The sequence below is a fragment of the Vigna angularis genome, chromosome 4 (assembly GCF_016808095.1).
Source record: "Vigna angularis cultivar LongXiaoDou No.4 chromosome 4, ASM1680809v1, whole genome shotgun sequence".
NCBI classification, from domain to species: Eukaryota; Viridiplantae; Streptophyta; class Magnoliopsida; order Fabales; family Fabaceae; genus Vigna; species Vigna angularis.
Genome location: NC_068973.1, coordinates 8,579,420 through 8,651,508, shown reverse-complemented (window position 1 = coordinate 8,651,508; position 72,089 = coordinate 8,579,420). Strand labels below are relative to the sequence as shown.

General features: G+C 34.7%; 4 protein-coding genes and 1 pseudogene across 8 annotated transcripts in view; 1 reads left to right on the top strand and 4 right to left on the bottom strand.

The window, feature by feature from the left end:
• Positions 1-3,411: 3,411 nt before the first annotated feature.
• Positions 3,412-5,183, bottom strand: LOC108330195 (uncharacterized). The gene is made up of 3 exons (XM_017564698.1): positions 4,568-5,183; positions 4,035-4,146; positions 3,412-3,433 (listed from the first exon to the last, which is right to left on the bottom strand). Exons 1-3 carry the CDS (start codon positions 5,181-5,183, stop codon positions 3,412-3,414), a joined length of 750 nt encoding a protein of 249 aa, XP_017420187.1.
• Positions 5,184-16,322: 11,139 nt separating this feature from the next.
• LOC108331919 (chaperone protein ClpB1) lies at positions 16,323-20,621 on the bottom strand. Of its 2 annotated transcripts, none has more exons than XM_017566931.2 (8): positions 20,332-20,621; positions 19,697-20,195; positions 18,676-19,339; positions 18,316-18,497; positions 17,599-18,221; positions 17,199-17,478; positions 16,907-17,104; positions 16,323-16,816 (listed from the first exon to the last, which is right to left on the bottom strand). In XM_017566931.2, the coding sequence occupies exons 2-8, from the start codon at positions 20,180-20,182 to the stop codon at positions 16,508-16,510; spliced, it is 2,742 nt and encodes a 913-aa protein (XP_017422420.1). In that variant the 5' UTR covers positions 20,183-20,195; positions 20,332-20,621; the 3' UTR covers positions 16,323-16,507. The 2 variants fall into 2 exon arrangements, with proteins under 2 accessions (XP_017422420.1, XP_017422421.1); XM_017566932.2 differs by having other exon boundaries at positions 19,697-20,190; positions 20,332-20,611.
• A 25,131-nt stretch (positions 20,622-45,752) lies between these two features.
• LOC108330194 (chaperone protein ClpB1-like) lies at positions 45,753-50,721 on the bottom strand (annotated as a pseudogene).
• A 2,865-nt stretch (positions 50,722-53,586) lies between these two features.
• Positions 53,587-58,397, bottom strand: LOC108332131 (protein LEO1 homolog). The gene is made up of 11 exons (XM_052877183.1): positions 58,067-58,397; positions 57,637-57,974; positions 57,011-57,155; positions 56,716-56,901; positions 56,285-56,461; positions 55,582-55,713; positions 55,327-55,506; positions 55,118-55,249; positions 54,900-55,004; positions 54,565-54,807; positions 53,587-53,999 (listed from the first exon to the last, which is right to left on the bottom strand). Exons 1-11 carry the CDS (start codon positions 58,187-58,189, stop codon positions 53,865-53,867), a joined length of 1,896 nt encoding a protein of 631 aa, XP_052733143.1. The 5' UTR covers positions 58,190-58,397; the 3' UTR covers positions 53,587-53,864.
• A 10,485-nt stretch (positions 58,398-68,882) lies between these two features.
• LOC108331513 (uncharacterized) overlaps positions 68,883-72,089 on the top strand; it is an 11,911-nt gene continuing 8,704 nt past the window's right edge. For 2 of the 4 annotated variants that reach the window (XR_008248644.1, XM_017566231.2), the window contains exons 1-3: positions 68,883-69,126; positions 71,435-71,822; positions 72,014-72,089. The exon at positions 72,014-72,089 is cut by the window's right edge and continues 2,518 nt beyond it. Coding sequence is in view for 2 of the 4 variants with exons in the window: in XM_017566231.2 (XP_017421720.2) it covers positions 71,630-71,822; positions 72,014-72,089 (269 nt within the window). In the remaining 2 variants the exon portion in view is untranslated. Of the gene's footprint in view, positions 69,127-70,750; positions 70,822-71,434; positions 71,823-72,013 lie in introns of all 4 variants that reach the window. The other 2 variants (XM_017566232.2, XM_052877182.1) reach the window with 2 other exon arrangements.

Here is a 72,089-nt window from a genome sequence, read left to right as displayed (position 1 = left end):
AACCTAGTATCTTTTATTTCTATCCCTCTATCTTCTATAGGTTTGCATAAGTTATCCCATGCTACCCAAGCTATCCTTCTACCCTCAGAACCTCATCTCGAGAAAAAAATTCTTTGCTTTTTTATATTGTCTTGCATACAAAGATAGATGCTTTATAGAAGGATAAATAGAAATAGTATAGAGGTAACACAACAACAATGAACTTTATAACACAAATATGTCTTGCAAATGATGAGAATTGGTAACTTATTTTTTATTTTACTAACAACAAGTTGCTAAAAGAACAACTTTCTAGGGTTCCTGATCCCACCGACAAGCCTAGATACCTAAATGACACTTCCATGATATTTTTATGAAAGTTTATCTTAAGGCTTGAACCCATTTCAAAGTATCTTAGTATACTTTTCATGGCCAAAATATTTTGGAGGCTTGCTTCACACACAAAGAATTGTGTCATCAGTAAACTTTAATAAATTAACCACAACATTGTTTTTCCCTAATTTTAATCCTTTGTATACTTGTTTCCTTTAGCATTTCTAACCATTCCAACTAAACATTCTATCACTATAAAAAACAGGTTTGAAGCGAAGGGGTTCCCTTGTCAGCCCACTTGTGAGTTTAAATTCTTAAGTTGGATTTCTATTTACCAACACTAAAATAGGAGATGATAACTCAACCATTATTCACATAATCTACATATTGGAGAAACCTAATCTATTCAACATGTAATAAAAGAACTCTCAACTTACATCTTTATAGAATCTTTTATGAAGATGCATATTAAACATATGTCATGGTCCATAACAAAAAAAAATTTAAAGTGTAAATTATTAAACTTTTGCTTATTATATAAATAATTGTACAAATTTATAAAGAAAATTAATCTTTTTAAACCATTTCTTAAAAGATTCATAAATAAACATAGGCCATCTTAGGCCAATGATGAGCAAAAAGGCAACACAGTTTTTGTTAAGAAAGTATGAAAGATGCCACTTTAACATTGCAAAGAAAGATATTCAAGTGATGAAAACATCTTTGCATTAAATCTCTCAAATTAAAAACTCGTTTAGTTATTTTCAATAAATGTCGATTTACAAAAGTTTTCAAAAAACTATTTTATCTGTTTTCAAAATATAGTACATTAACTATAAGCCAACTTTTTAGTAGATTTTTCACCGCTATTGAACGACCTGACCTCATGTGCACAATATATTTAATATAAAACAATTACTTTTGAAAAGTGAGTATTAGATACTTTCATTAAGAAACCCTCATTTAAAACAATTTTAATTAAACACGTGTCAAAAATCTATTTGTAAACTTCATTAATTTTTGAGAAGAAAAACACTTGATACCAAAAGCAGCAGATCCATTTATTTGAAAAATTAGAACAAAAATATACTATTAACATACAAATGACACATTAATAATTTGTCACTTTTTTCTCTCTCCTTTTTTATTTTTTTTTCGGTATCGTCATCATTTTTGTTTCACTCTTTTTTCCATTTTCTTTCTACCTTTCACGATATTCTTCTTCTTCTTAAACAAAAAAAAAATGAAATTGAAAAATTCTCACGTCTCTCTTTCACTTCCTTTTACCCTCATTTATCTAAGTCTCATTTCGTGTGCATTCTGCTTCCACGTCTTTTTCTTCTTATTCTTACATCAAATAAACAAAGAAACAACCTCACGTAATCTTTCACTTAAAAGTATTACTATTTTATATCATGTCAAAGCGTTATAGTGGTATAGGACAAAATGATGAAGTATTTGAGACATTTTCCTTTTCTTTTATATTTAAGTCTTACTAGGTAGTTACCAGTGACTTAAAGAACTTTCAATTCATTCCTGATAAGCAACTGCTACTTCTTTCACTATAAAAATATATAACTTTTCAGGGGTTATTTTTAGTGTTACCGGCGATTTTAATCCTTGAAAAATTTGTTTCCCACAGTTTCAAAAAGTTGTCAAAAAAGCAGCATCATTAAATATTACTAGCGGTTTTGTACAGAATCGCCACAATTTTCAGAGATTTTTAAAAACGGAAATAGCGAGGGTTTTGAAAACCGCTGGAAACAGTATTGGACAAAATCGATGCAGAGCTTTTGTCCAAAGGTCCTGGGATGGTTGTTCCCGGTAGTTGGTGCATAGGAAGCTGATGCCACATGCTCTAAAGGTTGTAGGTGTTGATCATTGGACAACTGTTATTAGACCTTATATTAGCTATGTCATCTAAAAAGTCTGTCAATTCATGTCAAACTCTTTGGATGATTGGACAGTTGTTAAAAAGAATCTTAAAATATCTTACGGGCATTATTTCTTATAGACTTCATATGCAACCAGCCTCAAGAACTCAACCTTTTTCTGTCACAGCCATGAGTGATGTGGACTGGGCCTCTGAGATCAACTACCGAAGGTCTACTTCTAGATCTGCAAGCGGCGTGTCATTGCCAGATCAAACACTGAAGTTGAATATTGCAATTTAGCTCAATCTCCAGAAATTTTCAAGATTCAATACCTTTTGAAAGAACTATATATTTCTTTCTCCACTCCTGTCATGGTATGCGACAATCAAAGTGTTGTTGCCATAGCAAACTATCCTATTTATCACTCCAAAACAAAGCATATGGAGATTGTGTTCTTGACCAAGTGTTATCCAAACAAAACAACTTGAAGTTTATAACTTTCCTAGCTTGGATCAGTGCGCAGATGTTCTTACCAAGCCTCTTCCTTCTAACCCTTTTGAACTTCTTCAGCACAAACTAAATGTGCAGGTTTGTCCATAAAAATACCTCATCTTGAGTTTGATGGGGGTAATAGACAAACATATAAAACATTCACTTATTCAACTGGATGTTAGCTTTTCTATTTTCTGTTATGTTTTTGTAACCTCTTTAGATCCTATATATGATCAGCATGTGTACTCTTTCTGTTTTAAATGAAATAACATTCAGTTCTCCTTTTGTTAAGTTTTTCAAAGCTTTTTCTTCGCATAAAAAATCTGATAACCCACGACCATATTGTAAGGTGAGAACTACCAAACGTTAGACAGTGAGGACTATATATGAAAAGTACCCGAACCTTGTATAAAATAAGGATTATATGTTAGAATTTCCGTTTTTCTGCCTTTTTAATTGATCATACCATCTATTAATATTACAAAGATATTCACAGCCATCAATTGCAGTATCGGCCCAATTATTCTAATTCCTATAATTAAGTTTCAGAACATATGACAAAAATCAATAGAATTCGAACATAATTTTTACCTCTGCACCAAGCTTATTATAGATACCATTTTCAGTAAGCATGGCAACAAACACGAAAGCACCATAAAATCCAAAACAAATGAAACTCATTCATCAGAAACAACCATATTAGTATTTAGAAACAGCCATAATAAAACCAAAACTATGAAACTGCATAATTCTGTCTGCAGAATTATGAACAACACCTAACACAATCATTCTTAACCATTTTTACTAACTTTTAACACCCTTAATTCTTGTTTTATACTTAATTAAATTCATCTAAATGATTCTGAACATTCCTACTACCATTCTAAAGTGATTAAGATCAAGTTTTGTCTTTTGAAACATCAATTTCCACAACTTAAGGACCCAATTTCGATTTTACTACTTTTAACATATTCTAGTCTAGTTTTATCATCCTAACAGGTCACGAATGACTTGCCTAAGATGTCCCAACAGCCCAAATGTGCCCAGAACCCTTACTTCCCAAAATCACTACCTCACTTCCTCTCAAGTGACCCAAAACCCTTACAGAATACCAATTTTTCCATCCATTCACTGTTACAACATGTCTCTCAGCCCAAACGCATCAACATAGACATTATAGAATTTAAATACATCTCAAAACAATTTACATACATTACAATCCAGTTTCACAGTCATTCAACCCAACACATGCAACTAAGTCTTTCCCAATCAAAACACAATATCAACAGTACAGCAGCACAAAACTCAACATACAGTTCATGCAATCAATTTAATAAACATTCTAGCTCCCCTTACCTTGAAACTTCTTTGCTCAGCTCAAAGACCCGCAACTCCAGTACCCCACACGCGAATAATCTAGACAACACCCTACAACCCGCAATGCAGTGATCAAGAACAGCTCTTAGAGCTAGAATGAACCGAGGAAAACGTAAAGGAGGGTACACTAGGCACATGCAACTTGCCTTAGGTCCCAAACAACGGAGAACAAGTGAAGAGCTACTTACCCGCTGAAGAATGAAAATCTATTCGGATGGTTGCGAAGGTCTCTACGCCACGGTCACTTGAGCACCACCTAATCCAACATGCAACCACTAAACGTGAGGGAATGGTAGAGAGAAGGCAGAGAGAAATGGAGGAACAAGCTTTTTAGAGAGAGAATGGAAAGCTGAGATAATGAACTCAAATCTGAAAAATCCCTCCTAAGGTCATAGTGCCCTTAGTGTTATGGGTCTGGCTGCTTCAACATAAGGCCCAACTGCCATATATTTTTAGGCCCTTACATTCTCCCACTCATAAAAAAAAAATTTGACCTCGAAAATTAGACTTACCAGTGAAAAGGTGAGGATAGGACTCCCTCATGACTCCCTTTAACTCCCAAGTAGAGTCACCAGTCCTACTATCCCAGACGACTTTGACTAGACTGATGGTTTTGCCTCTGAGTTGCTTGTTCTGGCTCTCCTCAATTCTGACAGGCTGCACTTCCACAGACAGATCTTCTCTAACTTGAACATTCTCAGCTTCTAGCATATGAGACGAATTAGGCACATACTTTCTAAGCTGTGAGACATGGAACACTGGATGAAGGTTTGCAAGTCGGGGTGGCATGGCTATCTCATAGGCAACTGATCCTATACGTCTTAGGATCTGATAAGGACCAAGGTACCTGGGAGACAACTTCCTAGCACGAATAGCTCTTCCTACACCAGTAGTAGGAGTTACTTGGAGGAAGACATGATCCCCAACTTCAAACTCTAAGGTTCTACGTCTCTGGTCAGCATAGGACTTCTGTCTACTCTGAGAAGCACGCATTCGCTCTTGAATCAGCTTCACTTTCTCTGTAATCTGTTGTACTAACTCGGGCCCTGTTAACACATATTCTCCCTTCTGAAACCAACACAAAGGTGTCCTGCAGCGTCTTCCATACAGGGCTTCAAATGAAGCCATATCAATACTGGCCTGATAGCTATTGTTGAAGGTGAACTCCACCAACGGCAACACCTCATCCCAGACTCCCAAGTGATCCAAAATACATGTCCTCAACAAGTCCTCAAGTGATTGGATCGTCCTTTCTGATTGTCCATCGGTCTAGGGATGATACACTGAACTCATCTGCAGCCTACTACCCATCTCACTCTGAACTGTTTGCCAAAAGCGAGATGTGAACCGCGGATCTCTATCTGATACGATGCTAGAAGGTACTCCATCCAGTCTCACAATTTCCTTGATGTACAACTGCGCCAACTTCGACGTCGACATCCTCAAATTAACAACTAAAAGACTAACAAGGAAAGTGATTCAAAAGATGAAATATACATGGAGACTAGCTCAGGAACTAATGAGGATGATCCTTCCCTTGTTTGACAGCTTTAGGAAAGCACTTAAAGATACTAGCATATCAATACATACACAACTAAAAGGATGGCAGATGATATTTGCATCCTCAAAACTTCATACATTGCATATCAATCCAGACATAACTAATTGTTCATACATGTCTAATTTTCTTCATCTTCATTACATTCATCATTTGGAACGCTTCCTTAATCAGATACCTACAATATAACATAATAGTTAGTCGATTACATATTTTAAAAAAATCATACAAATAAATTTAACAGGCAAACTATGAAGGCAATTAACCCTGATAATTTTGCAAAATAAATGCTATCATTTCCTTCATTTCATTGACTTGTAATGTCATGTTATTGACTTGTGATGTGAATGAAGATACCTGTAACAAATAAAATTATTTAAAAAGTAAGAAAAATGATACCTAACAAGTTAATCATAAAAGAAACAAATTGATAAAATATTCATTAACCTACGTTTGTAATTCATCATTAAAAGGGGGCAGCTGAAGATGATCCACTATGAGAACGAGCTTTGACTCCAATGACTTTAGATGTTAAAAGTAAATGGTGAATAAAACACTAAGTACCAATTATAATAGCATTACTCAAGAATAAATATTTACTAGACTTTGAATTAAATCACTACTTCTAAGAAATAGTTTAATACTATTAACAAAATATTTTTGAATATCATAAAAATAAATTTATATGTATATATATTATGTAAATATGTAAATTAAGAAATAATTTGAACACTGATGAAAACTCATACCTCATAATTTATTCACTTGGACAAATGATGGATGTGATAGCACAACAACTTTCACAAGTTTGGTTTTCACAAGGCCATAACACACCTTATGTTTACATTCAGCAAGGCCAAGTCAATTAAGAAATAAAGAGTACCCAAAATATCATGTTAAGAAGATTAATATCTATTGACATCAATATGAAAATTTGATTGCAATTCTTATTTTAAAGAGAGTATGAACAATGCTTTCTCAGAAACTTATATTTTTATTATAAGTTGAATTTTTTTAATTAGTTGATACTTGACATTAAACATATTTACACTGACAGAGCATATGTATGAAATTTTAAGTAAATGAAATGAGAAGGAATTTGATTTCAATGTTTTCATGCTTGGATAAACTGTAGTTAGATTTCTTTCAAACTCAATTTAAAGGATGGTTGAACTACAAGTTGTAAGTTTTCTGTCAATTTTGATTGTTGATTTCCTTAGATTGGTCATAGTTTAAGAAGGCTAGAATAGGTAAGATGTGATTCGAGAATGATTACAGCTTTTGGTACACATGATGATCCTAGGCTGAGAAATTCAGCTAAACATGATCAAAGAAAAACTGAAGGAAACTAAGTGAAGACGGTTGGAAAAGCTTTTATAGAGGGTTTGGCCCAAGATTTTTTAGCATGTCAGCATGGGGCACTTCAATGATATTGACTTATGAGTAACTGAGTAAGAAACTCTTCCTCTCTGGTTATTGCATTTTATTTATGCATATGTGTACTTATTTTTTATGTGTATTATTTGTTTGTGTTTTCTGGTTTAGTGTAAGCAAATATTGGAATAATTTTTCAACTTAAGCTTTGGTATAATGAATGATTTAATTAATGACATCTAATGTCATCGTCCTAGTACTTATATTTAGATCCCCTCCCACCGTCTTACTTCCAATGTTGCACTTGAGAAAGCAACTGAAACAAAACTGAACCTAAAAGTAGTTACAGTAGAAAAGATAAAATTTAGTTACAGTAGAATGTTCTTTAATCTTCAAATTGTGGAAGAACAATATATTTGAGAAAGTAGATTTGGAGGGAGCATAAGAAATCTCCCCTGCATTGAAGAAAATAGAAAAGAAAACAGTGGGCTAAAGTAGCTAAAAATTGCATCATATTGCAAAGTTGTCCAATATTTTCTCATATCAGCAATAAGAATTCCTTCCTTTTTGAATAACATGAACAAATAACAAAAGAGAGGACACTAACACAATCCTATCAAAGAACATTGGCAGGAAGAGAGAGACGTATTTAAAGTCATATGCATTCATTTTCTATCAAAATGCCCATATATCATAGAACAACCAAACTTTAGGCAATAATTTTGCAATTATGGCCTAACTTGTACTGAAGGAGAATTATAGCTGGATGAAAAATTAATACCTTGTTGACACTAAGAACCAGTTCTTGCAAAGCCCTGATTCTTTCAACTATTCTCTCTCTGCGCAACTGTCATTGAATGGCAACATGAAAAACAAAAATTAGCAAATCATGAAAATAACTTGAGTTATTTTTGATAGTTAAGCAGAAGCAATGATAAAACTGGAAACATAAACTCAAAGAGGAAATACGCGTAAAGTAGAGATGTAGAGAATGAGAGAGAGAGAAACTTTTAAAACTGAATAATACGTTGTGTATTTAACAATACATGGTAAAGTCCTTTATATAAGTACAAATACTGCATAAACAGTAACAAATACAACTAACTAAACAGACTTGAATTACATAGCTAATACTCCTCCTTAATTCAATTCACCTATAGCAAATACCCCAATTTTAGATCTGAGAAAAACAAATCTATTCTGGTTGAGTGCTTTGGTAAATAAATCAGCCAACTGTGACTCGGTTTTACAGTATTTCAGCTCAACGTTACCTTTGTTCACCGAAGAAAATGATACTTCACATCGATGTGCTTGCTTCTTCCGTGACTTATTGGATTCTTTGCCAGGCTCATTGCAGATGGGTTGTCCATCTTCAGCTCAAATGATTTCTCAATTTGCACCATCAAATGCTTCAGGATTTCACTCAACCAGATACCTTGGCACACAGCACTACAACCTGCCACATATCTGCTTCACAACTTGATAGAGCAACTATGGTCTGCTTCTTCGAACTCCATGAAACAGGTGTGTTATTTATAAAGAAAACATTGTCTGATGTACTCTTCCTTTCTACTTGATCGCCTCCGAAGTCTGAGTCCGTGTATCCAATCAGCTTCAAATTTTCTTTCTTCATATCATATGGGAACAAAATGGCGTATCCAGATGTTCCTTTAACATATCTTAGAATACGCTTCGCTGCTGTCAAATGACTCCTATTTGGGTTGCTCATGAAACGACTTAACAATCCTACTCCATACGTTAGATCTGGTCTGTTGTTACACAAAAATCTCAAAGAGCCAATAAGCTGCTTATAACTTGTTCCATCCACGCTTTCTTCTTCTTCATCCATCCTTAGTTTTGTGTTAATATCAAGTGGACTTCTACACGTATTGCACTAAGTCATCTTGAATTTTTCCAGTAAATCCTTTACATATTTCTTCTGATGCATCAGCATTCCTGTAGCTGTGTGTGTGAATTCCATCCCGAGAAAGTAGCTAAGCCTACCAAGATATGTCATTTCAAACTCTGCCTCCATCATCTGCTTGAATTCTTCAATGCATCCTAAGCTGAGACCCGTCACCAATAGATCGTCAACATATAAACAGATGATCAACACTTCTTCTTTATCACTCTTTTTCACATACAAGTTGTGTTCAACAACACATCTTTCGAATCCTTGGTTGTTGAAGAATTCATTGATTCTCTTGTTCCAAGCCCTAGGTGCTTGTCTCAAGCCGTAGAGTGCTTTGTGAAGCCTGTAAACTTTGTGCTTATTTTCCTCGTTGTTGAAACCTGAAGGTTGCTGGACATATACTTCCTCCTCCAAAGGTCCATGCAAAAACGCAGACTTGACATTAAGAGCAAACAATGGCCATTTCTTAGCACATGCAATAGCAATTACAACACGTATAGTTTCTAACCTTGCAACAGGCGCGTAAACCTCCTTGAAATCAACTCCTTGTTGCTGCAAGAAACCTCTTGCCACCAATTGAGCTTTGTGCTTCGAGACTATGCCATTCGGATTCAGCTTGGTCTTAAAGACCCACTTCACACCAATACACTGCTTGTCGGGTGGAAGATCAACCATCTTCCACGTTTTGTTCTTCTCAATATATCTAAGTTCCTCCACCATAGCTTCCCTCCAGTGTGGTTGTGATAGAGCTTCATCGACATTTATTGGTTCCCTTCCCGCTATCAAAGTTAGATGGACTACATCGCCTTCTTCATCCACCCCTGCATCTGAGTACATTTCATATTCGAAGAAACGAAAAGGTCTTACCGTTTGTCTTCTCGGCCTTGTTGAGGATTCTGCATGACTTGTATGTTCAGTATCGCTGTTGACCGTAGTCTCAGCATCATCTCCTTCGACTTGCAATGGCAATTGCATCACAATTCTTAATTTCTTCATGCTAGTTTGATTACTTTCCCAATCCTAGCTTTCATCTTCAAGGATCATGACATCTCTGCTAAGGATCGTCTTTCTTTTAATAGGGTTGTATAGGTTATACGCTCCGGTAGGGTGGTAACCCATGAACACCATAGCTTCCCCTCTATCATCAAGCTTTGTTCTTTTCTACTCTGCAACGTGCCAGAAAGCCAAGGAACCAAAAATCTTAAAGTGTTTAACACAGGGCTTCGTACCTAACCACTTTGTATGAGGAACGTCTTCTGGTAGCCTCCTTGTTGGACACCTATTCAACACATACACAGATGTTGATACTGCTTCTTCCCACAATTCACGTGCTACGCCCTTCTCTTTAAGCAAACTTCTCGCCATATTCATTATGGTCCGATTTCGTCTCTCTGCCAAACCGTTGTGTTGTGGCGTATAGGGTGTTATTACCTCATGTATTATTCCTTGTGCACGACAAAATTCTTCGAACTCACACGAAGTATATTTGTTACCAATGAAGAGCATTGGTAAACTTGAAGATAAATGATTTTGATGATGCTGAAAGATGATACATTGTTATAGTTGTTTTAAAAGCAGTTTGTAGATTATAAATGTATTAGGAAAAGCCTTAAACGTGTAATACTTAGAAAAATTTGTATTTTTAGAACTGCTACGCATTTAATCGATTATTAGAAGCTATAATCGATTATACTGAGCCCTTCTGAAAAACCTCGTTGCTCTGGAATAATCGATTATTACTCCAAATAATCGATTATCACTAGTTCTGATGAGAACTGCCAAAGTCTCTGGAATAATCGATCATTCCTCAGGATAATCGATTACCACTCTTTGAAAACCCTGTAACGGACTCGAATAATCGATTATCACTAACAATAATCGATTATCTGCGGCAGTTATAATTCATCTTTGCGAACTCGGACCAGTTGGCTATATAGGTGAGTTCCAAAACTCTTAGAAACAACTTTAAGCTTTTGAGAATACAGTGTGATCTGAGGAAGTTCCATAAGCTAGTTCATTGCACTGCCTAGTCTCGTGAAAAGGAGAAGCTCTTGCTTTGTGAGTCAAAGGTCGGAGCGATTCTCTTCGAGTTGGCAACGCTACTGTTCTTCCGATTCGTTGGTCGAAGGAAGAACTGTTCTGCACTGTTCCGGAGTCGAAGGAAAGTGTAGATTGCTTGCTTCCATTTCGTTGGTCGAAGGAAGGTTTTATATTTCTGTTTTTATTCACTCTTAATTGTATTTTGTTGAAACTGATTTTTAGTGAAATCGTTAATCACTTTTTATAGTGATTAACAACTGGACGTAGATTCTTTTGAATCGAACCAGGATAAAAATCCATTGTGTCAACTTTTCTATTCCTTACACTCATTACTGTTTTATGCACATCAAGTGTTTGTTAAATTTTCTCTAAGAAAAATGATTTTCTAAAACGGACCATCATAACTTGATTTGTGACCGTAACACGCTTTCCGAGTATTCTATTCCGCTGCGCAACTCTATAACGGTACCGATTGTTCCAACAATTGGTATCAGAGCTTGCTTTGATATTCTTTCAAACTTTTGCGAAAATGGCCGGTCATCAAAATCAAGTATATGCTGAGGGTGCATCCATCAACAGACCACCTCTTTTTACTGGTGATAACTATGCATTCTGGAAAGTCAGAATGGAAATTTTTATGGGGTCTGTTGACAGAGGCATCTGGGAAGCTGTGCTAAATGGTCCCTATATTCCTAAAAGAACTGTTGATGGTGTAGAAGAAGAAAAACCATACTTTAACTGGACTCCTGAGGAAAATAAAAGAGCCAAATTTGACATTAAGGCTCGTAATATTATTTCATCTGCTGTAGTACTTGATGAATTTTATAGAATTTCAGTGTGTAAGACAGCACAGGAAATGTGGGAGGTCCTCAGAGTCACACATGAGGGTACAGACGACGTGAAACGTGCAAGGAAGAATACACTCATTCAGGAATATGAGATGTTCAGAATGCAATCTGGAGAAACAATATCTGATGTTCAGAAGCGTTTCACTCACATTGTGAACCACCTGACAAGTTTGGGTAAGACTTTTGACACTGACGAATTGAATGTGAAAATTTTGAAATCATTAGACAGGTCTTGGCAACCAAAGGTGACTGCCATCTCGGAGTCTCAAAACCTCACTCAGATGTCAACGGCGATTCTCTTTGGAAAGCTTCGTGAGCATGAGCTTGAGATAAGAAGATTAACTACAGAAGAGGATCAAGGCAAAAGAAAGACGCTTGCCTTCAAGTCTGAAATCTCAAAAGGAAAAAGTTCTAAGAGAATTGAGGATGATGATTCCGATAACGATGAGGAAAACATGAGTCTTATGATTAAGAAGTTTGCTAAATTTATGAAAGCAAAGGGAAAAGACAAATACCATGGAGAAAGGAAAGAAAATCGAGGATCTCCATCAAGCATTAAATGTTATGGATGTCGAGAAAGAGGTCATGTGAAGACTGACTGTCCTAAGAATAGGAAAAGTGAAGAAAAGAAAGAAAGAAAGTTTCCAAAGAAGAAGAAAGCTTACATAGCTTGGGAAGACAATGCTTCTAGTTCTTCAAGTTCAAGCGAATCAAATGAAGAAGCAAACTTGTGCTTAATGGCAGACTTAGAAGATGCAGGAAGCCAAGTAAGTGATTCTAGCTTAGAGTCAAGTGATGAGTTTGACTTACAAAAGGCATTTCTTGATTTGTTAAATGAATCTGAAAAACTTGATATTGCTCATAAAAAGCTAAAGAAAGAGTATAATGAATTGAATTTGAGGTATGAAAAAGCACTAAATGATGAAGTTGTTTTGAGAAACAAAGTTAGTAATTTGGAAACTAAATTATATGAATTTGATACTGTTGTACAACCTGCTGAATGTCTATCGTGTAAAAGTCATATGTTTGATATTGACATTCTTGAGAATTTACTTGCAAAGGCAAATAAGTCTAAGTCACATGCCAAAACAAACTTTGAGAGAAGCAATGCTAGAAGTGGAAACACGCATCTACACAAAAAATATAAAGTGATAAGAACTCGTAGAGTTTGGGTAAAAAAAGGAACTCTTATGAAAAATAAAGTGTATGAGGCTTGTTGTTTTTGCTGCATGAAACTTGGTCACACCTCAAACAAATGCAACATCAAACATTTTGGTGTTCCAAATGGTAAATATGCATGGGTTAAAATTGTAAAATGATGTATATTTGCATAAACTAACCCCAAGGACCCATAATAAGATTGGGGACCTAAAGTCTTGCTCAAATTTGTTTTGTACGAACTTACTAAGTCAAAGAAGTCACTGTGGTATCTTGACAGTGGTTGTTCAAGACACATGACCGGTGACAAGAAAATTTCTCCCCCACCATCGGTTTGGAGCAAATTTATTTGCCTTCTACTCTCCTTTTCAACCTAATTCTTGAACCTTTTGAACATTTCCAATGCTTCGCTTTTTAATTTTATGAAATACACCCACGTCATACGACTAAATTCGTCGACGAAAGTGATAAAGTAACGATTTCCTACAAGCGTTGGTGTCTCTAGTGGACCACATACATCTGAATATACCACTTTGAGGCGTTCCTTAGATCTCATCTCTACATGTGTCTTGAAAGGTTTTCTGGTTTGCTTGGCTATGATGCATAATTCGCATGATCTTTCAGGTATGATAATTTCTGGTAACCCACAAACCATTGTCCTCTTGCTCAGCTTTTGTAAGTCTATAAAGTTGAGATGTCCAAACCTGAGATGCCATCTCCAATTCTCATCTTCTGTCACGGCTGACATACATTGCATTTCCACCATATCCATGCAAACTTGGAAGGTACGATTCTTGCAGATATTTGTTCATAGGAGCAACTTATTGTTTCTGTCTAATATCTCAGCTTGACCTTTGTTACCCATGATCACGATGAAACCTTTTTCTACTAACTGACCTAGACTAAGCAAGTTGCACTTCATCTCTGGAACGAGAAGGACGTCTTCAATTGTCACATGCAGTCCATTCTTCTTCTTCACGACCACATTTCCAATGCCTTCAACTTGTAATGTGCTATTATCGGCAACTCTTACCTTGCTCTTCCTTGATTCGTCTAGGTTGATCAACCACTCTTTGGTATAAGTCATATGGTTAGTCTAAATACCAAGACTTGTTCACTTGATTTGTCGTGCTTTCTGAAGAAGTAGTAACCATGAGAATCAATGGTTTTGAATCAAATTCTTCCTTTACAAGATGTGCCTCCTTACTCTAGTCTTTCTTGAACGGCCTTCCCTTGTTGGAATAGCATTCATAGGAGAAGTGTCCCATCTTGTGACACGTGAAACACTCCACGTTTCTTCTATCTTTCTTCTTGTAATGATGATTGGTGTTGTTTCTTCCTTCTTGTTCATCAACATCATCATTCTTCCATCTTCTTTGTACAACCGTTTCACTTTTCCACTTACCTTGAGAAGTAGGCTTACTTCTCCAGTTCTTGAATCTCTTCTTCCCGTCACCTCTAACATGTTGTACCTTCAATGCTTGATCATCAATTCTAACTGGATCTCTGTCGAAAATTTGCATTTCGTAGGCCTCCATGGAGCTCTGAAGCTCTTCTATTTTCAACTTTTCCAAATCTTTAGACTCTTCGATTGCGACAACGATGTAATCAAACCTCCTAGGTAACGATCTCATTATCTTTTCCATTATCAGCACATCGCTAAGTTTCCCTTCACAGCCCTTCATTTGATTTGTAATCGTTAGAACTTTATTAAAATAATTACTGACCTTATCTCCGTCTTCCATTTGCAGCAACTCGTACTGTCTTCTCAAAGTTTGAAGCCGCACTTTCTTGATCTTCTCTCCACCAGCATGACATCGCACCAAGATATTCCATGCTTCCTTCGCTATGTTTGCGTTCTGAATTTTCACAAAGTGTGTATCATCTACACACTGATGAATGATCAGCAAAACCTTGTCATCCTTCTTTTTAAACTCTTCTTTCTGATCTTCTGTGCCATGAATCTCAATTGCAGACTTCACCCCTTCTATCACACTGCTGACGCCTTGCACCCGAAACAACACCCGCATTTGTGTACTCCATCTACTCCAATTCTTTTTTGAAAGAATGGGAAGATTCGTTGCAGAAAGATCTGCCATCACTGCCTTCTTTCTTCTTCAAGACCCTTCTTCTTTAAAACGTTCTCTTGGCCAGTCGCATTGTACCCAATGCATGAACACCCTTCGTCTCTTTTCCGCAACCTGGCTCTGGTACCACTGATAGCTAAGCAGAAGCAATGATAAAACTGGAAACGTAAACTCAAGAGAGGAAATACGCGTAAAGTAGAGAAGCAGAGAATGAGAGAGAAAAACTTTTAAAACTGAATAATACGTTGTGTATTTAACAATACATGGTAAAGTCCTTTATATAAGTACAAATAGTGCATAAACAGTAACAAACACAACTAACTAAACAAACTTAAATTACATAGCTAATAATTTTGTCATTATTCTAAATAATAATCTCTACAACAAATAAAAAGTTTGTATTCTTCAAAATATCTAGTGGCCCACCCTTACAACTATGATCTATAGCTTATCCTCTTCTAGTCGCACTGTTGATGGATGTGGGATAGTTAGAACAGTAATTGGCATAATCGAATACAAGAATTAACAACAACAGCAAAATATAAGAATTAGACACAATCGAATCAATGAACGCATTTAATAGAGTAAGGTACAGGAGACAAACACGTAAAATTAAAATAAAAATGAACGAAAAGTAACCTCGCCGTAAAGCGGCATGAATCACATATGTGAAGAATTCCGAAAATAAATCTACAGTTCAATTCCGAGAGTAAATTTACAATTAAATTTAAAGTGTAATGTTGTGAATTTTGAATTTGAATAAATATTAGTAGAGTTTAATTTTTATTTTATTTTAGTATTTGTATATATGTGTTCTTTTGTGAACTCAATTTATTCTTAAGACTTTTACAATTAAATACTGGTTAGATGTAGTTCAAAAATTAATATAAATGATTCATTATTTTTTAAATTTCTTTACTTTTATATCTCATATATGTTAACATATTTATTTTATTTATCATTATTATATTACATTTATCATGATTGTATTATATTTATTATAATTATTATTATGTTTAAAATGATGAAATTTTCATGTAATTATTATCCAATTATCATACAATTATCATATAAAAAGAACCAATCAAACCTTCTAAAATTATTCTACAATTTATTTCTTAAATATATAAAAATTTCTAATTATTCCCTAAGTATATAAATCAGGTTTCTCTTATTCTGATATCAAATAACAAATATTTCTTTAATCTTTCCTTGTTTACCTATTTTCTGACCAATACTAATATTCTTAAGAAAAAGAAAGTATATACAAACAATTTGCCAAGAAAGTGATTTGAGTAATAACATTCCGTTTATAATTAGCTCATTTCCAGAAACAAATTTCACCATTAGAAGATGCTCAGAACGAGAAAAACATCAACTTACAAATACAAGATTTACCAGACGAGTTTCAGAAGATGCAAAAGTATGAAAGCAACTTAAACCTCTCTTGGTCAAACATAGTTATTAACATTCACTCACATCTCCATTTCACCATCTTCATCCTCATCCATTTGCTCAATCTTTAACTTCTTTACTGCCTGGACAGCATCAGATCTTGATACTGCTCCATTAGGCATCTGAATCAAAATATCAGACTTCTGACCAGTTACGGCATTAACCAACCCTCCATTCTTTTCCACCCGGTAGATTAACTCGCTACCCACAGGACCAGCATCAATGTAAACAGTTGAGTTCTCATCAATTTCTTCCTTCACAAGCATTCTAGAAAGCTCTGTCACAACCTTTTTCTCAAGCCACCTCCTTATTGGTCTAGCACCATAAACCTGAAACATAACACAAACCGTATTAAGTACTCACAGCCTCTATTATGCTGTAAACAATATTTACAATATCGTCATAATAATGGCACCAACCGGATCATAACTTTCACGAAGGATATAGTCAAGTGCTGCATCAGTCACTGCCATTGCAATTCCCCTTTCAGCAAGACGAGAAGCAACTTCTTTCATTTGTAACCTTGCAACCTTCCTTAGTTGCTCATGCGAAAGGGGATCAAACACAACAATTTCATCAAGTCGGTTCAATAGTTCTGGTCTAAAATGTCTTTTTACCTGTTGAAAACATATTCAGATGCTATCAGTCACAACAAAGAAAACAGACAAAAACCTCAATCATTTGTAATAAAAATTGTGCCAAGAAATATACCTCCTGCATTACTTTATCACGAGCTGCTTGCATTGAAGATTTTCCTGAAAGTCCAGTAAGAAGGTGTTCTGCCCCAAGGTTAGAAGTCATGATAATAACTGTGTTTCTAAAGTCCACAGTACGGCCTTGGCCATCAGTTAACCTTCCATCATCCAAGACTTGAAGAAGAGTGTTAAATACAGAAATGTGTGCTTTTTCTACTTCATCAAACAGTACTACACTGTAAGGTCTTCGCCTTACTGCTTCAGTGAGCTGACCACCTTCTTCATGTCCAACATATCTAAAAGTTTAGAATGTGGGTTAGTCATCCGTCTTCATACCCAAAAATCACCCAAAAATCACCATAAGCTGAAAAGAAATCACCATAAGCTAAAAAAGGGAAAACAATCAATCCACATACCCAGGTGGTGCACCAATCAAGCGTGAAACAGAATGCTGCTCCATGTATTCCGACATGTCAATTCTAATCAACTGATTTTCATTGTCAAAAAGTTGCTCAGCTAAGGCCTTTGCAAGCTCGGTCTTGCCAACACCAGTTGGACCCAAGAACAAGAAGGAGCCCGTTGGTTGTTGAGGTCTCCCAAGCCCGGCTCTTGATCTCAGCACAGCTTCTGCTACAGAATTAACAGCTTGGTCTTGCCCTACAACTCTCTCGTGCAATCTTTCAGCAAGACCAATCAACTTTTCTTTATCGTTTTGTCCGAGTCTTGTTACTGGTATGCCAGTCCAACGGCTAACAACCTCAGCAATGTGTTCAGGTCCAACAGTTTCTGTCAACATTACATTTTCCTCAGTGTTCCCTTCAAGCTCTTGAATTGCAGATTCCAGTTCCTGAATCGCGCCATATCGCAAATCCGCAACTCTAGCAAGATCATATCGCCTCTCAGCCTCTAAAAGAGCAAAGTTCAGTTCTTCTCTTTTTTGCTTTAGTCTTCGAATCTCATCTATCCTCTCCTTCTCCTTTCTATACTTCATCATCAAAGGTTGCAACTTATCTCTCAGGTCATCAAGCTCTTTCCGCACCTGAATATTAAAGTAGAATTACAATAGTTGTAACACAAACATAATCCAAATTACAAGCGCAACCAATTAGCATAGTAAAATCATCAACACTTACTTCTACTAAACGAGCTTTGCTGGCTTTGTCTTTCTCTTTCTCCAGAGCATGAAGTTCTACTTCTAACTGCATTCTCTTCCTTTCAAGGTTGTCAATTTCCTCTGGCTGGCTATCAAGTTGGACTCTCACATTCGCACAGGCCTCATCAACTAAATCAATTGCCTTGTCTGGAAGATGACGACCTACACAACCAAAATTATTCATTTAAATAACTTATTTAAACATATAACGTCTGTAGCAATTATAAAGTCAAACGTTTTCTTTGAATGGGAACCAAAACAATGTGGAGACTAAACTTTTCATAAGGAATAAAACTTATGATTCCAGTTAAAGACTACACTAAAACAGAGCAGCACATACCAGTGATGTAGCGACTAGACAATTGAGCCGCAACAACCAAAGCACGATCAAGAATCCTTACACCATGGTGACCTTCGTACCTTTCTTTCAAACCACGAAGTATACTTACAGTATCAACAACACTTGGTTCTGCCACGTACACCTGCTGAAACCTTCTTTCAAAGGCTGCATCCTTCTCTACATACTTCCTATACTCCTCAAGCGTGGTGGCGCCAATGCACCTCAACTGACCCCGCGCAAGCATAGGCTTAAACAAATTAGCAGCATCCATGGAACCCTCAGCTTTTCCAGCACCAAGAACCAAATGAATCTCATCAATGAACAAAATAACTTTCCCCTCAGCCTCTTCCACCTCTTTCAAAACTGCCTTCAACCGCTCCTCAAACTCCCCTCTATATTTCGCACCCGCAACCAACGCACCCATGTCCAATGCAATGAGCCTAACATCAGCCAGATTACTAGGAACATCCCCTTTAACGATTCTCTGAGCCAACCCTTCAACCACAGCAGTTTTTCCGACACCCGGTTCACCAATCAAAACCGGGTTATTTTTCGTTCTTCTAGATAAAATCCTCACAACCCTTCGTATTTCCTCATCCCTTCCAATAACCGGGTCGAGCTTCCCTGCTTGTTCCACAAGGTCTCTTCCATAGGTATTCAAAGCCTAAAAACAGAGTTAAATACAATGTGAGTTATGTGAACTATTTAAACTAGTTAAATGTTTGATCATCATGTTCACTCGTTTTAGTAAACAAATGTTTTATTCAAAAGTACAACTCGAATTTCAAAGTTAACTAATCATTATTTCTTTTCAAGAATTATCATCCTACCGATATCAAATTATCGAATTATCATAGTTAAACTCAAATAGTACAAAATATACTAAATTAAATTCAATTGCTTATATTTAATTCGAAAAATAAAACCGAAAATCTCATTTATTAAATCTAATATGGCCAGAATGTCTTTTCAAATTTATCATTAGTGCTCTTCAATAAATTATTTAAGCTAAATTTAGTACCTGAAAGGTTGTGTCACCCGTGGCGCTTTCCACTTTTCTTCCTTCCTTGCCGCGAAGCTTCTCGACTTCTGATTTCACCTTCGATGCCGCCACACCGGCTTCCCTGAGCAACTCTGAGATCTGAGAATCTTCCAGAAGGCCGAGGATGAGCTGGTCAACGGCCAGGTGCGTGTCGCCACGCGTCTTCTGGAGCGACTGCGCTCTGCGGATGGCTTTGATGAGACTCGTGCTGGCCGGAACCTCGTCCGGAGGAGGAGATTGCGAGGGCAACTTCTTCAGCGCTTGGCTGAAGACTCTCTCCGCCGCGCGCGCCGATTCCTCTCCCGCGGCGTTGGATAGCGCTTGGGAGAAGATTCCTCCCTTGTCCGAGAGTAGAGAGGACGCGAGATGGAGAGGAGTGAACTGCGCGTGGCCACTGCTCACCGCTGTCTGGTGAGCACTCACGAGAGCCTCATTAGTCTTGTGCGTAAACTTCTCGGGATTCATCCCTTCGCCTGCACTATTACAACGAATATTCATATCAGATTATCGTTTAACAGTTAACAATTAACAATTAGCAACAATTACAACTATAATTTATTTATAATTGTGAATTATTTATTGGAATAAGAATATGGAAGATTATCACCGCGTACCTTCTTATCACTCGTAAGATGATAGGTTTGATTCGTGAAAATTGAGAGAATAAAAGTGGAGGAAAGAACGAAGAGAATTTGAATCAAATTTGATTTGTTGGAACGAAGACACAAAAGTGAAGAATGAACGAACAGAGAATTTGAATCGGTTTGAGTTTAGATATATCGAGTTTTCGGTGATCGATGTGTGAAGTGAGAGAGGATGAAAGCATGGATAGTATATGAAGTGGGAAAAGATGTTTCTGGAAAGTTTGAGAGTTTCCTTGAGGAAGTAGAGAAGCTCCCAGATACTTCCATTTTGCTTTTATTGATAAGAGGAGGTAATTGAAAGAACTCGTGAGAATCATCTACTATTTTTTTACACCTTTTTTATTTTATTTATTGATAAGAAGAGGTAAGGAAGGAGCTAGACCGTTCTCTTCTTTATTATTTTTCTAAATATGATTTTCAAGAAAATTATTTATGATAATTAGAATATTAGTAAATTTTACAAGCATTTATTTAAATAAATTATAGCAAATTCATGAAAAGGTGTTAATGAATATTTTGAATAATTACATTATTATTTAGCTTATATTTAAGATTTAAACACTTACTTGATACTTTTCAAAAATCTTAATTAAATCATTAAATTAGTTTTTTCTCTTTTAAAAAAATTTATCAAATATCGAATAAAAATTTTGTCACTTAAAAGACAAAACAATACCATATATTAAGATTGAAAAAAATATCATATAAAAAATCTCAATTTAATCACTTTTATTTTTATTTTTTATTTTTAACTAAAACAATTTTAATTCCTTGTCAATAAAAATATCAATATCATGTCCTTTCAAAGATGTATTATATTTGAAAGCTTGTTTAGTAATATATATTGAATTATCTGATGATTTATGCATTAGGTTATGTATGTATTAAAGTATGATTTAAAAAGAGTTTTTAAGATGAAATTATTGATAGTTGTTTTATGTAGTGTATGTATTATTGTAGGAGCTCAGTCTTGAAAGTTATCTCCATACTCTAATGGTCATTCATTGATGAAGCATGTGGTGAGAGTAGTAACAGGTCCTAGTCTAGGACTTTACCTTGGCCTAAGGCGTTTAAGAGACTAGCCTTTTGTGTTATAGATGAAACACATTAGCAATGGCTCTACAAAACAGTATATGCCACCACAAGTGCACAACTTATCATATCTTGACAATAACACATTTATCCAAATATTTGAATCTAGATGTATGATATGTTTAGGTGTTGTGCTTAGTTTGAAAGTGAAAAATATTATATGTTAATTTATGAATTTCATGTTTTATTCTTTTGATATTAGTTTATTTTTGTTGTTTTTGATTATTTGTTTGTTTGTTTTCACTTTTACAATGATCACCTTAATAGTATGAGTTTTAGGAAAATGTTAGAGATGAACAAATACTAAAAAATGGTAGAGCTAAGATATAAAACATGAGGTTTGGTTTCAATATTCTCTTATTTATGTAAAGACCTTATTATAAGTGAATTTTATACTAAATTTGAATTTAAGAAATTAAATATCTTATAAAAAAACCTCGTAAAGTTTCATTGGTCTGAAAAATTTGACGTATAATGATGTTAATATGTGAGTTAGATTTGAATTTAAATAATGTTGTGTTATTGTTTGGTAAATTTGTTTAGAAAAAATCCATTTAGTGAGATAACTTTTATATTTGTGTGTTATTGATGAAAAAGTGTCTTAATAAAAATTATATAGAGCTCGAAGTTGAGAACCAGTGCAAATGTCTTAGACTTCTAAGAAGGTCAAAACTTTAATTTTTAATGTGTGGGTAGGTTGTTGGTAGGATGAAATTGTACAAAAGTAAATTTGGGAAAAGAATAAATTTCATTGTTAAAAAAATATATGATTGATATAAGACTTTAAATTAACCAAACAACCTTTATTATATAATATACATTTCCCAAAACTTGTTATATATACAATTGTGTGTATTTTCTTGATAATTTTACTACTCTAAAGAATATGTATTTATATTAGTTTTAAAAAAATTAAAATAATCTTATAAATATTAGTGAAAACATGTGTTACAAGGTGTGTTCATTTTTTTATAATGTTAAAAAATAATAAATTATTATTATTGTCATTATTATAAATATAAAATTAAATATAAATATTTTTTATAATTTTATTATAAGTAGTTTTTATTTATTTTGTAAATAATTTTTATATAAAAAGTAGTTAAGTTAAAAATTATTAAATAAAAATGATTAAATTTAAATAAATGGTCACTTAAAAAATAATATTGATAAAATAATGTGAACACCAAAAGGAATTATATTTATTTATGTTGAAACTTTAAAATAAAATTAAAAACAAATATGAAAAAAAAATCTTTAGGTGTAGATAGTTGTTATCCTGATTATATGAATTGGTCAAACGTATCATATATTTTTGTTTCATTTTTGTTGAACTTAGTTGATTTTAGTAAATAATTCTCTCTTTTTCAGCTATATTTTCTTAGTTTACCATCTTGCATCCAATTTCTTTGTATAAAGAATGTGTCACATCCCAATTACATATAGAAAGCATACATAAGACGTCATCATTTCATAAGAGTAATTTTAAGGGTTACAGTCATCCTTAGAATAGCGTGGAATTAAAAACTAAAGTATTAGAGTTTCTTTCTAAAAATTACAGAGAATTTAAAACTTTAAATGTACAAAAGTTCTTCAAAGCTAATAAATAAAAGCTAGCGAATCTAAGCTGCAGCGTTGCCGTTCCCATCAAGTATTGTTTCCAAAGTATCTTCTTGCCATCTGCTCCCACCCAAGTGGGTGATCATCGCACATACCCAAACACAAACACAAACAAGTAGGAGTGAGCTAGAAATAAAAAGCATGTTATTCAACCTCACACGACATGCAAAAATCACTCAAACATGGTAAAATGACATCACGGGACTTGTTACTTTATAAACCGACTCGTCCGGACTAGAATGATAGTCGAGCTATGGCGGGTCTTGCACTCGTGGTGGCTTATGAAACTTGGGCTCTCCCACCCTACCACACTCACGATGTTAGTCTATTATCACTCACCTTGGATCATACTGGAAGCACCCAAGACTAGGACCTCCTGCTACTCCTCACCACATGGTTCAATCCTCTCTACATGAGAAGAAAGACCATTGGAGTTTCAAGATGACCCCCAAGACTGAGCTCCTACTTTCATTCTAAACACTACCAGAGCACCACCATGTATCCTCTCCTTGAGGATCATGGAATTACGTCCATGAATCATACTGTCACTTTGAAACGTAACCCAAGACATGAATAACCAGATACCATCATATTATCACAGTGAATCCAACATATCTCATACGTTCACATACGTTCACATACTTCTCACATAAATTACATCATGTTCAGACGCATAAATTCAAATCCAATATAATAAAATACAATCATCACAATTATAATTCATAATTTTTGTATAAATGGTCCAAAAACAGAAATTAAGCAATATTGAGATCCCTGAGAAGATACGAAATTAATATCTCTAAATCTGTAACTCCGATTTCAAATCTGAACGGTCAAAGTAATTCACTGTGTTAGAAACTACATATTAACATTTCCGGTTGATCCAACGGTTAACTAGGTAGATATTGAGGTTTTACCGAGGTAACTCAGGGACAAAATTTTAAGTGGTTTTCTGTTATACTCAAAATGCGGAACAAATTCCTCTAAGCACAGACATCTAATTACAAATCTGAACAGTCAAGATGCTTAATATGTCTTATGAATTACATGATAAATTTTGGGCTCAATCTAACGGTAAATGAAATATATCTGAAGTTTTTACCATGATAACTTAAGAACAGAAATATAGTGTTCATCAGATTTTTCAAACCTTCAAAATTACTTTCTCAAAACATAGACTTCCAATTACAAATCCGATCGGTCAAAGTGTAGTAATATATCCTAAGAATCATATATCCAATTTTCAGGTTGATCTAACAGTCAAATCGGTCAAAATCTATATTTTACCGAGAGAACTCAGTAACAGAACTATAGGGGTAATTAATTTACTCAAACATGCAGGATTTATTTCTCCAAGTACAGACTTCTAATTACAAATCCGAACGTTCAAAGTGTATTAATATATCTTAGAAATCATATATCAAATTTGCAGGTTGATCTAACGGTCAAATAGGTTAGAATCTATATTTTACCGAGAGGACTCAGTAACCAAATTATATGGGTAATTAATTTACTCAAACATGCAGGATTTATTTCTCCAAGTAGAGACTTCTAATTGATGATTCGAACGGTCAAAGTGAAGAAATAGGTCTTATGATTCATATATTAAACTTTTAGCTAAATCCAATGGTAAAAACAATTAAAAGAAAGGTTTTACCATAGTAATTCGAAAATAAGAAAATTATAATCATGAAAACTAAATTTATACAAGTGAATAGATAACTACCATTACCAAAATTTTAACATGTTCATAAGTCATATTCATGATCATAACATGTATAAAAATTTAGCTCCCCTACCTCTATTCCAGACTTCTCTTGCTCCGAATTCGTTTTCCCGAAAACCCTCCAGAGTCTCTACTCTTCTTGCAACTAAAATTTCTTCCTAACTCTTTGTTCTCTATTTCTCAAGATTTCTCACTTGATTCTTCCTCTCTTTGTGCAAAATTAGTCTCCCCTTCATGACTATTTATAGTCCAAAAAATTTACTATTCATCAATTTTTTTAATATATTTTTTTTTATTAATTTCTTAATTTCCACTTACATAATGGATTCATAATGGATTCCTCAATTATGCCTTCAAATCTGAATGCTTTCTCCATTATCAATATTTTAAATTTAATTTTACTTTTTCGTTTTTTTTTTTACAAAAAGGTAGAAAAGAGTTTAAACCAATCACAAAAATTTTCTACCAATTAAGCTACCAAATTTTTTTTTTTAACTTTTCACATTTTATAAACTTATTATATTCTTCATTCCTAAAGAAATATTTTTTTACTAGTAATAAAATTGTAAATATTTTTCATGGGTCTTACAGACAGAATGTATATATGTTTTTGTTCAATTATATCATGCTTTGTACACTTGAATTTGGTTAGTTTCAAATTTCAATTCTTGGTTAGTTTCAAATTTCAATTCTTGGTATACGAATTTGGACTGAATCTTTATTGTACTCAAATTTGGGTGCATCCTGCGTTAGACGTGAAATTTGCATGACCCTTTTGTTTAGTTTTTCTTTAATTGCTTTTATGTTTTCCCGCGTCTTATGAGGTATTTATGTGATTTACATTTTTGTAGCTAAGTTATTTGGATAGCTTGTTGGACCATCTACATGTATGTAATAATATTAGTTTCATAGGTATAATTACTAATTTATTGATACGTAATATTACATATCACTAAATTATATACTAAAATAAAATAAAAAATTAAAACAAAAAAATTTATAGTATCCCAAAAAATATGTTGTATTAATTTTTTTTTTAATTTTACTATTTTAAATAATTTTTTACCAACACATATGTTATTCTTAAATATCAATTTATATTATTATTATTATCATTAAGGACAATTTGATAATCTTAATATTTTATCTATTAAAAAATAATAATCTATTATATTTATTAAATTGTTCATAAACTTTACTTTTAAATTCATTCTCAATTACTTCTATATTCCTAAAAAAATAATACACACTTTACTTTCAAATCCCTTGAAATCCATACACTCATTCTCCTTCAAATCTTTCTACTCAAGTAAATACAGTCTAAAGTATGAAAAAAAATCAATAAATATTTTTAACAGAAAAAAATAAAATTATTGTTATATATATAAATTAAGAAGAATAAGAATTTAAACAAAAATATAAAAAAGTTCATCTCATATTTATTTTTTATTCTTCTCTTTTAAAAATAATTATAGAAAAATTTATCAAAACAAAGCCTATAACAATAATGTACATACCTGATTTAATGTAAGGAATCGTTTAAAAAAAAAAAAAAAAAAAAAAAAAAAAAAAAAAAAAGAAAAAGAAAGAAACGGGGAAGGAAGGGCGCTGGAAAGCGCCAGTTTTGTTGGCCACAAGGGACAACAAATGTTGCTTCCCTTTCCCCATTAAGAAAACAAGAAAGGAAAGAGAAGAAGGGGAGAATAAGGAGTAGGGTAGGGGTTCAGTTTTGGGAGGAGTTCCTTGCTGCAAAACTGAGAGAAAGGTGAGGTGAGCTGCTGTTGAAGCTGCAAGGAGACTTTGGTGGTGCATTTGGAAGAGTTGAAGAGTTGCTGGAAGTTCTGGGAGAGAAGAAGAGGAGAAATTTTGAGAGCTGGAAGTGATTCAAGGAGATCTTCAAGAGGTAAGGGGAGCTAGATTTTTCGCTTTGATTGTTGAATTATACTGTGTTAGATGGGAATCTGGAAATTTTGGGGATGAATTTGGGTTTCTGGTTTTCTGGGATTCTGGTTCGTGATTCTGCAGAATTCTGCAGAAACGCCGCTCGTCCAATTTGATGAAAATTGGACGTTCGTCCAAAATGGCTGAATGTTCGTCCAAGTGAAATTGGACGTTCGTCCTAACTGTTCCGTAGTACTAAGCGTTCGTCCAAAGAATTTGTGTGTTGAACGTTCGTACAAGGTGATTGGTGTTCGTCCATTTGGTATTTCGCGTTCGTTCGTCTTAGTATGGGACGCTCGTCCAAACAGTGTTTGTCGAGCGTTCGTCATCCCACTGAGTGAGCGCTCGTCCTTCCCAGCGAGCGTTCGTCCCAGTGAGCGTTCGTCCAGTGAGCGTTCGTCCTATCGTTCGTCCCAGCGAGCGTTCGTCCAGTGAGCGTTCGTCCTAGCGTTCGTCCCAGCGAGCGTTCGTCCAGTGAGCGTTCGTCCTAGCGTTCGTCCCAGCGAGCGTTCGTCCAGTGAGCGTTCGTCCTAGCGTTAGTCCTTAAGTTGTATGTTGAGCGTTCGTCCTTAAGTTGTATGTTGAGCGTTCGTCCTTAAGTTGTATGTTGAGCGTTCGTCCTTAAGTTATATATATTTGAGCGTTCGTCCTTAAGTTATAGATATTTGAGTGTTCGTCCTGATGAGTGTAGCGTTTGGTCAGGAGAGTTAGTACCGTTCGGTTAAGTTGAAATCATTCGTCCTCAGTTCTAAGACAATCGGCCACTATTTAGGTGTTCGGCAAAGTGATCTAGTTATCTAACCAGGCTCTAAACGTCCGTCTTATATAGCGTTCGGTTGTTGAGAAAGTTTAATCTTTGAGCGTTCGTTCAAGACTGTGAGGAATTCGATAGAGTGTTCAATGGTCTAACGTTCGGCCTAGGTACTTGATATTAGCGTACGGCTCAGTAGTGTTGAATCCAACTTGGTGTTGCTGTGAGTATAAGCGTTCGGCCCAAGTTTTAATATCAGCGTTCGGTCTAATTGTGGATGTTCGGGTTTAGCGTTCGGTCAATTTGTTTTAAATCTTTTAGCGTCCGTCTAATGGGCATAGGGACGTTCGGCTTATAACGTTCGGTAAATAGTGTTCAGGAATTAACATTCGGCAAATAGCGTTCGGTCTTAAGCTTTGTGTCTCGAACGATCGGTTTTGGAGGATTCGTCAGATAGCGTACGTCCCAATAGTGTTCGGCATGATGTTGGAATATAACGTTCGTCCTGTAACGTTCGTTTCATTGTGTTCGGTGAATAGTGTGTGATGAATAGTGTTCGATCAAATAGTGTTCTGTATAAGTTGGATATTTTAAGTGTTATTTTCTCTTGAATTGAATTATGTGTATAAATGTGTGAAATATATGTGGTGATGTGATCTGTGAGAAAATATGAGATTGCATGAAATATGATAAATTACTGCGATTATGTGATGTAAATGATGAATTTGAGTATGATTCGGAAATCTCAGGGAGAGATGGATGAAAGTGGTTATATGGAATATCGTGGTTGTTTCTGTATAATTGTAGGAGCTTCGAAATGGTATGTCTATCCCTACACTCAAAGCATTATTCACACTCAAGTAGAGAAGAATAATGTCAGTGGTGAGAGTAGAGGGAGATCCTCGTCTATAGTCTTTGAATTTAGACATAGGCAGCTTGGGGGATTTATATGGCTAGCGTTGGAGAAAGACCAGCAGAGCTAGCAAGTGTAGAGACGACCAATAGTTCGACAATTATACAAGAATCCGGAAGAGTCGTGTGAATATGTGGATTGTGGTTTAATAAGCATGCCTAAATATTTCTGTATATGAATCTATGTATGATAACATGCTTTTTATATCTAGCTCACCCTTGCATTGTTTGTGTTGTGTGCCGTTGGGATATGATTCTTTGGCGATGATCATCCACTTGGATGGGAGTAGTTGTTGTCGAGGAGAGTCCTTTGGAGCAAGAGCTGGAGAATATTGAGGTTGCATAGTAGTCTTCTTAGGAATTCCTATCTGAACACGTGTAGTGTTCGAAACTATAAACTGTTTAAGTTTGAATTTCCGTTTCTTTTATTTTGGATGACTGCAATTTAGTACATAAATTACACGTCGTATTCTGACTGTTCTCTATATTTGAATGTTGACGTCTTTATTATGTAATATTGATTATTATATAATCGGGATGTTACATTTAACATGTTCAGTCATATAACTTAACAAGTTCATTTAGTGCCATTAACTTAAAGTACTTAAAGAATATTTTAAGATATATTTGTTGATACAAGTATTCATATAATAACTATATATGATCAAATTTCGATAATTTGATTACAATGTAATAGTCCTTAATATCATATATTTACAAATCTATGATAAATCAGATAAAATATCACATTATTACTATTATTTCGTTAATTATTATATATACAATTTCGTTAATTATCAATATAGTCATTATATTTATTCATATTACTAGATATTTTTTTTATATTACTAGTTTTATAATATGAATCACACTTTAAACTATTTTTCTTGAAGTAACATGTCTACTTATATATATATATATATATTTATTGTGTGTGTGTGGCCGTTGTTCATATAATATTTTTTAAACAAGTAAAATATTAGTTATACAGTATGTATTCTATAAATAATTTAGAAGTTGTAGGTAACTTTCAATTTAATATATTTCATATCAAAGTTAACAACGAAACTATAGAATTGTATATTTTGAAAATGCAAAAGTAAAAGTGTTGTAATGAAATATTGAAGGTTCAAAGTCTCCAAAAAAAAGAAGACACTACTACTTAAATATAGTGCATCAATAACGTTAAAAATAAATACCCTATATAGTAATATAAATACAAGTTATTTATCAAACGAAACGTTTTATGGGATTAAATAAGTTTTTTTTTTATTGCATGTGAACAACTAGTTAACTATACCAAACGAAACTAGTTTGATTTTGATTATATACATATATATATATATATATATATATATATATATATATATATATATATATATATATATATATATAAAAGAAAATATCTTTTGGACATAAGACAAATGCCTAAATGACAATGACCTTAGAGTAACTCTCCATCATTTATCTCATATAATTGTAAATTTTTAATGTAAACCTTTGGAAGAAAAATTAAACACTCAATGAAATTTTTTAATAAAAATATTTAAAACTTATAAAATAATAAATATTAAAAAATCATCAAATAATGTAACATCCCAAAATATAGTAATTACCATAGATTAGAATTAATTACAATTAACAGTTAAAACATGCAGTTTTAATACTAAGCGCAAAGATTCCAAAACCGAACGTTCTCACGTACAGAGGTAAAATACCATACAGCAGTATTTCAAAGTTTAAAGACGAACGGTTTTACAAGCTTTAACCGAACGTCCAAAAGCTAACAGCAAGGATATAAACTACAACTTAACGAGCGCTCTAGGGCTCGGCTTTAACCTCTACTTCAACCAGATTGGCGTCCTCCAAATTTTCTTCTTCCAGCGCTTCCTCAAGCAACGCCTCTCCATCTACTCACATCCACACGGATGATCATTGCATTGACAAGACGGACGTACATGGACGAACGACAACACAAGGAAACAACACAGGGTAAGCTTATTGAATTTAATTCACCAATAATTCATACACATAACATTTCAACCTTCATAAAGATATCACAACACATAATATCAGTTCAAACTCTCATAAGACAGACCGTCCGGACTGTATGAATCCATGTAACTACAGGCGTTCGTGCACTCGGGTGGTGTGGTAACTGGAAACACTCATCAGCTGCCACCCGAGGTTAGCCCTATCAGTCCAAAGTACTCAATAGGACTAGAGCCTCCTGCCATTTCCACGCATGACCTACTCCCCTCTACATGAGGACGAGCACTCACGAAATTTCAGGATGAACAGCCATCAATAATTTTACCATGGTCATACTATACACTTCTCATATTCAAATCATAGAGTCGTTCCTCCACGGAACGCTCGCCCAAATCCCACCACCATAGTTTCACCTCATATAATGTTCAGCATTTATAATCTTTCACTTTTATTTTCATTTTTATCTTTCAGTCCAAGTACATAAAATCACAAACGTTCAGCCCTCTTTACAATGAGGACAACCGTGGAGAACAAGACCGAAGAATTTACTCTGTTCCAAAACAGAATAGAACCGATTACCAATTAGATGGACGACCTGTATTAATCAAGGGTACTCGACACTGTCGGTCGACACAGATGGATGATCTGTAGTCACAAGGGTGATCGACACGGTAGGTCGACACAGATGGATGATCTGTAGTAACAAGACTGATCGACACGGTAGGTCGACACAGATGGATGATCTGTAGTAACAAGGGTGATCGACACGGTAGGTCGACACAGATGGATGATCTGTAGTAACAAAGGTTATCAACCTGGTCGGTCGACACAGATGGTCGACCTGTTTCACAAGGGTGTTCGGTATGGTCGGTCGACATAGATGGTCGACCTGTATTCACAAGGGTTATCAACATGGTCGGTCGACACGGATGGTCGACCTGTATTCACAAAGGTTATCAACAGGGTCGGTCGACACGGATGGTCCGGTTCGCAGAATATCAAGGTTGGCCAACTTGTCGGAGGGACCAATTGCTATAGTTCACAGACAGAACACCTATGCTAGTAAACGACTGAGCACGATAGAGAACATTATTAAAAGTAGACCAACACTATATTCATTTAGAGATTTTACAAGAAAAAGAGTATGAGCGCTTGGTGTAAGACTGAGCACTACTCAGTACGAATGATAGGGATAAGATCGACACTACTCATTATGAGCTCTAAGTAAAAGACCGACACAACTCATCCTCCACCAGAATTCTTTCCAAATGAAAGTATTCCAATTCAAAGAAGTTTACTAGAACACCAAACAGTCAAGAACCGTTTAATGTCGAACGTACGTTATCATATGGGAGTTTATATTCAGAGTTTCACTTACATTCATTCATTTCTCAGCATATACATATTTCACCTTTTCAAATACACATATCATAGTACAATTTCATATTCACCATATTTCAACTCATACTTATAATCATACATCAAAATCAAATATCACAGATCATGCTTCACGAAACTCTCAGAACATCCATACAACACAAACAAAAGCATACGACTTAAATTTAATAAGCTTCCCTTACCTGGATAGCAGTACACGTTTAACAGTATAACTTGAATTTGCCCAACTATGGCTTTCTACCCTCCGAGATCTTTCTTACGCTCCTTAACTAAGTCTAACCAAAGAAAACTCAGAAAACTCAGTTTATAACTTTGCATGCAACTGAAATAGGGTTCGCATTAACCCCAGAAACTAGGGTGTGGTTCGGAACTTACCGGTTACCGAATCAGAATGGGTTCGGATCCAAATGAAGCTCACTGGTCCGTGAACGTCCCCACGGTCTCTGAAAATTTATCGGAGTAGCAAGGAATGAGTAATAGTAGAGAGAAGTTTGGAAAGTTCTAGAGAGAAGGTGGAGAAAAATGGAGGTTTAGTTTCTGAGGAAGATGAAGGGTGCGTGCGGGTGAGAGAGGGAGAGTTTTTCAAATCTCAGTTTTGTTGCTTTCCTCGTCAAGACGGACGAGCGTCTCCCAGCCCGACACCTGCACACCACTTCTGATTTCAGAAGCTTCTCCCGTGACATGTGGCGTGCGTGCATGCAGTGCAAAGTGCGCTTTTAATGCTTCAGGGGAAAATGATGGGGTGGGGTTTTCTGTGCACGTCAGAGGGCTGGTTTTCAGATTAGGGTGGGGGGGTTTGTAGTGAGTTAAGCGTTGATGTGGTGTGCATTAATTTGACGTGACAAAGATTTATTGCTACTAATTATTAGGGGTCTCACATTCTCCCTAACTACAAAAATTTTCGTCCTCGAAAATGTAAAATTTACCAGGAAATAGGTGAGGGTACAAGTCCTTCATGGCGTCTTCTATTTCCCAAGTAGTGTCGCCCGTCTTCTCATCCCAAACTATCTTTACTAGACGAACGGCTTTCCCTTTGTAATACTTAATACGAACGTCTTCAACACGAACTGGCTTCATTTCGAACGTTCGATCTTGACGAAGACGAACGTCCTCGAGCTCCAATATGTGCGAGGGGTTTGCTATGTATTTCCGAAGTTGGGAAACGTGAAATACAGGATGAAGGTTGGATAATTGAGGAGGTAAAGCAAGCTCGTACGCTACAGGGCCAATCTTCCTTAGTATTTGATAGGGTCCGACAAACTTCGGGGATAACTTCTTTGGTCACATGGCTCTGCCGACTCCTGTGGTTGGATTAAGCCTAAGGAATACGTGATCGCCAGCTTGGAACTCTAACGGCCTTCTTCTCTTGTCGGCATAGGACTTCTGCCTGCTCCTCGACGCTTTCAATCTCTCCTGGATTAACTTCACTTTCTCCGTCGTCTGCTGGATAAGTTCGGGTTCGGTTAGCACGTTCTCTCCTTCTTGAAACCAGCAAAGTGGTGTGCGACACTTACGTCCATAAAGAGCTTCGAAAGGAGCCATTCCAATGCTGGACTGGAAACTGTTGTTGTAGGTGAACTCTACTAACGGCAGTACCTCATCCCAGGCGCCCATGTGATCTAGAACGCACGTCCTCAGTAAGTCCTCGAGCGTCTGGATGGTCCTCTCAAATTGACCGTCCGTCTGCGGATGATACGCTGAACTCATTTGTAACTTGCTTCCCAATTCACCTTGCAGAGATTGCCAGAACCGAGAGGTGAATCTCGTGTCTCGATCAGAAATTATGCTTGAAGGCACCCCATGTAGACGAACGATCTCTCGGATGTAAAGCTTAGCCAAGTTAGTCATTGACATCTTCAAGTTTACTGCCAGGAAATGGGCGTTCTTCGTCAGTCGATCCACGATCACCCAAATTGAGTCATGATTTCTGACCGTACGTGGTAGGTGGGTCACGAAATCCATGGAGATGCTGTCCCATTTCCATTCAGGAATTTTCAGTTGCTGAAGTAATCCGCCAGGTCTTTGATGCTCCTCCGCCTTCGCTCGTTGACAGGTTAGACATGATGCCACAAAACGAGCGACATCGCTCTTCATTCCAGGCCACCAGAATGATTTCCGGAGGTCTTGATACATCTTAGTCATGCCAGGGTGCATGCTAAGACGGCTGTGATGACCTTCCTCCAGAATAATTCTCTTCAGCTCGCCATCATTCGGAACGCAAGTTCTACCCATGTAACGCAACATGCCGTCCGTTCCCGTATTGAACCCCTTAGCTTGATCCGTACCGAGCGCTCTCAAGATCTTCACCAGCTCTTCATCCTCACGTTGCTTTATTCTGATCCGGTCGAACACATCACTTGCTATTCTGAGGGTGCAGCATTTAATACTGTTCGGCTCCAACTCGAACTGCAACCTTAGGTCTCTAAAGCTCTCCACCAGATTGAGTTCTCTCACCATCATAACTGAAACATGAACCGACTTCCTGCTTAGCGCGTCCGCCACTACGTTAGCCTTCCCCGGATGGTAGAGTAACTCAAACTCATAATCTTTTAGAAACTCAAGCCACCTCCTTTGCCTCATGTTTAACTCCTTTTGATCGAAGAGGTACTTGAGACTCTTGTGATCACTGAAAACCTGAAACGTTGCTCCGTACAGATGATGTCTCCAAATTTTCAAAGCAAAAACGACCGCTGCCAGCTCCAGGTCGTGTGTCGGATAGTTCCTCTCGTGAATTTTCAATTGTCGAGAAGCGTACGCCACTGCTCGTCTCTCTTGCATCAGTACACAGCCCAAACCTTGATGAGAGGCATCGCAGTAAACTTCAAATGGTTTGGTAGTGTCTGGAATCACTAAAACCGGAGCGCTCGTCAACTTCCCCTTAAGCTCCTGGAAACTCTCTTCACACCGATCGTTCCAAGCGAACGGGTGATCTTTGCGCGTGAGCTGTGTTAGTGGTGCTACTATCTTGGAAAAACCTTCAATAAAACGCCTATAGTAGCCTGCAAGACCAACGAAGCTCCGCACTTCTGTAACCGAACGCGGACTCGCCCACTCCAAAACCGCTCGTACCTTTGCCGGGTCCACAGAAATTCCTTCGGCTGACACAACATGTCCCAAGAACTGCACGCTCTTCATCCAAAATTCACACTTTGACAACTTGGCGTACAGTTCCTTCTCCTTCAACACTCCAAGCACGACCCGCAAATGTTCCTCATGCTCTTCATGGCTCGTGGAGTAAATCAGGATATCATCAATGAAGACCACTACGAACTTGTCCAGGTAGGGTCGGAATATCCGGTTCATGTAGTCCATGAAGATCGTTGGCGCGTTCGTTACCCCGAACGGCATTACCACATACTCATAATGCCCATAACGAGACCTAAAGGCCGTCTTCTGAATGTACCCTTCCTTCACCCGGATCTGATGATAGCCCGAGCGTAAGTCAATCTTTGAGAATACGCTCGCTCCCTGCAACTGATCCAGTAGGTCGTCAATCCGTGGAAGTGGATACTTGTTCTTGATGGTAAGCTTATTAAGCTGTCGGTAGTCAATGCAAAGCCTGGAGCTGTCATCCTTCTTCTTCACTAACAACACAGGCGTTCCCCAAGGCGACACGCTCGGCCTGATGAACTGCTTGTCCATTAATTCTTCTATCTGCTTCTTGAGCTCAACCAACTCAGCAGGCGACATTCTATATGGTTGAACCGATATTGGCGCTGCTGTCGTCACCAGGTCGATCGTAAACTCAACCTCACGAACAGGAGGCAGTCCAGGTATCTCGTTTGGAAAGACTTCAGGAAATTCTTCAATGACCGATCGTCCTCCATTCGGCTCATCTTGTGACGATCGTCCCCACTTCCCTCCTTCCATTTCTTCATCTGAATGCGTCATTATCAGGAAGCAGTAGGCGCCCTCTACTATATCCTCCTTCAGCTGACTGAGCGTCACTGATAACTCCTCTTCTCCTTCATCTAGAAAGACTAATTCTTTCTTACCACAGTCTATGAGAATGCGATTGGTGGCCAACCAATCCATCCCCAAAATTACCTCTAAACCTTGAAGAGGCAAGCAGATGAGATTGACTTTGAATCTACGCCCTTCAACTTCTATAGTACATCTAAAGCAACCCGTAGATGTTCTAATCCCACCAGCCGCTGGGGTTGACACCACCAAGTCGAACTGTAATTCCCTCTCCACTAACCCCAGCCTCTCAACGCATGCCTTCGAGATGAAGGAATGTGTTTCCCCCGAATCATACAACACGCAGCAAGGTTTTCCAAACAGCAAACAATTACCAAAGATGAGTGTACCTGAACTAGCAGCTTCAGCACCCGTGATAGCATACACTCGTCCGACTGCCTACGCACGTCCTCCCCTACCTTGCTGTGTTCTTCCAGCGTTCGGCGGTCTTGCTACCGCACGGCCTCCCATATTACACTCCTGATCCGAGTGTCCGCTCCTTCTGCACTTAGTGCAGTATTTTCCACCATTCAGTTGAGGACAAGCCCACCTAAAGTGCGGTCCTCCACACTGGAAACAGGTCAAACTCCTTGGTTGTCCAGATTGGCCGACATTAGCCAAGGTTTGGGATCCACCAGAGGATTGGCCTGGACGAACATACGGGGGTCGTCTCACAGTAGAGTTATTCTTTGATAAAACCGGCCCCCTGCTCAACTGTTGCTTCTTCTGTTGCTCGGCCTCAGCCACGTTCTTCTCTAACACCTTAGCCCTCTCAACCATAGCAGGGAATGATCTAATGCACAAGCTGGATATCAATACCTTCAAGTCGCTCCTCAGCCCGTTTTCAAACTTCCTGCATTGCCATTCTTCGCTCGTAGCCATGGTGTTAAAACGAACCAAATGCTTGAATCTATTAGTATACTCCGATACAGACATTCCCCCTTGTACCAATTGTAGAAACTCCACTTCTTTAGCATAACGTACACTGTCCGGGAAATACTCTTCGTAAAATTTCGTCCTGAAAACTGTCCAATTCACGGGACTATGAGCGTCCGTCAAGATCGCCTTCATGCTCGTCCACCAGTGACTTGCTTCACCAGTTAGCAAGTATTCAGTAAATGCTAAGCGGTTGTCATCTGGACACCTCTTAGCGTTGTAAATCCGCTCCATATCCCTGAGCCACTGATCCGCTTCATCCGGAAGACCTTTTCCACTGAACTTGGCCGGATGGTGTTGGAGAAAACTTTCTAAACTCCACTCAGCAGTAGGCGGGGCAGCGTTAGAAGAGGACGCTCCTGCCGCGCCCCTAGTTGCAGCCAATATTTCCATCAACTGCCGCTGCGTCGCCTCAGAGTTGGCTCGAGAGGCTTCCAGACTCTGCATAGCTGTCTGATTTTGCTGCATCAGTGTAGCGTTCTGCTCCATAAGGGTGGTATTCTGCTGTTGAAGTCTGTCAATCACCGTCTCCAACAACCTAGCGCTGTTGGACGTATCCGGTTCATTGGGTTGAGGTGGCGGAGGAAGTCTAGGTGCCATGTATCCTCTGGACACAGAGAAAACGAACGTTAGAAATGTTCAAAGAGTTGAGAAATAACTCATTTAAACACACATTAAGCACACAACAAAAACATAGTGCACACGTAACCTACAGTGTCCTTCAAAAGAACAAAACTGCTCTGATACCACTAATGTAACATCCCAAAATATAGTAATTACCATAGATTAGAATTAATTACAATTAACAGTTAAAACATGCAGTTTTAATACTAAGCGCAAAGATTCCAAAACCGAACGTTCTCACGTACAGAGGTAAAATACCATACAGCAGTATTTCAAAGTTTAAAGACGAACGGTTTTACAAGCTTTAACCGAACGTCCAAAAGCTAACAGCAAGGATATAAACTACAACTTAACGAGCGCTCTAGGGCTCGGCTTTAACCTCTACTTCAACCAGATTGGCGTCCTCCAAATTTTCTTCTTCCAGCGCTTCCTCAAGCAACGCCTCTCCATCTGCTCACATCCACACGGATGATCATTGCATTGACAAGACGGACGTACATGGACGAACGACAACACAAGGAAACAACACAGGGTAAGCTTATTGAATTTAATTCACCAATAATTCATACACATAACATTTCAACCTTCATAAAGATATCACAACACATAATATCAGTTCAAACTCTCATAAGACAGACCGTCCGGACTGTATGAATCCATGTAACTACAGGCGTTCGTGCACTCGGGTGGTGTGGTAACTGGAAACACTCATCAGCTGCCACCTGAGGTTAGCCCTATCAGTCCAAAGTACTCAATAGGACTAGAGCCTCCTGCCATTTCCACGCATGACCTACTCCCCTCTGCATGAGGACGAGCACTCACGAAATTTCAGGATGAACAGCCATCAGTAATTTTACCATGGTCATACTATACACTTCTCATATTCAAATCATAGAGTCGTTCCTCCACGGAACGCTCGCCCAAATCCCACCACCATAGTTTCACCTCATATAATGTTCAGCATTTATAATCTTTCACTTTTATTTTCATTTTTATCTTTCAGTCCAAGTACATAAAATCACAAACGTTCAGCCCTCTTTACAATGAGGACAACCGTGGAGAACAAGATCGAAGAATTTACTCTGTTCCAAAACAGAATAGAACCGATTACCAATTAGATGGACGACCTGTATTAATCAAGGGTACTCGACATTGTCGGTCGACACAGATGGATGATCTGTAGTCACAAGGGTGATCGACACGGTAGGTCGACACAGATGGATGATCTGTAGTAACAAGACTGATCGACACGGTAGGTCGACACAGATGGATGATCTGTAGTAACAAGGGTGATCGACACGGTAGGTCGACACAGATGGATGATCTGTAGTAACAAAGGTTATCAACCTGGTCGGTCGACACAGATGGTCGACCTGTTTCACAAGGGTGTTCGGTATGGTCGGTCGACATAGATGGTCGACCTGTATTCACAAGGGTTATCAACATGGTCGGTCGACACGGATGGTCGACCTGTATTCACAAAGGTTATCAACAGGGTCGGTCGACACGGATGGTCCGGTTCGCAGAATATCAAGGTTGGCCAACTTGTCGGAGGGACCAATTGCTATAGTTCACAGACAGAACACCTATGCTAGTAAACGACTGAGCACGATAGAGAACATTATTAAAAGTAGACCAACACTATATTCATTTAGAGATTTTACAAGAAAAAGAGTATGAGCGCTTGGTGTAAGACTGAGCACTACTCAGTACGAATGATAGGGATAAGATCGACACTACTCATTATGAGCTCTAAGTAAAAGACCAACACAACTCATCCTCCACCAGAATTCTTTCCAAATGAAAGTATTCCAATTCAAAGAAGTTTACTAGAACACCAAACGGTCAAGAACCGTTTAATGTCGAACGTACGTTATCATATGGGAGTTTATATTCAGAGTTTCACTTACATTCATTCATTTCTCAGCATATACATATTTCACCTTTTCAATACTCATATCATAGTACAATTTCATATTCACCATATTTCAACTCATACTTATAATCATACATCAAAATCAAATATCACAGATCATGCTTCACGAAACTCTCAGAACATCCATACAACACAAACAAAAGCATGCGACTTAAATTTAATAAGCTTCCCTTACCTGGATAGCAGTACACGTTTAACAGTATAGCTTGAATTTGCCCAACTATGGCTTTCTACCCTCCGAGATCTTTCTTACGCTCCTTAACTAAGTCTAACCAAAGAAAACTCAGAAAACTCAGTTTATAACTTTGCATGCAACTGAAATAGGGTTCGCATTAACCCCAGAAACTAGGGTGTGGTTCGGAACTTACCGGTTACCGAATCTGAAGGGGTTCGGATCCAAATGAAGCTCACTGGTCCGTGAACGTCCCCACGGTCTCTGAAAATTTATCGGAGTAGCAAGGAATGAGTAATAGTAGAGAGAAGTTTGGAAAGTTCTAGAGAGAAGGTGGAGAAAAATAGAGGTTTAGTTTCTGAGGAAGATGAAGGGTGCGTGCGGGTGAGAGAGGGAGAGTTTTTCAAATCTCAGTTTTGTTGCTTTCCTCGTCAAGACGGACGAGCGTCTCCCAGCCCGACACCTGCACACCACTTCTGATTTCAGAAGCTTCTCCCGTGACACGTGGCGTGCGTGCATGCAGTGCAAAGTGCGCTTTTAATGCTTCAGGGGAAAATAATGGGGTGGGGTTTTCTGTGCACGTCAGAGGGCTGGTTTTCAGATTAGGGTGAGGGGGGTTTGTGGTGAGTTAAGCGTTGATGTGGTGTGCATTAATTTGACGTGACAAAGATTTATTGCTACTAATTATTAGGGGTCTCACAAATAACAATCAAATTTAAAAACAAAAAATAATTAATCATTTCATTAATTAAACAAAAACACTATTTTATAACTAAAAATTGTTAATATATGAAATAACATCAATATTAATGATAACTAATAATAATCGATTTTATTAACTATAAAAAATATTAACTGTTTATTTTATGTTAAAACAATCACACGCACAAAGCTAAAAGAAAAGAAAATGTTGACATAAGATAAAGTCCAAAACGAAAATCATTAAAGTACAAAACTTCTTCGTTAGTTCTATTCCGTACCGCACTTTGCCGTCGTTATAAACTTTTCTTATTTAGTTGAAAATCGAACAAAATTCAAACATAAAATAAGTCGTGTTTTATACACAAGTCAAAATTATATATTAAATAAATACTTTGAAATAATCTATAGTATTTAAAAATTTACCGACATATTTGGATTTTAATGCATTTAAATATATTTCCATCTTTCGAAATTAATTTTAAAAAAATGTAAAATGTAATTTAGAATCTTAAGTAAATTTAAAAAGTGGTTCTTTGAAGTATTATGAAGAAGTTGTAATTTTAAGTATGATTTTTGTTTTTTTTTTTGTTATAAAAGAAAAACACAACTTCATAACCATGGCATAAACATTTCCCACCCTACCAACTCCTTCTCTTCAGGTAAACAATGTCATCTCCAAAACTAATTAGTTTTATATCGGTACAATACACCAAAACTGAATGTTTCTACTATTGTTTTTAAGAAAAAAAATGTATAAAAACAATTTATTTATAAAAAAACTATATTTTTTATTCCTCCCCAAATGTTTTTAAAATATAATAACTTTTATGTTTTAAAGAGGAAATTTTTAAAGCTTTTCTTTCTATTTTCAAAAAAAAATATTTTTAGAGTATTATTGTTTATACTATACACATACTCATTATTGTAGTCTATGTTATAATCCAAAATTCCATAAAAAATAAACTTTTCATCTTTTTATTATTAATCATATTTATTCTTTTAATTCTTGCAAGAGTTTATATTTGAGAATATGTAATATATCGTGTAATACTTAACATCAAACACATGAGGCAACATTTATCCAATACTTATTACAGTATTGCTTCATTCTTCACAAGGTTTTTCACAACAGTTCAACTCTTTTTTCATAATTAGGTTTCAAAATTATTTTGGACGCCTTCATAGTGGGTATAAAACTTTGTTTTCCTTAGTGGTAGCTTCAAGACACCTACACAAAATTGGATACAAACACACATGTATTTCTAGTATATTATATACCATTCCCTCTCTTTCTCGGTTATAAATTAGTCTATCTCTCCCTTTCTTATATACCTATGTTTATGTTATACCTCTCTATACTACCTATGAGACAGATCTAATGCACTCAATTGAGCATTGAAACCATTTTATGTATGAAAACTTCACAATAGATATTTTGTGCTTCATCCATGTCCACGTTCTCAATTGTCTCATAAAGAAAATATTCTCTGCATTAACTTTTCCTTGCCTAAAAACAACTTTATTCCTATGACTCCAAATGTTCCATATGACAAAAATCCATAATTCTTGTCCTAGATTGTTCCCTTTGTTATTAGAAGGAAACATGGAAATATTTTTAGAAATGAACATGGGTTGATTATGATGTGTAGTGTTTATACCTATCCATCAATTGCACATATTCCACACCTTGTTGGCTATGTCATAGGTAAAAAGATAAATGAGTTACAGTTTCCTCGCTAACCCACACAATGTGTAAAAGGTGTCTTGTAACATATTCTCCTAAGGTTTCCCTTTGTTGCCACTCTATTTAGAATTATCCTTCATGCAAAATATTGTGTAAATGGGAGGAATCTTATACTCCAAAATAACTTGAACATATCATAATGTTCCTCGTTAAATATGTTATGCAATTTTATATAAGCTAATTTTACCGTATATTTTTCTCCCTCCTCATCTTTTCAAATCCATGTATCCTCACCTTCTCTATGTAATGAGCTATGTACTAATATATGCATGAATTTTGTTAGTTGGAGTTTTTCCCATTAAAACCATTATTTCCTCCAACTCAATTTCAAATCCCCAATTGTTACTAATCCAACTTCCTAACTCAATTGATGTTTGTTCCCCATTATTAGAATTAACAAATAGACTAAAGAACCAGACATTTAATGGATATCGTCTATCCATGTTTCCTCGCAAAACTTGATCTTAGTCCTCGATCTAATTTTCCACTCAATATTTTGATCAAACCATCTTTCTTATTGACCTCACCACTTACTTCACTTAAAATTTTCACCACAAATATGCATATTTTTTTCGAAATTTCCATTTCAATTTCTCCAAAAATCCATATTTTGATTCTAATACATCTTTCCATAATCCCTATTCATCCACACCTAGTCTCCATTTCCACTTAGCTAATAGGGCTTTGTTGAACAACCTATTATCTTTTATTTCTATCCTTTTGTCTTCTATAGGTTTGCATAAGTTATACCATGTTACCCAAGTTATCCTTCTACCCTTAGAACCTTATCTCCAAAGAAAATGTCTTTGTTTTTTTATGATTGTCTTGCATACAGAGATCGATGCTTTATAGAAGGAGAAATAGTATAAAGGTAGCACAATACCGATAGACTTTATAAGAAAAATATGCCTTACAAATGATAAGAACTTGTACTTCCATCTTGATAACTTATTTTTTATTTTACTAACAACAAGTTGTCAAAAAAGACAGCTTTCTAGGGTTCCCCACCCCATCGGCAAGCTTAGATACCTAAATGAAACTTTCATAATATTTTTATTATGAAAGTTTACCCTAAGGCTTGAACCCATTTCAGAGTATCTTAGTATACTTTTTATGGCCAAAATATTTTGGAGGCTTGCTTCACACACACAAAGAGTGTGTCATCAGTCAACTTTAATAAATTAACCACAACATTGTTTTTCCCTATTTTCAATCCTTTATATACTTGTTTCCTTTAGCATTTCTAACCATTCCAACTAAACCTTCTACCACTATAAGAAGCAAGAATGAAGCCAAGAGGTCCCCTTATCTCATCCATGTGAGTTTAAATTCTTAAGTTTGATTTCCATTTACCAACACTAAAATAGGAGATGATTCACAATCATTATCCACATATTAGATAAACCTAATTTACTCATATAATAAAAGAACTCTTAACTTATATAATCATAAACCTTTTCAAAATTCACCTTTATTATTACCTCAAGTCTCCTTTGTAGAATCATTTACGAGGATGTATATTAAACATATGTTAAGATCCATAACAAAAAATAATTGTACAAATTTAAAAAGAAAATTAATCTTTTAAAACCATCCCTTAAAAGATTCATAAATATATATCGGCCATTTTAAGCTAATGATGAGCAACAAAGGCAACACGTTTTTCGTTAAGAAAAAGTAAAGAAAGGAACATTACTTGAGAAGCATGAAAGATGCCACTTTAACATTGCAAAGAAAGATATTCAAGTGATGAAAACATTTTTGCATTAAATCTATCAAATTAAAAACTCGTTTAGTTATTTTCAATAGATGTCGATTTACAAAAATTTTCAGAAAAATATTTTGTCTATTTTCATAATATAATACATTAACTATAAGCCAACTTTTTGGTAGATATTTCACCTACAATACTATCGAACGACCTAATGTGCTCAATATATTTAATATAAAACAATTACTTTTGAAAAGTGAGTATTAGATACTTTCATTAAGAAACCCTCATTTAAAACAACATTAATTAAACTTTTTTATACAAGAACTATGTACAAATTTTCAGTTTAGACATTACCAAAAACATGTGTCAAAAATCTATTTGTAAACTTCATTAGTTTTTGAGAAAAATAAAACTTGATACTAAAAGCATCAGATCCTTTTATTTGAAAAACTTAGAAGAAAAATATACTATTAACATACAAATTAATCTTAACACCCAATTTTGTACCGATTGAATAATTCAGATTGATTAAATAATTGATCTATTTTTATTTTGTTTTATTTTATGTTATTTTTTTTATTTTTCTTTTATCTTATTTTATTATTTTACTTTTTTTGTTTACTTTATTATATTATATTATTTTATCTTTTTTCTCTTTCTTTGTTATTCTATTATATTTTATTTTACTTTATTATATTATACTTTATTATATTTTATTATTATTATGTTATTTTATTTTATCTTTATTTTATGCTATGTTATCTCATTATTTTAATTTTTATTTTACTATTTTGATATTATTTTATTTAGTCTTTTTCTTAAAGGCTTTACTTAGACCATTTTTGTGTTTCCAACACTGTCTATTCATATTTTGGAAGCAAATATTTTGCTCCGTCAAGGCCTAAATTATCCGCAAGGTAAAAAGCAAAACTAGGCAAAACTAGTTGCCGTAGGCAAAATATATTTTAATTCCAAGTATACTCTTAACACAGTCAATGAGGATATTTTGGTCACAGTGCGGAAGCTGGACAGAGAAATCGTATTTCGAAGTGCGTTAGTTGTTGTCGGAGTTCAAATGCCGTAGGTTTTTATTTCTATAAGTTTTTAAATTTTTGTTATTAGGTTAGTATATTTTATTTTATTAGTTTTATTAGGCGAGTATAATAAACGGCTTAGCCGCACATGGAAGTGCGTTAGTTCTTGGCTAGACTTCAAATGCCGTTTATGTTTTATTTTTATAGATTTTTTAATTTTTTTTATTAAGTTAGTATATATTTATTTTATTAGGTTTTATTTTTATTAAGTTAGTATAATAAATTTAATTTTTGATGTTAGTTGTTAAATAAAATGTTTTCTTTTAATATATTTTTATTTATTTTATTTGTTTGTTAAATTTTGTTGAATTTGTTATTTTTTAACATATTATTATTTTCGTAATATATCATTTATTATATATTTAATTTTATTTAATTTTTTATGAAATTGAAATAATTATTAAATTTTTTATTGAATTAAATTATAATTATCATGTGTAAATTTTCTTAAATATTATTTTGGATTTATTTGTAATTTTTTAATTATTATATATGTATGTTTTTAAATTCGTAGCATAAAATATAATAAAAAAAAATGCACATATAAAAAACGCATATAAAACGTACTTTGAAGTGCACTTTGAAGTGCGACCACTAAAAATTTAAAGTGCGATAATTAGAAAACGCACTTCAAAGTGCGGTTAAGGAAGTTAAGTTTTTATTTTTTATTAAACGAAGAATAAAGAAGTAAAATTGGGATGCAGAGCAGTCAGGCGCGTATGAAGAATCACTCAAAGAAAAGGCATGTAGTATATGACTGTACCGCAGGATTGCATGGCCTCCTTACGCAAGTTCACAAGACTCCAAGAAAAACGGTTTTTTTTCAGAAAAGGGGAGGAAAAGGCCAGAAAACATGTTAAGGGGAAGGTAAAGGCGGAAGTACGAACCATCATTAGCCTCTCACAAACTTTAATCACCCCCTCCGAAACCAATTCATTCATCAGGAGCATCACAGAAATCCATCATCCCACCCAACTTCATCTTCCAACAATCAAAAACGCCAAAGCCATTTTTCAGATAGACAGAAAAACATTTCTATCTTTTATACACAAAAATTGATTCCTCTTTATCCTCACATCACAACATCATTTTTTCACTCGCACAGAGGAACGCCTTCCTCATCATCAGCTCATCTTTCATTCTCTCCTCTATCTTCTTCAACACCTGAAAAATAGAAAAGAACTCACTCACTTCCTAACATGTACCGTGTTTCCTATCATCTTCACACCAACCCATCTCAACACCCAAAACATAAAAAGACACAGTTCAAACACAGAACCTTTGTTACCATTCACAAACCCTAACCTATTCACGAACACGACTCAGTTCAACGTCCTGTTCCATTATACTCTCCAACCTCCACTATACGTTAGGGAGGGAAGGAACCCTAACGTTTGGAAGAAAAGAAAGGGGAACTCTGATGGTACCCCTGGCCGCAACGAGCGTCGTCGGCGACAATCCCGGCGACGAAGGCCTGACTCATAGGAGGCGTCGGTGGCGGTTGACCTCGTTGGTGATGGTGAGGGCGCTCCCCTCTTATTATGGTCTAACACCATAAACTTGAAACATAACACAATACTCACAGTCTCTATTGTAAAATAAACAATATTTACAATATCATTATGAAAATAATACCAACCGGATCATAGTTCTCATTAAGGATATAGTCAAAAGCTGCATAAGTAACTGCCATTGCAATTCCTCTCTCAACAAGACGAGAAGCAACGTCTTTCATTTATAACCTTGCAACCATCCTTAATTGCTCATGCTCATGCGAAAGAGGATCAAATACAATAATTTCATCAAGCCGGTTAACAGTTCTGGCCTAAAATGTCTGGTAACACACAAAAAAAACTCAGTCATTTGTAATAAAAAGTATGCCAAGAAATATACCTTTTACATTATTTTATCACGAGCAGTTTGCATGGAAGATTCTCCTGAAAGTCCAGTAAGAAGATGCTTTGCCCCAATACTGTGTTTCTAAAGTCGACCGTGCGGCCTTGGCCATTAGTTAACCTTCCATCATCCAAGACATGAAAAAGAGTGTTAAACAGTACGTAAGACTGCTTCATTTAGTTGACCACCTTCTTCGTTTCCGAACATACCTAAAAGTTTAGAATGTGGGTTAGTCATTCGTCTTTATACCCAAAAATCACACTAAGCTTATAAGGGAAAATAGTCAATCCACTTACCGAGGTGGTGCCCCAATCAAGCGTATAACAGAATGTTGCTCTTGCTCCATGAATTCAGACATGTCAATTTTAACCAACTGATCTTGCTAGAGGAGTAAAGTTGAGCTGAGAGGCGATATGATCTTGCTAGAGCTGCAGATTTGTGGTGTGGTGCGGTTCAGGAGGTGAAATATGTATTTCAAGAGCTTGAAGGAAACACTGAGGAAAATGTAATGTTGACAGAAATTGTTGGACCTGAACACATTGTTGAGGTTGTTAGTCGTTGGACTGGATACCCATGACAAGACTCGGGCAAAATGATAAAAGAAAGGTTGATTGGTCTTGCTAACAGATTGCACTAGAGAGTTGTAGGGCAAGACCAAACAGTTAATTCCGTAGCAGAAGCTGTATTGAGATCCAGAGCCGGGCTTGGGAGACCTCAACAACCAACAGACTCCTTCTTGTTCTTGGGTCCAACTGGTGTTGGAAAGATCGAGCTTGCAAAGGCTCTTGTTGAGCAACTTTTTGACGATCAAAATCAGTTGGTTAAAATTGACATGTCTGAATACATGGAACAGTAAGTGAGTTGACTGTTTTCCTATGAAGACGGATGACTAACCCACATTTTAAACTTTCAGGTATCTTAGACACGAAGAAGGTGGTCAGTAAAGCGAAGACCTTACATTGTGGTACTGTTTGATGAAGTAGAAAAAGCATACATATATGTGTTTAACACTCTTCCTTAAGTCTTGAATGATGAAAGGTTAAGTGATAGCTAAGGCCGCACTGTTGACTTTAGAAACACAGTCATTATCATGACCTCTAATATTGGGGCAGGACACCTCCTTACTAGACTTTCAGTAAAATCTTCAATCCAAACAGCTCGTGATAAAATAATGCAGAGGTATATTTCTTGGTACAATTTTTATTACAAATGACTGAGGTTTTTGTGTGTTTTCTTTGTTGTGACTTTTGAATATGTATTGACAATGTGGTTAAAGGCTCTTCAGATTGAATTTATTTGTTCCAAATTTTGTACATACATTTTGTATGTTCGAGTTTGAGGGAAAGTGTTAGAATATTTATCTTATTTATTATTATATTATGACAAGAGTTACCCTATTTATTATGATTATATTATGTCTAGAGTTACCTTATTTATTATGATTATATTGTGTTTAGAATTATTTTAATTATAATGAATTCTTGTATCTATTTATTCTTAAGATTTTTTGGAATTAAATTACTTGTTAAATGTAGTTTGTGAATTACATAAATAATTTTTTTAGAATTTCAAAGCACATCCTTAAATTCATAAGCACAAATAATGAAACAAATTGTTTAGAAAAAATAATTTTTAATTTCTCGATCGACATATGAATTTATAATTACTCCTACGCATATAAATCAGGTCTTCCTTGTTTACCTATTTTCTGACCAAAACTAATATTATTATGAAAAAGTATAAACTTATAATTTGCTGAGAAACTTATTTGAGTGGGAATGATGATTAAAAAAATAATATTAAGTTTATAATTAGCATATTTGCAGAAGAAAAAAAATATAAAATTAGGATATTCCTCTCCAACAACCCTATGCAGAAAAGAAGATGCTCAAAAGGAGTAAAACATCAATTTACCAAAGCAAAATACAAAATTTACATAATGTTCTTCAGAAAAACTTTCAGATGCGAAAGTATGAAAAGAAGTTCAAAAGAACCAAAAGCATCAACTTGAACCTCTCTTCTTCAAACATAGTTATTAGCGTTCACTCACATCTCCATCTCACCATCTTCACCCTCATTCATTTTAACTTCTTTACTACCTGGCAGCATCAGATCTTGGTGTCATCTATCGGCAAGACTGATCAACCTTTTTTTATCGTTTTGTCCAAGTCTTGTCAGTCTAGCGGTTAACAACCTCAGCAATAAGGTCCAACCGTTTCTGTCAAAATTACATTTCCATATGTTCCCTTCAAGCTGCTTGAATTGCAGATTCCACTTCCTGAATCGCATCATACCGCAAATGTGCAGCTCTGGCGAGATCATATAGTCTCTCAGCCTCTAGAAGAGCAAATTCACCTCTTCTCTTTTTTGCTTTAGTCTTCCAATCTCATCTATCCTTTCCTTCTCCATTATGTACTTCATCATCAAAGGTTGCAGTTTATCTCTCAGGTCATCAAGCTCTTTCCGCGCCTGAACATAAAAATATAATTACAACTGTTGTAATACAAACATAATCCAAATTACAAGGACAACCAATTAGCATAACACTTACTTCTACTAAACGAGCTTTGCTAGCTTTGTCATTCTCTTTATCCAGAGCATGAAGATCCACTTCTAACTGCATTCTCTTCCTTTCGAGGTTGTCAATTTCCTCTGGCTGGCTATTAAGTTGGACTCTCACATTTGCGCAAGCCTCATCGACTAAATCAATTGCCTTGTGTGATGATGACGACCTACACAACCGAAATTATTCATTTAAATAATTTATTTAAACATATAACGTCTGTAGCAGTTATAAAGCCAAATGCTTTCTTTGATTTTAGCGGAACCAAAACTATGTGAGATTAAATTTTTCCCTAAGACTAAAGCTTACCATTCCAATCAAAACTAATATACTAAATTTCCAATTAAAGAATACACTAAAACAGAGCAGCACATACCAGTGATGTAGCGACTAGACAATTGAGCCGCAACAACCAAAGCACGATCAAGAATCCTTAAATGACCTTCGTATCTTTCTTTCAAACCACGAAGTATACTTACAGTATCAACAACACTTGGTTCTGCCACGTACACATGCTGAAACCTTCTTTCAAAGGCTGCATCCTTCTCTACATACTTCCTATACTCCTCAAGCTTGGTGCCGCCAATTTAAACTATGCAACAACACAAATTTCAAATGTTTAGATATTTGAACTTGTTAAATGCTTGATTTCACTCGTTTTAGTAAACAAATGTTTTACGTCAAACTAGTACAACTCAAATTTCAAAGTTAAATAAATCATTATTTCTTTTCAAGAATTATCCCACCGAAATGAAATTATCGAATTATCGTAATTAAACTCAAATCGTACAAAATATGCTAAATTATATTCAAGTGCGTTTACTCTAGATAAAATTCTCACAACCCTTCGTATTTCCTCATCCCTTCCAATAACCGGGTCGAGCTTCCTGCATGTTCCACAATGTCTCTTCCATAGGTATTCAAAACCTGAAAACAGAGATATATACGAGGTGAGTTATATGAACTATTTGAACTTGGTAAATCATCGTTTTAGTAAACAAATGTTTTATGTCAAACTAGTACAGCTCAAATTTCAAAGTTAAACATTATTTATTTTCAAGAACTATCCTACCCATATGAAATTATCGAATTATCGTAGTTAAACTCAAATTGTACAAAATATGCTAAATTATATTCAGTTGCTTTTATTCATTCGGAAAAATTAAACCAAAATCTCATTTATTAAATGTAGTCTGGCCAAAATGTCTTTTCGAATTTATCATTTGGCAATTTAGTATGTGAAAGGTTTTGTCGCCTTTGGCGCTTTCCACTTTCATTCCTTCCTTGCCGCGAAACTTCTCGACTTCTGATTTCACCTTCGATGCCGCCACACCGGCTTCCCTGAGCAACTCTGGGATCTGAGAATCTTCCAGAAGGCGGAGGATGAACTGGTCAAGGGCCAGGTGCTTGTCACCACGCGTCTTCTGGAGCGACTGAGCTCTGCGGATGGCTTTGATGAGGCTCGTGCTGGCCGGAACCTCGTGGAGAAGGAGATTGCGAGGGCAACTTCTTCAGCGCTTGGCTGAACACTCTCTCCGCCGTGCACGCCGATTCCTCTCCCGCCGTGTTGGTTAGCGCTTGGGAGAAGATGATTTAAGTAGTTACAAAATAAACTTTTTTATTTATTAAATATATTTAATATTAAAATATTTGTATTTGATAGTAAGTGAAATACTTCATAAAGTCTACAAAATTAAAATTAAATAAAAAGAAAAGAAACATTTGAAATTTAGTGTACCTAAATTCTCTTAAAAGTAATGAAATTTATGATTGAAAAATATTATTGGACACTTAATTTTTTACATTTATCTGAAAATATCTTTTTATTTTTTTTCCTTTTTAAAAATACAAAAATTTATATTTTTATAATTATTTTTTATTTATCTGTGTCCGTAAAAGTATGTCATGTTAACCTTGATTAACGTAGACAAATTCTCATGCAAAGGAAATCACGTATTCAGAAGGCTTATTGGATTTTGTAATGAAAAGGTATAGGAACAGATTCCAAAGGATTTTAAAATTACATTCCAACGTTAGTGGAATAAATCGCTTACATAAATTTGTCCACCTTTTAAAATCGGAGATGTGCGTGACGAAAACACTCATCCACATCAACAAAAGTGTCATTAAACATCCAAAACCATTTACTTTCAAAAATAAAATTATACTATATAATGAAATATTTTAAATTCCAAAAATCAAATTAACAGATATTTATTTACGTTTAGACATATTAAAATCGTAACATAACAGTAACTAAACTTCGATCATCACCAATGAATTTATCATTTAATAAAATCAGGTTGGTATTTGGATATATACATATGGAAGAACACGTTGTTTTCTAGTCTCCTTCTAGAAGTTGGCATTTGAATTTATACATATGGAAGAACACATTGTTTTCTAGTCTCCTTCTAGAAGTTGGTATTTGAATATATACATATGGAAGACCAATTGTTTTCTAGTCTCTCCTAGAACCTGAGTGTGTATGTTTTTAATGCATATTTTTATCAAGGAAAACGATATTTTAATAACTTCTATTTGACAATTTTTTTAGGTGGTTAGATTTTTTCAAATAGGTTTTTTTTGTTTGTTATATTTCGATCTTTAAATATAAAAATTAGTGTAATTGAATCTGTGTTGCTAAATTGAATTAATGGAGTTAAAATCAAGTTGATTTCATTAAATTACTTGGTAGATGGAAGGCATGTTACATAGAATATGATACATTAAATAATTAAAGAAATAAGTTTCTCATTTGAAATTGATAATCACGAAATTAGGGTTCTAACATTCCAAATTGAAAATACATTCATTGAGAGACAGCTAAATTAGAATTGACAAGGATCGAAATTGGAGAGGGATTGAGCGAGGTTCTTCGTATTGGTGTTTATGTTGTTTTAGGGATTAAGCGAGGTTTTTGTTGTATTGTCATAGTGGATTTAGGCAAGGTGGCCTTTGCATTTTGGATTTCATGCCAACAGGAGTTCGCTGAAAGAGATCTCTACAATTGTTGCTACGATGAAGTAGGCGTGATTTTTTCTCTTGTAAAAATTAGGGTTTCACGTTTTGGTGGCTTGTGGGATATTGCGATGGTGGTGACATGAAGCAGCTCGATCTGTGTCTTAGTTTTCTACGATTTGGGATTAGGGATTGTGATTTAGGGTTCATGATTTCTTTGGTTGCATGTTCCATGTAGTTCGCAATTTGGGAAGATGAGATGTAGGTGGTCCGTGGCTTAACTGAGTTTGCTACTGGTTTTTGGAGATTTAATAGCGTGAGACTACATTACGCGAGAGAAGAACAGGTTCTTTGTTTCACGATGACTATCATGATTTGTCCATGGTGATCCACGGTGGTGCGAAGATGACATGATGTCGAACACTCTATGAATACTAAATTCATTGCATCTCTAATCTCGAACCCTATCTAATTTCATTCCCAATTTGGTTTTCAAAAACCCTAATTTTTTCATTCCTAAATTCAATTTTCACAGCTTAATTTTAAAATGTTTAACGACAAAGACCCAACTAAAACAAAAAAAAAATAGAAAAACCTATTTAAAGACTATCAAAATGATTAAATATCTTTTTTACAATATCATGTGTGTCAAGTGTCTTTATTACGTATAATATTTTTTGTAAAAAATAAAAAGCTGACCAAGAGGGCAAAATTAATCCTCTTTTTATTCCTCCACCACGGTCGCCGTTTTGTTATTGGTCTCCAGAGGTATTGAAAACTTGTTTGATCTTATTTAATGTATCACCATTGTCGTCTTCCTTCCTTTTTTTGGTGTCTTGTCTTCCACTTTGTATGTTCTGCTTTTTGGGTGTTCTGCTTTCGTTATTTTGAAAAAACTTGTTTCAAAAGCCTTAATTTTGTGGATTTGAAAAACTTGTTTAGAAACCTTAATTTTGTGGATTTATGTTGGTATTGGTCGTCGGATGTATGTTTATATTTGTTCCTTATTTTCTTAGTTGTCCCGCAGTTGATGTACTTTTTCTCTTTTTGATTTGTGGTTTTGAACATTTTTCCTGTTATCCATTTACAGCCTTTTTTGTTTTAAAAAATTATTCAAACGGACCAATGACACCTGACATTATAAAAAAAAATTCAAATAGAAGTTGTTAAAATATTTTTCCTTCCCTTTTGATTTGTGATTTTAGACATTTTTCTTTTGTCCATTTACAGCTTTTTTTGTTTTAAAAAATTATTCAAACGGACCAAAGACAACAGACATTGTCAAAAATTTGCCAAATAGAAGTTGTTAAAATATAGTTTTCCTTTTATCAAAAGAAAATATAAAGTCGCAAATTAATTTCACGGTTCAATGAGAAAGTAAGAAGGGAAGGGGCGCCCCGTTTCCATTACCTGCCCTAGGGCGAAAGGTTTGCGAACGGAAAATACAGAGAACAAACTTATTTACACTGATCTTTTTTAAAACCATTATCAAGAGATTCAATTACTATATCAATATATCAGGCTCTGCTTTATGTATACAAGGATGAAATATTAATTTTACAGCTATTTAAGGAAAAATATTGAGTCATATCAGCCTCTAAGCTGCAGTCTTACGCACACCCTTCGCTGGAAGGGCACTGCAAGATTCATTTGTGAGATTAAAATAATTATTACAAATTCAACAATCCTACATAGATGATCCGTAGTATTGTAATAAAATTCTAGAGACTAAGAATACTAACCGTGAAAATCTGGCATAAGGAAGTTCATTATTCCTCATCACTATCATACACAACTGCCATCCGTCGATGGGTGGTTGTTTTCTTTGGAGGAGACTCTTCATCTGATTCAAATCCCTTCCTCTTGGCACTGCCTCTAAACTCCTTACTCTTTTGCTTTGGTTCCTGCAACAAAACATCCAACTAGTTTTAAAACCACGGCATAACAATAGAATACTATCCTTATTTCCACCTAAATTTATGAGACATAAAATAAGAGTACAACAATTAAGGAACACTAAGAGAAAACAAAAAAATAGGGGAATAAGGATAATCAAAACGTTGTTGAAACATGTTGGGTGTTTTGAAAATGTCGTGGGATTTCATCCACAGTTGTGACAACTGACAATAAGAGAGAAGTCCATAAGGATATAATATCTGACAAACAATGCTTCATCATCTTATGAACTTTCACCCTACCCACAAGATGTACAAGCACACAGAGGACACACGTACAACAGTCTTATAAACAAAAATATAAATATCTTCACATTACAAACCAGTGCATAAAATGGAAACATTATAAACGAGGAAGATTTAAAAACAACGAAACTGCATGAACTAATCACATGTAATATACCTTCTTATCAACAGTTAAGGAGGGCTGATAAGAACCAATCTAAAACTAAATATCTACGGACCTACAGCCAAAAATTTAAATATGTATTATTTTTAATAAAATATGCAGTACCTCCTCATCTGACGCATCATTAACTTGTTCTGCCTCTTCATAGTGATCTTCCTCTTCTTCATCGTCCTCATACTCTGGTTCAGTATCCTCATCCCTCTTGCGTGGAGGTGGCCTCTCATTTTCCTCTTCCTCGGTTTCGTACTCAGACTCCTCTCTCTCATCATCCTGGTAACCGACTGGATTTCGAGAGGACTTAGCAGGTGGGAAAAAAGACTTGCGAGGGATGTCTCTAGGTCCCTGTGACTAAATTCCAAAAAAATAAAAAAACCCTCATCAATGACAAATGCCAAAACAATCAATATAAAAACAAATTTCCGCAGACTGAGAAACGATACCTTTTTAGCATTCATAATTCGTTTCTCTGCTCGGGCTTCCACTTCCAAATCATCCTCAAAGCGGCGCTGAGAGCGACTTGAATCATAGTACTCTGCTTCGTCCTCCTGAAGGAAAGAACAATGAGTAAATAATGAAACTGTCATAGTTTTATGTACCCAGATATGCTTACAGAAAATTACAGGAGATACGTGACCAAAAGAAAAACAGACTTTTATACCTCATCCAATGCATCCTCTAAAAACCCAGGAGAAAGTTGCCGCCTCCTATCCACAGCTGGAGTATACTTCCGGCTCACCTTCTCACGCTTTCGGTTAAGAAGCACATTAGCCCTAATATTTTGACTTTCAGCCTACAAAAGATATATAGAAATTAGATGATGGTACCCAAGAGACATTTAGCACGTAATTATTGAATTATTAATTATACCTTCTCTTTTTCCTCTTTTTCCCTCTCAGGATCAATGTCAGTAATGCAGTTTTTAACCTTGTAAACCTTCTTATGCCTTGAGTCAACAAGGGCAGTCAACAGCCGATGAGAATTTGAAGACAAGGAAGATGGCATAAACCTCATTTTCCTCAATAACCTTCCTTGTGATTGAAGGATTCCCTGAAGCATGTAAACACAGACAATTAGGGGAAAATGGTAACTCATCAAGACATTCAAAGGAATAACGAAATTCACCTTTCCGTGTCTAAGGAAAAGATGTGCTTGATCATGCTGTGCATCTTGCACTGATATGTCAAGAACTTCATTCCCAATTAAAAGCTGTAGGCTGCCATCAGACCATCTCACAAAGCGGGCATTGCTTTCATACTACAGTAATAGAAAATCCATGATACATTTTTTGTAAACAATTACATTCTGCAACCTGATCATGAATGACAAATCATCATAACACTAACCCACCTGGTTTTCTACAAAGTTAAAGGGTAAACATAATTGAACATGGAGCATTTTATTCCTATTTAGTACTAATGAATTTATTGAAGTACTTCCTCGCCCTCACATATCCTTAAAATATTATAAACTTCCTTAACAGATTACCAATCTACTAAGTTCAAAAGAATCATGTCCATTCATGCACATCAAAACTAAATCAGATTCTCTCAACCAAAAGGCAGATTTATCGACAGAAGACACAGTAGACTCCAGAACCTTAAAAGAATACATTTGGCCATTGTATCCTGAATCCATCCCAATATTAACCTCAAAATTCAAAATCAAATATTTTATGATATAATTAGGAGAGTAAAAGGTAGTAGAAACGAATACAAATGATGTAAAAGCAGTTAAGAAGTTACACACAAGAACATCAGAATCTTCTTCACACCAGTCATTTAAATTTGACCGAAATTATAATTGATAACGGTATACAATTACTTACAGATGCTGTGCCATCAGGATTTCTAGCAGTCCTCCAACGTACAATATTATTCTCCAACCGTATTCGCTTTCTGGCTCCAGATTCATCAGTTACAAAAGTATCCTCTTCCACATATGTTTTAGGATCAAATGGTTTAGGGTCGACACCCATAATATTGGAAACTTTAATCATGTTCGTCTGCCAAGAGAGAGAGAGATTAAAATACAATTGTCTGAATAATGAAATTCAACATATCTTACCAGAATGCACGTCCTTATAATTCATCTATACACAAAACCTGAGAGATTTTACGTATTAAAACGTATTCGTGATGACCTTGTTATCATAAAACGTATTCATCAGCCACCAAGTTAAAAGCTTTAAAATTAAAATATGAAATAAAAATAAAGGGTTCTCACTCGAATAAATAAACTTATTAATTAGAAGCAAACCTTGTCTGGAACAGCTGGAGGAGGTCGTAATGGAACTTCCAATTCTAAAGGGGGGCCAAGTGGCTTCTCTTTAGTTTTTATCTCAAAGTTTTCCTCCTCTGATTCATACTGATGACCTTCATCAGCAAGCATATCTTCTGGTCTCAGGTTCTTTCCGTAGCTTCCTTCCTCCTCCACAGGATATCTCTGGGGCAGGAAACCAATAATATCGTCAATTCTCAAAATTAAGGCAATTCACAGATAAAGGAAAATAATCATTATTGACACCAATGTCACTATTGGCACCTTCACTCACATTTGAATCTTGTTCAATGTCCTGCTGAACAGCATACCCCATTTCCTCTTCTTCATCATCATCAAAATCACCAAATACATCACGAATTTCAGGGGCCGAATGCAAGTCACGAGTCTCGTCTTCTTTTTCATCTCTGGGCGACACACTACATTTATAAAAAAAAAAAAGATAAACTATCAGTCTTAATGTCATGCAGCAGTTATAAAACAATTGGCAAGATTAGTTCTTTGACGTTTGATCTTTTAATTTCATTTAATGTTTCACTTCGGTCCTCCAACTTCCTTTTTGTTTAAATTTGGTCCTCTAATTAAGCGCTGTAAAACAAGTTCATCCTTTCAGTTAGAAAATGTTAAATGTAGTTAGTAGAGAGGATGAATTTGTCAACCGGTACTAAGTTAGATGATCAAATTAGGGGGGGCGCTAGAATCCAAAAATTGAAAAATTATAATAATTAAGCACAAAAAGTCTTGGGTCATCAGTAATTCCCTGTGTTCTATCCTATGCCCTAATCAATGAAACATGTTTCAATATGCATGACAACACTGATAAAGGAAAACATAAACGAGTCCACAAATATCAACATACTTCAGCTACATTTGTCCACATTTTTCCGTGAAACATTATACCTGGGGCTTCTAGCTTCGTCGACTTCTTCCTCCTCATCGTCGTGCTGATCGTAATGATTCTCCTCCGACCTTTCAGATCCGCTCTCAACGACGTCATCGCGGCGCTTACTCGTGACGCCACGCTGGCTATAGCCGTCATCTTTGGCTTCACTATCCGAGTCTCTTCCCTCACTTTCCTCTCTCTCTCCAACTTCCACCTCCTGCGAGCTCTGCTCCCTCTCGCCCTCGCTTTCGCGATCATGTTCTCCTTCTCCGTCTCCGTCGCTCTCGATTTCCACCTCCCCCTGGCCCTCCACCTCGCCCTCTCCCTCCTGCTGCCCCATTCCCTCTCCCTCGTCCTGAAAAAACAATACGCCAAAACGTGGAAAAATGGTTAGGGTAGGGATCCAAACGCGTTGCAAGGAAAACGAGTGTGAAATTGGGGGCGTACGGAGGGGTAATTGAGTTGGGGATTCGATTCGTGCTCGGAATCGACGTCGAGCTCTTCCTCCTCCTCGGACTGGTCGCCGAAGAGGTTCTGCATCATCTGGTGGCGCTTCTCCTCACCTCCCATGGCTTCCGAGAGAAGAAACCCTAGCACGAATGGTTTTTTATTGAACCGCTTCAACTGGGAACCTGCGTTTGTTTGTTCTTGTGCTGTGCTCGTGAAAGGCACCGGATCAGTCGCGTTTGTGGTGTCGATGATGCGATTCCATGCTTATTTAGTGGTAATGGCTGGTCTCATCCCAAATACCAGGAGTGGGGAACTGCACTATTAAAAATTTGCAGTAAATTAAAAATACAAAATGTTTGAATTGAACTGATCCCAGATCAATTGAATTATTTTTTTATTTATTAAATTACATTGTAATATAAACTGAATTGAATTGCTTGTAACTTAACCTCTTTTCGAATTACTTTTGAATTAAATTGTTATACGAATTTTATTAATTTTGAATTCAACTGTAACAATTTTGTAATTAAAAAACAAAACAATAGTATTTATCTACCTCATTTATAATGTAGATTTTTCTACAAATAACAAAATTAAAAAGTTAAGTTAGATCAAAAATTGAAACAATCAAATTGAACAAAATGTCAAAACAAACCAGGATAGAAATTGAGTTAAATTCGGTTGAAATTCACATAATCAAAACTTAGTCAAGTCAATCCCAACTTAAAATTAACCGAATTAGGTTAGGAAAATCACAGACAAAACTCAATCAAATTGGTTCGGTCGAAATTTGATTGAGTCAACCTCGGTCAAAAATCAAAAAAATTCGATTGGAACTACTACAGTCAAAATTTGTTCGATTCAGTCTTAACCGAAAATTGATCGAATATGATTGAGGACTAGTGCTGTCAAAACGGGTAATCTTGCCCACCACAAGTTCGTCACTTAGTGAGTCAACCCAACCGGCTCATTTATTAGCGAGCTAAAACAATTAGGGTGTTACTCCCTCCACCACCACACAATGTTGTATGCACCTCCCCATTCCTTTTCTACCCTTCATTAATATTTAAACGGATGTCAACATCCGACATCAGTTTAAAGGACAAACAAATGCATATACATTTGCATTATATATCAAACTGCTACATAGCCAAAATAATTAGTAATAAAAACTTACTACAAATGGATATATATCTGCAGTAGGAGAAGTCGACGACAATGGAGTTCTCGACAGACACAAGCACAAAAAGGTACCCTTCATAAACAGACACAAGCACAAAAAGTGGCATGCACCTGTTAATGGCATGCATCTGTTAGGTGAGCCAGCAACCATTGTTTTCAGTATCCAACCATTGTTATAAATGAGAATTAATGTTACTAGGTGAGAATCACATGTCCCACATTTTTGTATCCAAGGCTTGACAGTGTCGGGGAGGTGTAGGGTATTTTTGGAATTAAAAAAATAATGGGGAGGTGGAGGGAGTTTTTGGGGTGGTGGAGGGAGCAACACCCAAACAATTATAACCTGACTCGATCCATCACGGGTTGATGATTAAACGGGTTGACTTACTAGTTTACTTAATTATAATTTTTTTTCAAATATAAAAAGATTATTATTTTTTAATTCAAATCTAAATAAATTTCACTCTAAAATCATGTTAAACTCCAAAAGACAATTCAAAATATAATATATATATATATATATATATATATATATATATGTCAAACAATACAAATGTAATCCAAAAGCAAACACAAAATGCAAACAAATAAGTTTCTAGAATTGATCATTTTTGTGTCACTTATCCCTTTATAATATTAGAGTCTTAAATAGATAAATCCATAATATTTTTCTCTCTTGGAAACATATTTTTCTTTATCTCTACCTACAACACAATAAAAAAGTGTTAACTAATAATATTAAAACATAAATTAATAAACAATTAAATTAAATTAGGTGGGTTGTGACCCAACCCAGCTCACCACGGGTTCAACCCGGGTGAGATGGGTTCTAAGTGAGCCGGGTTGAAAATTGACCTATATAAAAAAATGACATTCTTTTCAAATCCAACTCGGCCCGAACCCATGGTGGGTCAGGTTGACCAGTGGGTTCTGGCCCATTTTTACAGTACTAGCTAGGACGATCATGACCAAAACTTAGTCAAGTTGGTCCCAATCGAAATTGGTCAAATTTAACTAAGTCGACACTGGTTGAAATCAGCAGAATTCGTCTAGGATGACCACCAATGGTCGAGATGGTGCCGATCAGAAATTGATCAAATTTGGCTGAATCAATCCAACCAAAAAATTAGTCGAATTCGGTCAAGTCGGACATAGTCCAAACTCAGTCAAATTAGTCCCAATCGAAATTCAACTAAGTCAACCCTTGTCGAAAATCGGCCGATTACAAGAAATTCGACTTAGTCGACTCTTACCAAAAATCGGCCGAATACGAAAAGTCAACTCCGACAAAAATCGATAGAATTGATCGAGTCAACCGACCAAAGTTTGATCTAATACAATAAATTTAGAGACTGTCAAATAAATAAAAAAATATGAAAAAAATAGTTTTAAATTAATAAATAATTAACTAAACTATAATTTTAGATGTTCAGTTTTCCTAAAACTAAATTATAAAATGATATAATTCAGTTTTTATTATAAATAGTTCAGTATTTTTTTTCTTTGATAATTGAGTTTAGTTAATTTTGTCATTCCTACTAAAACCTACCTCACGGGCTTTGAGATGAAAAACTAACCTAAATTAAAACAACCTATTATTTTCATGTTACTTTATTTTTATCACTAAATTTGTTTTAATTACAGTAAGTAAATTAAGAAATTAAAAATAAATATTATATTTATAATTATATATAAAAAAGGTTATACTATATTTTAGTGCTTTGTTAATTTTTTTCAATTTTATCTTCTTAATGATTATATTTTAAATTTAAATAATTATTCATAATAAAAAAAATTCAATTTTATAATTTTAGTAAATAATTATTTAATTCAAATAATTATTTTTTACAAATAAAAAATTATTTACTTTTTTTTATCATTAGTAACTTCTTTAGAAATTTAAATAATTATTTTCATAACACAAAAATATTTACATAATATTATTTATAATATTTTTTTATTTTAATAACTAAAATTTATTTAATATATAGTTATAACTATACATCTATAATGATATATCTATAATTATATATATATATATATATATATATATATTATTTTTTCAATTTTACCATTTTAATTACAATTTTTAAAACTTAAATAATTTATAAATATTCAAACTATGCATACACACCGGTGAAATAGGGTCTGTGTTTACGCTAGTTTTAAATGATGGGATAAATATGATTTAAAATAAGAAACATTAAAATAAGAAATATTAATTTTGACATGTATAATTTTAACTTTTCCATAAATATTATTTTAAATATTTTACTATTTTGTTTGTTTTAGTTATTATTGAGAAAGTTCATAAAAAGACCTTCATTTTTCAATTTTTTTATTTTATTTTCAAATGCAATTTTTGTTACTACATTTTTAACGTGTTTTGTAATTTTGAATTTAAACTTGGTTACCATATACCTTAAATTTAATTTTTTTGTTGACCATATCAATCTGAAATTTAGAAAAAAAAAATAATTTCTTATTGTTAAATATTTATTGCATAGTGCATTATTTATATAAGCACCTTTGGAATAAGCTCTACTACCATATATAAGTTTTGTATGTCATAAATCGAAATCAATTCCTAAATTTAATAATAACAATAGCAAAGTCCATTCCTTAAAGGTACTAGACATCCTCTCTTCATTCTTCCATTTCAATCACCATCCTCAAGATACAATCCTGGACAACATAAAATCTGTCAATAAACTGAGTCATGCAGTTTAATTCATCAAAGTTGTGATATTGAAATCATATTACATTTCAAGCTAGGCAATAAAGAACACTGGTTAATTTTAATGTTTTATTGAGCACCATCATTCCTTCTTTAGCAACAAAAGTTTGTTTTCCATTTAAAAGCCCTAATGGACATTCAAAGACATTTCTCTCATCAGTTGAGTATTCTAGCTCTCCTATCATATGACGAGAAGCACTTGTATTGATAATCCATTGAGTAGAATTACGCTTACCAACTAGCTTTTCAATAACGTCTAATTGACATTATTTAAGAGATTCACCAATGTTCACCATTGCTCGTTGTTCAGCCCATCATGAACAAAAATGTCAACATTTGTTATTGCTTTAGTCACTATACCAAATCCTCTAAGAACTAATGTCTTTCCTTGTTAGATTTTCCTTAACTACTACCTCATTTAGTATCTCGAGGAAGTTGTCCCCACAACTTAGGATAACCAATTAACTGAAAGCACTTCTCAAAGTCATGTCTTGGATTATTACAATTGTTGCATATTATGTTTCGATCCTTGCTTCTCATCCTCCCATGATTTATTCCTACACTTTGCACAACAAAGCTCATAATCTCATTGGATTCCTCCTTGCCCCAAGTAATAGTTTTCACACGTTCTTCTTGAACTAAGATTGAATAGATCTTGGGCAAGTATGTTGGATCTGACAATCCTATAAGTAGTCTCATCGAGACCCATGACAAAGTGATGAATTTCTCCTCTTCACGCTTCTTTTTTAGTTTGTATCCAAGGCCACAGATGTATCTGCCACACGCACATGCAAATGTCTGTTGATGGTTGGCCAAATCCTCCCATAACTTCAACTTGTAGTAATATGCAACGATGGTCATTCCTTTTTGTCAATCAGATCCACTTTAAGTTATTGCATATGTTAAACATTCCTTAATATTTGTCCACAAGTCCTTCGCTACCTCCATGTATGGCATCATTGAACGTAGTTTAGGTTCAATGGTGTTCATTGTCCATGACACCAACAATGACTTATTTGTCCATCAATCTTCAAGATTTGATGATTTTTTTTTTTGTAATTGTTTGATTGTTTCATCTTTGAACCCAAACTTTTTCCTTGTTCTCAACGCAATTCTCAGAGGTTAAGCTCATTCATCATAATTCCCCCTTCATTTGAACATACATCAAGAGACTTTGTGGGTGTTCTACAACAATTATGTCACAAGGTGAGATTGTCTTTCTCACCTTGACTTCCTCAGTCATGTTGGTACTATCAGAGAAATCTCTGGTACAATGTAGAAGAATTTGCTATGTAATTCTTACCTCCTTTATTATTGACCAAGACTCAATATATATACAAACTTTACATAAATAACTATCTTAATCTACGCTAATTACACAACAACTATTCCTAAATAGAACTTTGCTAGATTATCACAATTATAACATATATTATAATTGTAGAGAATATCAGAGAGTATAAAAAGCTATTAAGGAATATCTCAATATGGATATTCTAGAGTAAATGATTATAACCAACAATGATATAGTAAGAATGACAAAGAACACAAATTTAAGTAAGGGTTAAATTTAATTGTGAAAATGACTAAACGGAATGAAAAGGAATGAAGGACAAAAAGGGAATGAAAGAAGTTGCACCACTTGTTGAAGCAAAATGTAATTGCATGCTTATGTAAGCAAATTTATATTTCAATTTCTAAAATCATATAGGATCTTGAATTACATTATTTTTACAAATTCTCATATACATAAATATGAAGGAACAAAGAACTTACATAAATCCATTACAAAGTTCTTTTAATCAATGCTTTCTTTTCTCTTACTTCTCTTATATGACTTCTTGATGATATAGAAATTAATTGGATAGGAAGTCTCCTTCTTTCAAAGTCATTGTTTCCCTATCTTTTTAACAATGTAACCCCTTTATAGAAGTAAAATTGACTATCTTTTATGATATTTTACCAACTTTAATAAAATACAAAAATGCCCTTTTGAAGTGAGAAAAGATGGATTAATTTTAATAACTCTAAAATAATCCTTATAACTTTAATACATTTATATTTTAATAATGATCACATTAAAATCGTTACATCAAAGTTAATCTTTAAATTACATGAATCAAATATTAAATTAATATAATTTAACATCCTCCCACTTAGTTCATGTGATGACTTGAAGATTTAATACTAAACTTTAAGTGTGCATCATTCATTAGAATTATCAAGTCATCATCCTTTATATGAATTGAAATGATCAGATCATGGTGGGCAAAAGTCATGAATGATAAGATTCCTTCCATATATCACATAATCAAACCAACTCAACATAACTTTAATTAATTTTATGACTTCCATGTCTTTAAAAGAAACCTAACATGTTACCACAATCAATAATACATCTATATAACTTAATATGGATAATAATAAAATAAGTAGAAACATAACTTTAATTGAATTTGTAAGTGTCATGACAATACACACATATAATTATACATATGTATATGGATAAATAGCATCATCATGTTAATATTTACTTATCCATAATGCTCATACTTTCAACATGGCCAATACACACATATAATTCTTATTTGTGAGATTAGTTGTAAAACATGGAACTCTTGTGTAATTTTGTGTTATTAATGACATATGTTTTTCCAATTCATGTTAGTATTTAATTTCCATGCTTAATGTTTAATGTGGATTGTTCTCATGCTTGATTTGTGATTCTTAAGGTGTTGGGAAACATTTTTATAATCTAGACTTGAAATTGAATGCCTAATGGATGCTTATATCTAGGAATAATACTTGATTAATTAGTAATCTTAAACTATTGAACTTAATGCATTGTTGCTTGTTGAGGATTCAAGGAATTAAAACTTGATAAGTTATCAAAGACTTAAAGTCACTAAGGGTAATATTTGAGTATGCGTGTGAGTTGATTTTGACTTTAATATGGAATTGAAATGTTTGTGAATGAATGAGAGTGAAATGGATGAACTCTAGTCTTAACAAATTGTAAATTTGATAAAAATACAAAAAAGTTTCTAATGTTTTTGTTATCTTTATGTCTAATTAAGTTGTGAATTGTGAGAGTTATCAAGTGTTGCACGAAATCCTCGGGAGAGAACGATATTTATCACTTGCTATGCTGCAACCGATGCACTTGTCGTTGGTTTTGTAGCCAACACAACTTTCCAGTGATCCATTCTAGTTACTTTGATATTGGCCTAACATTCCAGCAACAAAATTGACATCTGACCGAGTACAATTTTGAGCATACATCAAACTCCAAACCACAGACGCATAAGGAATGAACTCCATGGCCTTTCGTTTCAAATCATTTTTGGGACATTGCATTTGACTAAACTTGTCCCCTTTTTGAATTGGAACTACTCCAAGAGAGCATTTTTTTTTTCATTTTGAATATCTTTAACACTTTGTTAATATAGCCTATTTGAGACAAACTTAACAATCATTGTGATCTATCACGAATCACATAAGATGCCTCATTCGTGTCTTTCATTTTAAAGTTGCTAGAGAGAAATTTATTACATCATCTAACATACCAATATTATTAGCAACAAGAATAATGTTGTCAACATATAGAACCAACATAACAAGCTTGCTCCTCTGGTCTTTATGTATATACACTGGTCAATGATGTTCTCTACAAACCATATGAAGTTATGGTATCATTAAATTTTAGATACCATTGTCAGGAAGTTTGTTTCAATCCATGTATTGATTTCTTCAATTTACACACCAAAATTTCTTTTCCTATTATTGGGAAACCTTCTGGTTGATCCATATAAACTTTCTCTTCTAAGTCACCATTCAGAAACGTGGTCTTTACATTCATTTAATGAAGCTCTAAATCATAATGAGCCACTAAAACCAAAACAACTCTCAAAGAGTCCTTCTTAGAAACAAGAGAGAATGTCTCTTTGTGGTCGATGTCATCCTTTTAAGTGAAACCTTTGGTGACTAATATAGTTTTATACCTTTCAATATTGCCTTTCGAGTCAAGTTTAGTCTTAAGAAACCATTTACAACCAACTTTTTTTGAACCCTTAGGCAATTCAACTAGATCATACTTTATTGTCATCCATTGATTTCAATTCTTCTTTCATAGCATTCAACCAATTCTCTGAATTGTTACTTTACATGACTTGTCTGAAAGAGGCCGAATCCTCATTAATGCTTAAGTCACATTCATGTTCAATAGAGTAAACCACATAGTCATTTGAAATAACAAGTCTTTTTTGCCTTACAGACCTTCTTAATGTTACTTCTCATGGTTCCTTTATTAATTGCTCATTTGTGACTTACTCATTGTTAATTGATGTTCGTTTTGTGGGATTGGAATATTAACTTGTTGTCCCTGCTTGTTGTGTGACTGTGATACAACAAGAGGGATAATAACTTGAGAAGAGATATTAAGTGTAGAAACATTACTAATATTCTCTTGAATGTCCACTCTTCATGATTAATCACTCCCACTGAATTGTTTATTTTCAATGAATCGAGCATTATCAAACTTAACTATTATTGTACTATGGTTAAGGTTTAAATTGAAATTAATAAACCTTTTTGTTCATGAAACAAAAGTAACATGCTTGGCAAATGAGCATTCGGTAGGGATTGTACGATGCATTATTTTCATTTAAAAAACATTTGGAAAGATAGGACAAATGTTTATTTTTTTAACAGTGAAAATATTTCAATTCACATGATCGCATGAACTTAATCCAATAGCATCCATCATTGCACAACCAATTAAAATAAAACATATATAACTCATGCATCTAATTCAAATAAACACATTTTGACATTTTGTTAAATGCAAAGTCTAAAATCTAAACATAAAAGTTATTGCCTTTTGTTTTCTCATCAATAACTTTGCAATTAAAACACTCAATACCAATAAAGTGTGTAACAGAGAAAAAACATGAGTTCCAATTAACATAATACGAAATTACAATTGCGGCCTTCATTTTCAACTCATATGATAGATGATTCAATTTTAATTCAAAGCCAATTAAATGCAATTAACAGCGTAATGCATCATAATATAAATCAATCATTAAATTTTACTGTAAGCATAAAAAATATAAAGTTCCTAAATTTCATAATTTCAAATTAGGATTTTATAATTGAAAAAAAATACCATTTATGAATAATCATAAAATCAAGAAACCTAACTCTGATACCACATGTAAGCAATTTTATATAAATCGTACACTATCTTGAATTATATGGTTCTCACAAATTCTTATATACATAAATAAGAAGAAACAAATAACTTTTTTAGATTCATTGTAAAGTTCTCAAGTTAAGGGACAATGAACATGCTTCCAAACTTTCTTTTTAGACCCATAAAGTTTCAAGTACATTTTCATTTCATAGTCACACCTCTTATTTTATTTGAACTTGTAATAATCAAATTAAGTATATTCTACAATCTAGTGTTTGAGCGTAAAACAAAAAAACTTATAATTTATACAAGCCAAAATATATAAAACAAAGGATATAAATATATTGTTTTATTATAACACAAATATTTTGTCTCATCATCTTTCTACTATTACTTTTGATATGATAGGTTATTGTACAATTTCTTGGTTTTCATTTATGTACTCATACAAATGCCTTGTCCATTGACTGAAGTGGTGTCTCACGTGCATAACACATCTATCTTTAAGCCCTTTTGTTTTGGATGCATCTTATAATTGACTTAAAGTACAATAAATTTGATAATTTGATGACTTTAGATACTGGTAGATTACCTTCTCATATGATAAATTGAATAAAGTGATTCAAAACTTAATATTATTTGTTATGATTAGAATATGTAAGATGAACAAATCTGAACAAAAATTGTATTAGATCATTATTGTCAATAATAGATTATTGAAAATAAGTCTATCCAACTAATTTTTCCAAGAATAACTACATTTTTTATTTTAACACAAAAATGTAAATTTTGTTAAACTTTTCTTAAAATATTTCTAAACATGTTATATATTTTATAATAAATGAGACTTAACTACGTATACAGCTACTTTATCATCAAAATAAAAAATTTAATGTCTAATTTAAGTACTACTGTTATATTACAATATAAAATAATAATATTTATAACATGAAATATAAGGATGTAAATACATTGTAATGATGATTTTTACTTTTAACCAATAACACAATTATTTTTCATGAAAGTTAGAACATGCCACATATTTATATATATATATATATATATATATATATATATATATACACGTTTTTCAATTTCTGTTTGCTTCTACACATTTTTATTTTTAAGAAAAATATTAGAATAAGTTTAATTGATCTGTAAACTCAAATAAACATAACTAATATTTTATGATTCAGTTTTAAAATTTGAATAATTTTAAAACTTTTTAAATTGGTTATTAACTAGTCAAAATATTTCAAATTAGCTTTTCTAGCATGCAATATGATAACTCATGTCTGAATTAGTTAAAAATATAAAATTTAATTTGTTTATTACCACTGAAAGTTCAAGTAGTGCGACATTGAATATTCATATTTTTGAAAATTATAAAAAATTATTTGAATGATTATGTAAAAAAAAAATAAAACATATTTTAGTTCTTTTTTTAGTCATGTAATGCACAAGATATTAAAATTTAATTTAAAATAAAATAATAGTAGAAAAGTGAAAAAATAATTATATTTAAAGATAATTGTGGATAAATATTGTCTAAGAAATTCATGCAACTTAAATTGAAAAAGAATGGTGAAGTGGGTCCCTCCTCGTTGGTGCCACCTGTCGCCAGTCAATTGGATGGCTACCCAAATTTCCATTTACCAAGTTTACCCCCAACAAGTCTTCTCACACCCTCTTCCGTTTTGAAACGCTTCCCGAATTGCGAGAAAAGGCCCAGCCTCGGATCCAAAGCACCCAGCTTCTCTCTCCGAACCTGTCCCTCTCTTGTTCTTTGAAAATTTCACTCACTATTTCGATCACTCCTTTTTATCTGTCCGAGCAAGAATCAAACCGACGCGTCCCTTCCCTCGGTGCTACTGCTCCTGCAAACCCTAGACGCTCGCGTTCGAGGATCAGCTCGGTGCTTCAATGGAGCTTCTCAATGTCACTGTGAGTTGGTGCCCTTTCTTTCTATGTCTAGAAACCCTAGCTACCAATTTGTTCTCCATAGAAATTGAAAAGTATGAAAAAAAAAGACGCGAATGTATGCGTGCTTGTGCTTGTGCTTGTGCTTGTGCTTGTGCTTGTGCTTGTGCTTGTGCTTGTGCTTGTGCTTGTGCTTGTGCTTGTGCTTGTGCTTGTGCTTGTGCTTGTGCTTGTGCAATCTCCAAACCTCATTCAGCTGTTCTGCGGGGTGGCTTAGATTCGAATGCTGCTTTGGAAATGGAATTGTTCCGATCTTACGTGTTATTGCGTGAATGTGGGCGTTATCTTCTTTGGTTTCAGCTCAGCTCGTGTAATTCACCTTTTTTTTTTGTTTGTTTTCCTGGTTCTGTATTGAAGAGAGCTGGAAGGAAAGAAATGAAATTATAATCGATTTTGATTACTTATTTAGTTAGATTTTATCTTTGGCGCTTGGTCTTTCATTGCCTTTTGTTTTGCTGCTTCCAATTCTTGGCATCCCTTGGAAGTCTATTTGTAGATAAGGTTCTGTTTGGATAGAAGTTCTGGTGATACTTTTTTTTTTTGGTTTCTGTGATGATGACTTTTTTTCTAATGTCTAATTTGTAAGAGTTTTGAGAATTCCGTAGGATATTTATTGGGTACTTTCTGTTAAGGTAGAAACAAGAACAACTTTTCAGAAACTTGGAACTTGGTGGGAATCAAAAAGAATATACCGTGAAAAGATAGAAAGAGAGATATACAATTGTGTTTTTTCTATATCAGTTTTACAACCAACAATTCCTATTTATAGGGATTGGTAACTATTGTATGGTCCTATACAAGGTCTCCCCTAGCAATGTTATAACATTGCCCCCCGCTCAATTGGAGAAGTCGAAATAAGAAATTTAGAGGTTGATGTTTTAGTATCTCTGCTTGCTTTACTCTTTTTTTCTCTTCTGGACTCCTGCTATATTGGTGGTACAGCTTAGGAAATAGAGTTAGAAGAAGGTCTTTGAATACAATACTGGTGCAACTTCGGTCATTTGGTCTAATTGTTTGGTTCGCTGTTTTCTTGCTAATTGAGAGTGGGTCGATGATTATGTCAATGATGACACGAAATGATTGCATAGAGCTATTAAAAAATTTGGATGATTATTCTGCATGTATTGAGTTTTTAGTTTGGCTTAGCTTCAAAACTAGTCAGCAGATGTGGGCAAATTAAGTCATTTTGCTGATTTGTGACCTTAGTGCTCCCTGTAATCATTAGCATCCTTAGATAAAATGAATGAAACATACAACTATATGTAAAACTACTTGATATGACCTTTTTTTTTTGAAACACATGAACAATGATGGCTTCAGAACATTATTCAATTTTGGATATTATAATGATTTTATATATATGACCATGGATGGTTAAGATTAAAACATTAACTCATCTAAACTGTATAAAATTTATGTATGTAGATTACATCTAGTTAATTTAGGGTTAGTTGTTAAAATAGGTTTTCTGCCTAAAATTCTATACCTTTGGATGCCATACAAATTAGTTATGTATGAACACAGATGATGGATGCTTTTAGTAAATGTCTTATTCACATATGCTGTTCATTTGTGTGTGTACATGCAGTATAAAAAGGGGAAATTTGGAGATCATGGCTGATTTGAAGTCTTTGGATACTCCTTGAGGGCTGTTAACTGGTTATGTGTTTGCAATGAGTTGCAGCTTTGATTTTCTATTTGCTAAACAGCTGCCATGTAGTACGGTGCCATGAATATGATATATATATATATATATATATATATATATATATATATATATATATGTATAAACTGTTTTAAGGATAGTTGGTTGAGGGAATAGTTAAACACTAGTGGTTTGCAATGAAGTAACACAGATTATTTTGATTAACTTAATGACAACACCCATTTCCAAATATAGGGCAGAGGCTGCTAATAGGGTGTGCAAATTAGAAACATTTCTTTTGGAAAGCTAATTTTGCATTTAATATTACTGGCTATGCTTGCTAGGTGTCACTGTTGTGTATAATCCTTTGTACTCTTTATTGTGTATTTGACTAAAAGAGAGAGAGGCATAGGCTGGATCCCTAATGCCTATAGAGCACATAGGGTTATGCATTTATAAATAAGAAAATACAAAGACATGGACCTAAGCCCGTTACATTTAACATAATGCATTAAAGAGCTTTTGTTAAAAGGCCCCAAGTATGACATGTATGTTACTTTTAACCTGTCACATTTCTGTGCAATTATTCTGGTCGTTAATTTACTCCATATGATCTTTTACCTGCAGGAGTGTTTTAATAATTTCAAGGGTTAAATGGTAGTTGCTCAGAGGTGTGTTTTTGGACAGCATCATACATACTTGGAGAAACTTTTCTTGATCTTCCTGCTATGTAGTTTTTCAAATATTTTAAACTTTTTCCCTTGATCAATTAGACCTTCATATAAATAGTTGTGTGCTGAAAATTTGTGGGCTGGGTTATCTATGCCTGGAAACGAAGTAGGAGACAGGGTCCATAATTTTTTTGGTCAAGAGAACTTGTCTGAGGGACAATATCATTCTCAAGCGGTTGATGGGAACTGGCCAGGACTAAGCAACAATTTGTGGGCTGGTAGCCAGAGACCGATTGGTGTGCCTTTTATTTCCAGTTTGAAGAATTTTAATCAACAACAATCAGGTAAAGGTTCAACGAATGTGGACTTTTCAGTTTCAAATTGTTTGATGATGATATTTTATCCATTTGTATTATTCATTTTCGTATGGTTTCATTGGTTTTAAATAAGTAATCTGTTGTGTTGGAATATTTTCCTTGTGTTTTTGAGGTTGTCTTTATTGAATACTAATCAATCTATCTTTCCTGGAACAAAGATCCTGAGCAGGGGGACACAAGCTCTCCACATTTGAGACATGGTTTGAACCTTTCACAGACTAATTTTAGGCATGA

What these genes read in the sequence shown, in the direction of transcription:
- LOC108330195 (XM_017564698.1), bottom strand. Translation starts at nt 5,183, where the DNA reads ATGGCTTCATTTGAAGCCCTGTATGGAAGACGCTGCAGGACACCTTTG. An exon ending in CTATCCTCACCTTTTCACTG is followed by an intron (nt 4,147 to 4,567) that starts GTAAGTCTAATT and finishes GGTTCATTCTAG; the next exon opens with CTCTAAGAGCTGTTCTTGAT. An exon ending in CTGAGCAAAGAAGTTTCAAG is followed by an intron (nt 3,434 to 4,034) that starts GTAAGGGGAGCT and finishes ATAATTCTGCAG; the next exon opens with ACAGAATTATGCAGTTTCAT.
- LOC108331919 (XM_017566931.2), bottom strand. Translation starts at nt 20,182, where the DNA reads ATGAATCCCGAGAAGTTTACGCACAAGACTAATGAGGCTCTCGTGAGT. An exon ending in GCAAAGCTCGTTTAGTAGAA is followed by an intron (nt 18,222 to 18,315) that starts GTAAGTGTTGAT and finishes TTTAATATTCAG; the next exon opens with GTGCGGAAAGAGCTTGATGA. An exon ending in TTGATTGGTGCACCACCTGG is followed by an intron (nt 17,479 to 17,598) that starts GTATGTGGATTG and finishes CTAAACTTTTAG; the next exon opens with ATATGTTGGACATGAAGAAG.
- LOC108332131 (XM_052877183.1), bottom strand. Translation starts at nt 58,189, where the DNA reads ATGGGAGGTGAGGAGAAGCGCCACCAGATGATGCAGAACCTCTTCGGC. An exon ending in GACGAAGCTAGAAGCCCCAG is followed by an intron (nt 57,156 to 57,636) that starts GTATAATGTTTC and finishes TTATAAATGTAG; the next exon opens with TGTGTCGCCCAGAGATGAAA. An exon ending in TTTTCCTTAGACACGGAAAG is followed by an intron (nt 55,507 to 55,581) that starts GTGAATTTCGTT and finishes TACATGCTTCAG; the next exon opens with GGAATCCTTCAATCACAAGG.